The sequence below is a fragment of the Motacilla alba genome, chromosome 3 (assembly GCF_015832195.1).
Source record: "Motacilla alba alba isolate MOTALB_02 chromosome 3, Motacilla_alba_V1.0_pri, whole genome shotgun sequence".
In the NCBI taxonomy this organism is placed as follows: domain Eukaryota; kingdom Metazoa; phylum Chordata; class Aves; order Passeriformes; family Motacillidae; genus Motacilla; species Motacilla alba.
In genome coordinates, this window is record NC_052018.1 from 40,674,082 (window position 1) to 40,746,170 (window position 72,089).

Sequence of the window (72,089 nt, forward strand, 5' to 3'; positions counted from 1 at the left end):
CAGTCCACAGTAGTTATCGGACTTTGCATTCACTCTTCATACCCTGTAACACCTTTCACGAGCAGACAAACCAAAAGGCACTTTGGCAAAGCAACACTGGAAATTCAGCATATCTGTCCAGGCTTTTCCTGCTGCATGGATGGAGATGAACTCAGTCTCCAGGTAGAGTAAAGCAATAGTTGAAAGCAGAACTGCTATGAAACACCCTTTTTTTCTAATACACTCACTTTACAAAAGTAATTCCTACATTAAAAACTTTGAGATTTATACATACATGTTTATGTATGTACACACATCCAAAAGAATTCATATAGACACACAAATGTATGTGTGTGTATATATAATTTATGCATACATATATAGAAATAAATAGATACACTTAAGTATAAGACAGCAGAACTAAAGAGACAGCGGCCCATTCTTGCTTCTTTGTGACATACGAGGAAGGTCTAAAAGCAAGTTGTTTTCTTTATCCTACAAGTATTACTAATGTCTGGTCTGGTCTAACTTTGTTTTGCTGGAAGACTTCTTGGACTTATAAGGCCATAGCTAAAAGAGCTTCTTACTTTCTGACTGAAGGTTGAAGTCTACAACTATAGATGGAAGTCATTCCCAATCAATTCTCTGCTCTTTGAATTCATTATATGTTGGTAATAGCCAAATTTTAAACAATTCTAATAAAAAGTCAACTTCAATTCATCTTCCAAGTGACAGAGAGAATTCATGAAAAAAACATTTTCAATCAGAAGATGCAACATAAGAAAGAAAAAATCCTCCAGTATGAGCAAAATTTCAATTTAAACCTTCTTTATGCCACCTAAAAAGCAACAGAGAATGAAATTCTTTACACGTATGTGATTACAAAAACACTTATTTGATTCACTGATGAGAAAAGCTCTATTATAATCTACCAAGTTTACCAGTTTGAAGGCACAATGGCTATCACTTCATCCACATCCCGTTCTATTTACAGTGAAAACGAAACAAAACAGATCTCTATTGAAAAAAAGGAGATAAACACAGAACAACCCCTGAGAAGTGAAATTTTACAAACAAATACATTTGTTTTGAACTCTGTTCTTTGTAAACTCCCATTATCTGTACCTGTGTTCTTATGTAACTAGAATAATAATGTTTAATAATTACAATGAAAAATATAGACTAAAAAAAGTTACAAGTTCACAGAAAAACAAATGAACCCAAACATGATTGAGAGAAATGAGGTCTCACAGAGAATCATACCAAAGCTGACATCTTTCACTATGGAAAAAAAAAAGTAAATAAATTTAAAGTTCTCAACAATGCCAAGATTTCTAAAGAAGAAAAAAAAATGGAATGGCATAAACTAGTTGGAAATCCCATAGTGCCATCGGTGTGGAGGGAAAAAAAAAAATCAAAAAGCCAACTGTACATGCCCTTCTTTGGATCTGGAATTCCCCAGAGATTCAGCAAAATTTAAAAATCTGAAGAACTAGGTCTTTCAATAGAATCAGATAAATGTTCTGTAGCAGTTTCATGACATGGTTTATAAAGTATTGGCACCAGCACAAAGAGTTCAAAGCAGTCATTCAGGAGTCACAGAGATTGTCAGATTTTTAACGATTTGCAGCAGTCCTCTAGTAGCAGTTGGTTATTTACTGCATGAACTGAAGTGTTCTTTGTCGCTGATCTTCAGTACAACACTGTACTTCTCTCAGACAAAGTATTTTTCTTCTTATTCCAGTAGGTAATAAGTGCCATCAAGAATAACAGAATCAGTATCAAAAGACAGCCTGTATTTTATGGTCCATATGCATCAACAATGGCTAAAAAGGTAAAATTCTAAACCAAAGCTGTACAGAGCAACATACTCTAGCAGTGGTATTCAAGGAAAAACAAAAGAGAAAAGCTTCATCCAAGAAAGTGCAAAAGGAAGAAACTTCCAGAAATTGTCCATCAACACAGTTTTCCTTCTACAGAGGTTATGCAGTCTTAAAGAGAGAGTGCAATAGTACTTTGAGCTACTCTCCTCTTGGAAAAATAAAACAAAACAAGAACCCAAACAAAACAAATCCAGTACTAAGGTTTGGTGATAATAAAATCAAAGCGTATTGCCCTTGTTTCAAACCCATTATATTTTCATTGCTGTTCTACTGAACAAATATGCTTGTTTTTACACCTGACAGTATATTGGTGCCAGTGAAAGGACAGTTGCTAAACATTACCCTAAGTTCTACTTTTCATGCTACTGTGCACAATAACCAGATGTATCACAAATCAAGTCTTGACCATGACAGAAATTTGAAAAAGTAAACTACCCTGGAGTTTTCTACGCATTACCAATTACGACATTAAGTACTTGGCTTAAACTTTGTATCTCAATACCAAGAAGCAGCTGTCAATTTTATTTTTCATTTCTGCTCTTAGTTCAGGTGGTCCAGGTTCTTGCATTTATCTGTTGTGCTGCTTAGGCTGGACTGTAAAACATAACTACATCTATTTCAGGTGAAGGAAGGGAGAAAACTATCAGATACAATTCATTGCCAAAACTCGAAGAAGACAAAGTGCCTTTTCTATCTGTTCTTATACACACTTAAACTGGTTTTCAAATAACTAACTACAGGCCAGATCATAAAATCTTATGCTGCAGGCCAAACTAGAATGCTACAGTATCTGTGTATGTATATACAAATACATATGTATACATTTATATATACACACACAAATACATGAAAAGGAAGCACCCATATTTTCCTTACTGATAAATATTGAACTTCTCCTTTCACCTGGATATTAACATAGCATATTGTGTATAACACCCTGTGAAGGGACATTTAAGAAGATATTCATTTGCTTCTCATTAAAGCCAGACATATGGCTAGTATTTAAAAACATGCAGTGCCACCAATTAACAGAGCAAAATAATTCTCAGGTACAATATCAACTTAAAGAAACATAATACATTTAAATGTATTTTACCCATTTGTGTAGGTAATTAATAGTTTCCACTATTTTATAGCAGATTTATATTCTCCTTAAAAAAAAAAATATCAGCACAAATTTACAGGAAAACAACTCTGTCAAACGAGTTCCACAGCAGCATATGTAGAGAGTCACTGGGTGAAACTCTTTTTTATGAACACATTAGGAAAGTTGGCATTCAGTTCTAGCACAACTCTATTATCGATCTGTGAACAGAAGGACACATCAAGTAAAGAAAGATCTTTACAAGACTCCAGCAATTTTCTTAAAGATGCAGGGCTCACCATCCTCGTTCCTGTTCAAAAACAAAACAAAACAGAATTGTAGGGTTACCAAGAAAAGTGCAGGGTTTTAAGCTGTTAATAACATGTCATGAAAAAATGCTACTACAACACAGCTTTTATCTACATTATTTAAATGAGTTTTCAAATTAAAAGATTCTCAGGGAGCACATAGAAATTTTACCTTTAAAAAGCCTAGTGTATTTTCTTAACTGTTTAGGTCACTGTCATTTCCTACTGGGGGGCAACTTTACAACTTCAAGGGGAATCTCTTACTACAGAAGCCAGATACCCAGAGCCACAAGACCTCCCAGGGACCAGATGCTGGGCTTAGACAGCAGCATGGAAGGCTACAGTCATGCTCTCCTCTTGAGCACACAGACCATTAGCACAGCAGATGAGTGATCGGGGGCTACTTCAATTCCAAAGACATCAGAAAGGCTCCCAGGGCTCTAGAGCAAGTGTGGGTATTACACACATGCAGGGGCAGTTATTCAAGAGTAGTTTTTCACTGGTGAATCTTCTCAATTGCCAAAAATTATAATTTTAGAGTTTCTAAAACTACCTTTAATGGATTCTACTACTTTTCTGAATTTCATACTTACAGCCCCCTCACAAGTTCTGCAGTTTAACTACATAACGTCAAAAAAAAAAAAAAGAAGAAAAAAACAAACAAAAAACTCCAGTCTATTAGTTGGAATAATAAAGGTGCAATGAAAGAAGCACGAGATCATTCCCAATTCACTATTTCTAAATCATGCATACTCCCATGCACATCTCTTCTGTTCCCTCAAGGCCATCTGTTTTCCAGACTCCCTTGCATCTCAAAATGACCCTTGTGTTGTTTCTGCACTAATTTAGTACTTTTGAAACTAGATGACCAGAACAATACAGTGCACTGAGCACAGAGTCGGTAATTTTATAGTAAGTCTTATGGTGTTTTTTCCATTTCATGTCTAAATAACCCTAATCTTCTCTATTCCCATTAAAATGATGCTAGGCAATGAGCTGATGTTTTCTAAAAATTGTCCACAGGATCTCTTTCCTACAAAACAGAAGCTAACATAAATCCAGTCCTCTATATATTTAGTTGATGCTATTTTGCCTCATGTGACTACTTTGCGCTTGATTCAATGTTTTCCTCCTGCTTTATCACCTGTTTAATAAGTATCACGAGATCATTCTGCCATTCTTCAGTGTTAAGGTCTTCAGTTTAAGATTTTTCTACCCTGAATACCTCTGTGTTTCCTTCTGGCACATTCATCCCTCTGCCTGGATTACTTATAAGCAGATCAGAATAGACCCTTGGTGACCACAGTAGTGACATAACTTCACTGTGAAAAGAGATGACTCATTCTTGTCCTCTGAAACACTCATAATCCAGGAAAAGACAGCTAAGTTACAAAAGCAACACAACCTTGGCTAATGTTTTTGAAAATCCAATCTTCTATAGATTGGAGTAGTGCTCACATTCACCAAGAACTTCAAGCAAGTCTAAAGGACCAGAGAGGCAAAGTTAATACTATCCTTGCTGGGATGCAGCTCTTCTTCAAAATATGGTAATATACTCTGTATGTCCACTGACTGACTTTGTCATGGCTGCCACTGGTTTACACAGAGCAAAAGATGATCTTACTGTTCCATAGCTCCTAACTCTTTACAGAAGGTTATGCCATGTTTGTAACCCTGTATTACTCTAGCACTGAGGCTGATTTAAGAGACAGATCACACACCAGAAGATTTCCAGAGCCCTGTATTTGAGCTCATTTAGAATCACTGCATAAATACCACTTAGTAACAATTTATTATTGTTCAATGTATTGATTTGTTCAAAAGCTTTCTGTATTGGCATTCCAATTTAAGGCAGCTTTCCAGGCTAATCTCCTGGAAAGAATGGCTCTGATGCAGCAGCCTGCTTGATCCCCTCTGCCGTGAACACAAAGGGACACACAACAGCTCTTCTGCAATAGCCTTGTATTGGGGTGAGCGTTCACACCTGGGCTACCTACCGAGCTCAGTCACTGCTGTGAACTTGTAACACAGCTGAAATACAGGATCATTCACCTCTAGCCAGTGGTTCCTTAATACTTCATACTGCCTTACTGTGATTTTGTTTCACTTTCTAGAGTTCATCTTCCTATTTTCATTCTCTGAATGGGATTCAATTTCAGAAAGACTCCGGATGGTTTCATTAGTCTCCAGTGCTCTTCTGCATAAGCAAGGAGATATCTGAATCTGTTCTCCAATTATCCTATGTCAGGCTCTCAGATTAGTTGCTTTGAGGCACAAGGACAGCCTTTGCTATCATGCCCCCAAATTTTATCTGCTCTACAGGGATGAAGTTTGTCATTATCACTGTGATTTTTTAACTCCCTTACCATTATATAATCACCATCATCAGAACTGTCTGGTGGCTCATGCACCAGTCCCTAAAGCTTTACACAGAAATTCTGTAACATGCTTCATTTATTCACTTCATTTGACCACACACTTTACCACAGTATCACTGTTCTACCATAAGGACCTGCTCTACCATTCCAAATGCAACTCTAGGAACAACACATTATGCTACTTATCTTTTTTTCCACCAAGCCTTAAAATTGCTACTACATCAGCACCTTCATCTAAACCCAGCCTCATTTATGCATCACAGCTTTTATGCTTCAAGATCCAAACGTGTACTTCTACAAAAATTCTAGATTTAGATGCCTAGCCACAGATTTTTTGTGTAGGATGTTCTTCATTCCTTTCTACCTGAACTTTGATAGTTCTCCTATCTTTTCATCCAAGACTTTTAATAGATTTGCAACTAAGTAGGCCATCCTAAATTGCATGTTTTATTGCACCTGGGTTTTTTTTTTCCTCCTCAGACTTAAAATTTTATGTTAGGAAATACCTTTTTCTAAAAGCAATCCAGTTGGGGTTTGGTTATTCACACCACAGGATAAATGCACATAATCTGTAGTCTTACTTTTATTTAAACAATGTACAGTTAGTTATGTATGTATACTAAAAGCCCATTCAAAAGCATTTCAGAATTTTAATACTGTACATTTTCCATTGCTTTTGAAAGATTGGCAATGGAGCCTGCTAGTTACTTACTTATGTAGAGCATTTTTCTTCTAGAGTTTGGAGGCATTTGGACGTTTATTATTTACTACAGCTTCTCCTCCATAGACTAATCAGCCATTTTTCAGAATACATACATAACCAAAATATTAAAATCTGCTATTTAATTTTGCTGTTCAGTCAATTCTCTGGTAGCACCCTTGTAAAAGGCATCTCTGAGTAATGATCTCTTCGCTCAAATAATTATGCTCATTAGCTGTAAATAGTTTAACTGATATCCATCACATATCAAAGTATTCAAATTCTATAGCTATTTAGGAGACCTGTGCAGGACAGCTATAAAAACCACAGAACCCAAATTTCTAGAGCAAGAGACACTACTACGCACCAAATAATATTTCAGAGTACCAACTCTTGAAAATAACTAGCACTCTTCCCTCAAATATTCTTACTTTTCTTTCCTTTCTTTCCTTAGACCAGCCAAACCAGACTTTTTTTCTTTATTCAATCTACTGCACACAACTCAAATTCAAAATTTTAATGTGCTACACATTTTCATGTTTGAATTGACTAACTACGTGTTGATGTTCTCAAGATAAAGCTGAAAACTTTGACAGCTGGCAAGGGGGCAGTTGGGTTTTCTGTTGCTCAGGAAGGTGTGGGAGGTGTTGGAATGTAGCTAGGAATACATGAATTTTGTGGTAACGAGGGTGTCTACTTTTCATTACTCTTTTTGCGCAGGACAGAGGCAGTTGGACCTTTTGGGGTGCGAGGTTAATACGATTTACTCTTCACCCTTGACAGCAGCTGAGAACCCCACAGGAAGAGAACCAAGCAGCTGATGTGATGTGCAAGAAAAGCTTTTAACACTGTCAATCCAGGTTGCCATCTGACTAGTCACATTGCTCAATGCTGATCCCAGTTTGAAGACTAGTTTTTTAACTACTGGTCTAGAGGTGTCCACTTAACTTTTGATAGCACTGGCTGATGTACTGCGTCACTACAGAACTGTCAGATGATCATAGCTGGATCTTTCTGACAGAGGGTGGAAACATGCCATGTCACTCAGTGGAAAAGATGTAGGCTGAGAAGGAAATGATACTTGTAAGCAGGCAGTTCAGGATGTAGCGGGTAAAAGAAAGCTCAGAACTAAAGTTCAAGAGAAGCACATCTTCATGCATTCAGTGACACACACCACGCTTCCTCTTCCAAACTTATGATACAGCAGATATGGACCAGCCCATGAGTTTTTTTAACAGAAATTTCCTTTATATGTTTTACATAGCACAAACACAGCCTGACATCCAACAATGCTTTACATGGGCCAGTAAGTATACAGAGTCCTTGAAAGCCAGTGATTTTAATCTTCTACAGAGTCCTCTGACTCTGTAACAGGGAAATTACCAAACAATTATGGTGAAGGACAGACGGGTAGCAAGCCTCAGGACCTATCACCTTCAAACAGCATCCAGGCTATATATAATGTACATTTTTCATCCCTTACAGTTCAACAAGATTTCTTTCAGAGGCTTAGACTCCTCCATCCTTGAAGCTCTTGTGATGATAAATAACCTATAACCGAAACAAGAAGTTTTCTCTGTCAAGTTTGTAAGTTCTAACAACTGCAGAGAGACACCAGTATAGTATCTTCAACACTGGTGACTGCATGAAGGGAAGACATTCTGACCCTTACTTAGGTAAGTGCTTGTATGCAGGAAAAAAAAGTCGCTTTTACACAGCTTTGTTGAAGCAAAAGAAGTTCCCTTACAGCACACAGTGCTAACCTAGCAGCAATACCTCTACACCCTTCACAATGCACACACAAGCCACACTTTACTTGGGAGATGACAAAGGATATAATGAGAGCACCTCTCATTCGTTCACATCACAGAAGACCCACTGTTCAAGGTTACTCTTGCAAAGCTGAGCTCTGACCTCTTACAGCTTCAGACCTGTTGTCACACTTCTACTGAAGGACAAAAACATACTATGCATTCATGCAGCTTAAAGTAACAGGATGGCCCTGTATCACGTGCCCAAAGTAAGAGCACATTCAGAGATTTATGACTTCCTTGGTTCTCCTGCACAGTGAGAGACTTGCTGTGTAGCTCAGACAACAGAGACTTCTGCACTTACATGGGAACACCTGGCAACTCTACCTCCAGATGACACAATGTGGTTCTACTTGACAGCTCTTTCTTGTAACCACAGAGTGTAGTGGTTAGTACATTCAGACAAAAAAAAACAACCAAAAAACCAAACCACAGTTTCCTTGCTGTTGCCAAAACAGCAGGGTAAGTCCTTCATGTATATAGTGAATGTCACCTTGTACTGACTTGTTTACAACAGAGGACAACCTTTTTTTCACCCTACCAAGTATTTCTCTGAAGGAAGAAAGAAATAATTTTTTGCACATTATTCATTTTGCAGGAAATTCAACTGGATATCCCCTAGAGGGATTTATGTGTATGTGACATGCAATCTCACAGGAAAAGTTTGACTACAAATCCATCTGACTCAGGACTATTGGTAAGCACCAGGGAACAGAACTAACTCCTTTTCCACTTTCACATTACTTTTAAAAAAAAAAAATCATTAGAATGTCCAACTGAATTAAAATCTGAATTCAAACACTAAAGCAATGTGGCAGCAAGCCTTCACTGCTGTCAGACAGGCAACAGAAGTAACAGATTATCCGAAGTTTAACACAGCCAAGCTACTCTTTGGGAAGCCGCTGGTGCAGTAACGAGGTCTGACCACTTCGAGGGCAGACACAAGGCCATTGTAACAGAAACACAGGGAAGTGGGGGGTCAGGGCCATGTAAGTGCTTCTTAGAGACTTAATTCCCTATACCATTTGGAAACTTCTCGTGTCCATCTCTGATAATTTAGCTGCAGAGCAGATTCTTTTAAAGATACACAAAACACAGTACCCCAGGGGGGCATAAACATAACATATCTACAACTTGAACCAGGTGGAATTAAGGTTTTTTCTGTTCATATGTCTTTCCTGCATTGGTCAGAAGGCAACTCTCTCAGTCAGAAGTGAGTAAAACTCTTCATCATTATAGAAGAGTGTACTGGAATGCCAATCTGAAGCCATATGGTAAATACTTTGAAATTATAAATGCTGGTAAGAATAAATCCTTAAACTTGCTTGGAAAATTATTCATGTTGATGACTCTCAGTTCTCTGCAGTATCCTCTCAACCTAAATGTAATATTTTCATTACAATTAATAAACATTAGAAGTATACAGAGCAACTACTTTATTCCCTTTCATTTAAATCTTCCTTTTTCAGCTATCCTGTGAAACTAAGTTGGTAAAACCATGAAGAATTTTCTCCCACGCTGATGTCACAAACATCCCTGCTGTCCTACATTATTATAAAAAGAAAACCTCATACGCCACCATAAAAGAATAAATTCAGCATCACACAAAACTACACTTCTCAAAGTCCTTACTCAAGAGTTCAAAGTATATTTACTTTAGATCTCTAAAAATATCTTCAACTATGGAAACTGCAGAGCATTAGAAATTTCAGATTTGCTATGCTTTTTGACCCCCCATCACTTCCTTCCCACCTTACTAGAAAGTCTATTTAGGTTTTGCTTTTAATTACCCTTTCATCTTTAATAACTCAAATTCATTTACTGATAAAAGTGATGAAGAAATTCAGTATTGTACAGTACATAATATACATTATATAATATATAACAAATATTTATTGCACAAAAGCAAAATGTTTACTGATCACAGACTCATGCTATAAATACACTTTGTCACACTTCATAGAAATAAAAATACAAATTAAAGCAGAAAGAATTATAGGAAATTTGATCTTCTGATAATCAAAAGAAAAAGGCTTCAGTTAATAAAGCTGATGGTCATGAAAATAAAAGTTAGTGCAAAAAAAATCTTGCACTTAAATTCCAGTTTAAGCCCTTCATACTCAGCAGTCAAATTATACAGCTGGTATAAATCTACAGGCTTCTGAGTCAGAAATCATGCAGTGAGCAAAACATCTTTTTTTTTCCATGTGCTAAATCATAATTTTAAGAAATAATTATTTAACAGATATGTCTGGAAGACAGCTTTGTCTTAAGGACTCCTTTTTAACTGAAAAGCTTTTGAGAACAAACAAAACCAATATTCCCTCATTCTCTTACCCAATATATCCAGCTGCCGTAAGTGCGTGCAGTTGGCAGCGAGCTCCTCGATGTCTGTGTCACACACAGACCTGTTGGCCGTCAGAAAGAGCTTCTGCAAATTCGGGAGTTTGCGCGCAAGGTTTGTGAAGCAGCCTGTACTGCTCTGGAGTGTAGGACACCAACCAAGATCAAGTTCTTCCAAAAGCTGGCAGCCTGAAGCCAATTCCGCGATCCCACTTTCAGTTATGTTTTTACATCTCCACAAATCCAGACTGCGAAGCTTTTTGCATTTTGCTCCCATCATGCTTGCTATAAGGTCATAGTCTTCAATCTGCAAGGAAAGCAGACACTCCGTCATGTGCTGCATCGTTCCAGACATACAGAGGTGTTTCAAGGTTTGCTTCCTAACATACATAACTCATCTGTCCCAAGCATTTGTCATCTCTAAAGAGTTCCGAAAATTGCTCATTGCATGGTACAATGAGATCTACTTGTATAAAAGACAAAAATTAAATTAAATTCCTATAAACCCCAGACTCAGCTGTTTTTAAATTCACTTAATACTGAGGATCAAACAGCAACAAAAGTTGTTTCTTTGAAGAAACATTTTTTTTGCACAGTTGTTTTCCCCTTAAAAGATGATTATAACAGCTTTTATGACCACAGGAAGTGAAACTACTGAAGAACGATTGAAGACTACTCATTTCCATCTTAAGTTGATCAGTTGCTGCATCTCCTTATGAAAGTCCTATTAATTACTTGTTAAGTGATTATGCATATAGAGAATGCCCAAAGACTTCGAGAAAGGCTGAAGAACTCAGAGAAAGCCTACAAGCCATTTTAGGCCTACTAAACTAGTACATAACCCTTAAATATATGATCAAGCTGCATTCATCTTGGACCTTCCAAAAGAATAGAGTCTAGTATAAACCTCACATTTAACACACCTTTGTTAAACAAACCCAGATCAGTTCCAAAGCGAGTGTACACACACACACACACACACACACAATCCCCCCACACATCCTGTATGGTCCAAGCACTCACCATGACGCAGCTGCCCAGGCTGAGGTGCTGCAGCTCCGAGCAGAAGTTCAAAATACTGAGCAGGGCTGTTTGCTGCCAGGGGGGAACACATCAGAAGGAAATACAGAAAAGCGAAACAAAGAGAAGAGGTCAATTAGACATTAAAGGCTGTCACCACATTTCCTGAAATACAGCTCAAAACTCTTTTACAGGTGCCTCAAATGCCACTTAATGAGTCTCTGGGTACTTTACTCATTGATTGGCTTAAGGAAATGGTAATCATTACAAACCTTTATGCAAGTCACTCTGGATGGGGTTGTGTGCTGCCTTGAAGATACCCACACACCACTGACCTATTTGCTCATTTCCCATAGGAGAGCTGGTGAAGAAGTGCAGCAAGATCAAATAAGAGGGAAGGCCAGCCTGCAAACACAGAGGGCTGGCCACACACCAGGAGAAGAGGGCAGGCTCTGACATTCTCCGATCAGCTACAGCCTGATGGAGCTGCCAATAGAGCTGCACAGCATCAGGGCTGGGCTGGGGACTTTAATGTCAAAGGGGGCTCCGTGCTGACAAGGATGCTGACAGCCACTGAGCACTTGTCACTACTGTCACGCAGACTGAAACAGATATAATGGGTATTTTACACTCCTGTTCCTGCTATTTAACGTTGCCATTCTTTGCAGATACTGCACATTGCTCAGCCTGAAACTGACTGCAACATCAGATGCACCTTGCAAAAGTGCACAGCTTGGTCTGTTCCACAAAGGAAACTTTTACAAATTTTTATCTGTTTTTCTAAGATACAAAAAAGATCCTTCTGCACTGTCTGTAGACATATTTTGTTTTGTATTTGGAAACACAGTGTGAAAAAAAAGAATATAATCTGGGATTCACATCACAAATACCTGTGCATCATAATTAAAACCTCACTTCATTAGGACTTTGTGATCTATATGAGTTTTATAACAGGACTAGGCTTCGCAACATGTTAACAACAAAAATACGTGCATTTCTATAGGATATGCAACAGTTTCAAATAGAAAAAACCTCAAGCAATATACAAGTGACAAAGTAATCTACTGCTATTAAGTGTAATTACAACAAGAACACTAGTCAACAATGTTTGTATGCAGGGGTAGTATAATTTATAGTTTCTTTAAATATAAATTTACTTGTTTTCAGAAAGTTTATAGTTAAATGCTTTAGTTAGTTTCCTCTTTACATTCCAATGGAACCTGGCAGAAATATGACCCTTTGCCATATAACCAAGAAGAAACATCTGATTCCTGGAAAGACTGGCAGACACAGAACAGGGACATAGCATGGGGTACTCACAGAGACCATTTCAGCCATTTAATTTAGGTGTCTCCAAGGAGCAAATATAAATACCCAACACTTGACATGCTGAATCTTGATTCCAGATTGGCCTTCTAAGATTTGATTTCCCAAAGGCAGCCTAACAGTAGATGCTAAGAGTAAGCCTTCCTCACATATATCTTGATAGAAGTCCTACAAAGTCACTGTCCCTTGCTTGCTTGACTTTCATTCACTTTTTAAAGGAAAAGGTAGCTAGGGAATGAAACGTAAGCACTAACAAGTCATTATTCAAGAGGTTAAGAATATTCTTAAAGTTGGTAAGTGTGTAAATATCCAATTCATTTTAAATTGAGCAGTTAATAAGCAAATGGTTCATCTGGATCATGAAAGAGGAATAAACAAATAACTCAAACAGAATGAGACACAGTCTTTCCTATTCAACTCAGTGAAAGCTATGCGCTTCAGAACCTACTCAGATGCACAAATTAAAAGCAAAATCCCCAAACCCCTGTCTGCAAACCTTAAATATTGGAGCTAAACAAATCAGTCTCTGACAGCACACAGATCTCCAAAAAAGGTTTCCGCAGGTATTCAGATGTCTCCATAGGAAAGTTGAATATATTGCTGCATTCTACCAAGTCTTTTGGTTTCCAGATTGGAATTTAAACACTGGCCTGAAAGGATGGGAAACAGTAATCTCTTTCCTTAATTGACACAAACAGTACGAAAGTGAACAGCCACTCTGAACAGCTTATAGGATGTAAGATCAATTCCATGCCTCTTCTGAGGGTGAAATAGAGAGGACTAGTATTCATAGTTATCTTGATAGATAATTGAGCTCCATGTGTTAACTTCAATAGGAATGTCATGGATCTCTCAGAGTACCTTTTTAGTCCCTCTCTTTTTTAAGACAGTCCTTCCTGTACAGCCATGCACTGAGGCTACATTTTCCAAGCTCTTTTCACAATCTATTACTTTAAACAATTATTTAAAAAACAATATACAACTTAAAAAAAAGCACACTAAAAATCTGAGTAATAGAAGAGAGCTTGATAGAACACCATGTCATACCATCAAATCATGCCAAGTCAAGTCCAAGAGTAAACAACCACATACTCAACATTCATTTCACTGGCTATATTAATTCCTCTTCTGGGGCGCACACATGCCCACACACAGCAAACCAGATTTCCTTCAGACGCAGTGTCTGTTCTGTAACTGAGGTGGGCTTTGCATATGCCATGTAAGAAGAAAAAACCCTTTGTGCATGCCTAGCTGTGTCTCAGTCAGTTGAGAACCCAGGTGGCAAAAGACATGAAAATAGCAGGAGAGAATGGCAGCTCACAGAATCCATATGCACTACATATAGGAGGACGATCATTGTAATAACCTGTCTGTGTCAAGCCATCTGTCAGGACAAAAACATGAGCGACAACACTCCTACTTCAGAGAAGAACAGCAAGGCAGTCACCCGCTCCTGGAGCTGAAACAGGACAACTTTCCAATGCTTCACAAGAGGAGCTAAGAGGAGCTTTAACCTGGAGTCTAACTTCACTTTCTTGGCCAAGCAGAGACATTCAAATCAAAGACTATCCATCTAACAACATTCTTTAGCCTAGCAGCCAAGACATTTATAGTTTGGAGATTTCTTGAGTTTCCCCTGAAACAAAGGCAAAGTTTAGCTTTGTACCTGCTCCCTTTTAAAGGGATTGAGAGAAGAGTGGATGATTATAAAAATGCCAAAATATGCTAAAACAAAAAAACACTCCGGAAACAAACTTTAGGTAATATTTACTTTTGTTTAGTGGAATCATGGCTTCAGTAGTTGTCCTAGGGTGACGCTATGATGCTTGTATCCCCATTTGTGTGTTCTGTTTATGCTGGATATTATGTTCTGTGCCTTCAAGACTGGCTCTGAAGAGTGAATGTTTTGTTTTGGGTTTTGTTATCAGCCTGCTCCCCCACGGCTGGCGGGACACAGAGACAGGGAGTACATAGGGCGGTTTTTGCTTTTTGCTGGGCTTTTTGCTTTGCTCTTGCTCTGGCTTCTGCTTGCTCCTGCTTTGCTCTTGCTTTTGCTTCTGCTTCTGCTCATTAGCTAGTTTAGCTAAGCAGTCCAATTTTTTTCCCCTGGACTGTTTTTTTCCTTTTTTTTTTCCTTTTTTTTTTCCCCTCCCCTTTTTGGAACTACTCGAACCTGCTCTGGACTGGGACCTGGAAACACCGAGAGCTTGCACCTCGTGGCTTGTAGCAGCCATCTCCAGCGCCGGAGGGACTGACAACAGAGCAACCACCCCCCAAGAGAGACTTTCTGAATTTGTCATCCTTTTCAGAGTGGTGAAGGAGTGTTATCATCTGGTATTGTTCATTCTGTGTGCTGGGGGGTGCTGTGCCTGTTAAATAAACAGGTTCTTTCCACTTCTCTCCGAGGAATCCTTCCCAAACCGGTTGGAGGGAGGGGCTGTGTGGGTTTGCTTTCTGGAGGGGCCTCCTTTTGCAGATTTTCTCCCAAATTTCCCTAAACTAGGACAGTAGTCTAAATTTCTTTTGCCATCCAAGCAAAACAAAACCTATTAACAAAACCCAAAATGATCAATTTTTATAAGATCCCACAGACAACAGGAAAAGTTCAAAGTGGGCTAATAAAATGGTCTGCCCTATCCTCCATTCCCAGGAAAGAAGTTTTTAGATGAGGAAAACAGAGTGAAGAAGCTGTTTTCAGAGAGAAGACTGATGTCAAACAGATCAGAAGGACATGACAGTGCTGCTAAACACAACCTTACAGAGCAGATTTCAGAAATATTTTAAAGCATAATAGTTAAGTCATAAATCTCAGAAAAAAGGAAGATGGCCTGAAGATTCTCTGAAATCTTTATATACAGGTACAACAAATATCTCTCAGAAAGGACATTAACACAGCTGATCCTGGCTTGAACAAGAGATGAGATTACCATTTGAAATCCTACTTTACTCCCCACAAGACAGGTGACAGGTCTGTCCAAACATCAAAGTCCTCCACCCTGTAATACACATCTGGATACAAACAATAATACTTACTGGAAGACAGTTATGTGCTGTGTATATGCTTTCAAATAAACAAGTGGTATTGGACTAAATTGTATCCTACCTGTCTTGGTAAAGCCCTTGGCCACCACACAAGTTTTGACTTTTGTAAAAGTACTGCTGGTTTGAACAGACAACCCACCAGCACAAAAACCAAACACTGGTGCCAGAGCAATACGCTTGGCAAGACTGAATCTTGCTTCGCTTTTTCCAGGATATTTTTACATTCATGATCCAGCAGAAAGCACAAATAATTTCTGATGTTAGTATGATAAAGAAAGCATCCAACAGATAGCCTGAGCTCAATGTCTGCTCAAACAGAAAACCCTTCTGTCTGTGGCTGATGTGACTCACCTGTGAAAGATGCACTTAGAACATTTAACTATTTACTCATTGCAGTTTCATTGCCAAGTAGTTAGAGATTAAAAAATACAAAAAGGGTTAAAAAATACAAATGATGCACTATAATATGGCTATCATATAACAACTCTACTACCATGCCACAAGGCATGAAAATAAGTGCACCACAATGTGACTCTGGAAGACTAAAGGAAGCGCATAGAAAAACAACATTTTGCTTTGGGTTTGGGAAGAAATAGTCTGCAGCTTTTAATTAACTTTCTATAGATAAATCTTACAAGATACTTTTAAATTTGTAACTGTTTTACTGGAGACAAACAACAGGTTGTTTCTTCCCCTTCTCAGAAGAACCATGTCTGACATAAACTGGGAATTCTTTCAGTCCCTCAATAAAACAAGAGCCTAAGTCTTTTAAAATACTTTTATTCTTCTGCAATTGTTTCTTCAAATTTTTCAGTGAAGTTAATGCTAAGACAAAGGAATATAAAAATTATCTTAAGATAATTAAAGACTGCTTCCTCCTTCTTCCCTTACTCACTATGTTTTTAATCAGAGTTACTAACATTCCAGTTAACCTTTTTGTTGAAGAAAAAATATATAGGATTTAATTTTGTATTTTTAACATTAATAAACCAAGTTACTAGTAGAAAATATTTCCTTCAATAGCTAAACCCACAGTCCTGCCTCAACAAGGAAGGGGTAAATGTGGTAAAGAGGAGGCAACTCTGCAGGGTGCTCTAAGTACTCTGTCTTCCTGAAACCTATCACAGTCAATAACTTTTGTATGAATTACTTAAGATTCTTGGAACCTGAGATATTGAAAGACAGAAGAACTGGAGAACTGCAGACAAAGGCCAAGCCAATGAAATCTGTGTCTCTCTCAAGTGCACCAATCATATCCATAATTCTCAGAAGCTGATTCTTTAGCAGAAGAATCATAATATTCTTAGAACTGCACAGAAAGGCTCCTCTGTTCATGATCTGGGCAGAAGCTTCCCTTTTGTTCCCAAAAGGTTTAAATTTACAGCAAGGGATGTCGGAACTGGCTGACTCACCCAGAGAAACACACAACTGTGGGAAGAGATTAGCCCAAAACATCTCTAACTTCAGCACACACGCCACAAGTGCTACTTACTGTAGTTAAATTAAAATGTATTTCCAAATAGCTGATGTATCAGTCTACCTTAAGCCAGTGAAATAGCATTTCAGAAGTACCACTTCAATAAAAGTTTTGGCACACTAGAACTACCTGTAGTGAAAAACCCAACCAACCAAACAAGGAAGTCCTCAAAAGAAATCAATTCTATTTGAATCTGAGTGCCACTATTGCTATAAATATTAGTTATTACAAACACCCCCCACACAAATGTAAAATACAATCTTGTTAAGACTGTCAAATGCAATTAAAAATCTACAAAAAAATCACAATACTTATTTTTTCCTCCCTTTGGCATTATACAGCACTAAAAGAAAGCCAAAAATCAACTGTTTGGGTGAGGGGATTTTCTTGGCACAGTCTGTGAAAGAACTAAGTCAGAAATTACTTGGCATCTGCTATTCTACCACAATGATTAAAAACCTCATTGGATGCAAAGCCAGAATTCTCTAAACTTCTATTGAACCATGCCTTTTGGAAGGTATAACAGGGCAAACCAGTATTGCCTGTAAGTAAAAAAAAGCTCTACTTCCTGAATTTCAAGGTATCATACCTCCGCATCTAAAAACCTACAATCATGCTGCAGTAATCCCCAAAAGCAATTTTTTTTTTTAACAAAAAGGAGAATGTAATACATTAATAATGCAGAAAACCAAATGTAGGATAATGGTGAAATACAATTTTCATCTAAATCTGCTCCAACAAAGAAAATGTACAATATGATTCCGGGATGACTTTCCCTCCCATTCCTCCCCACACCCACAGTATTTCAAGGCATCAAGATAATTTCAGTTCCAGACTTCTTGGTCTATGATATTTCAAAACAATTATGCTAAAGATACAAGGTGCTGTGAGAGGTTTATAGAGATGAGATGCATGCTAATAAACACATGAGAGTCAGTGGTTTAGCCAAATGAAAAACCACAAAATTAATTTTAGATATTAAAAAGTCCTAGCCTTAGTTTTCAGAAGAAGTTTTCATACCTATTGGTTACCTAGAAAATACTATTTTCAGACTGCTTCTAAGATTTTGAGTTTGAGGATAAATACTTCTCAGTAGCTTATTTTTACAGAAAAAAAAACACATCTGGGGATAGTACACAAACATTCAATAACACAAAATATATAATATGTTATTTCTTGAAACTGTACTTGGATCTAGAGGTCTATAGAGCTATTCAAATTGTTCACCTTCTGTTGGTCTATTTTTCACTACATGTTAATTTTCAGCTAAATAAAACGTTACAGAAAATGTCAGGGAATCATATGTTACATTAGAACTAAATGGTGGCCAAATTTGTTTAATGCTTAAGTCCTTCAGCTCCCCGAGCTATTTCATGAGGAAACAAATAGAAGAGGTCACCTCACCCTTTACAATGTTTTTTTGGTGGCCTTTTGGAAGAATAAAATGATGCCCATGTAGTCTCAGAGAGAGAGAGAGAGCTATCCCCTGCAAGTATCCAATCACTTTGTGGCCAGAAATGATTATACCTCTTAAACAATCTTAAACAACCCTTTCCTCAAATTTTCCGAAGACGAAAAAAGTTGAGCTTTGTAACAAACTGAACTTCCTGCAACTTAGAAAAGCATGTTATGTTATGTACAGTATTTCAAGTCCTTACACACACCCCTATGTAGCGTATCCTATATAGTACCACACATCAGAGAGCCTCAGTCTTCTTTATATCTATCCTCATACCCCAGCTACAAAATGAGGCAGTTGCTACTACACAAATTTTATTGACAGAAGAAGTGTAGCATACAGAAACCATGCACCTTGCAACCGACCACAGTCAGAGATCAGCAACACAAAGCTCCCAGGTGAAGTTCCCAATTAGTGTCATCAGCAGTAAGAGAATCACAGAAGAGCTAAGCATGGGAAGGAACTTCTGGAAACTGTTTAGCTCAGACCACCTGGCTCCAGCTCAGCTGGCATCTCCAAACCAACTGAAAAATACTGGCAAGAGATGTAGGACCAAGTCCCTTTCCAGGATGAGGCCCCCACCCTCTCCTTAAATACCACAATCACAAGGGTAATGAGTAATGCCCTCTGACATAAATGCAGACAATTTTCTTTTATAGATTCAAAATAAACATGGTAGGAAATAATTTTCCTCCACATCGGGAGCTGCCATGAGAACAGGAATTCTATTCTTCCCCAAGTATCCATCAGCTATCACCTTGGAAAATACAACATGGAAAGAAACATGATGAAAAGGGAGACAATTGAAATGTATTCCTTAAAAATCTGCTGTCCATATCTCCCTAATGCACGTGGTTTATAGGACCATTTCTGAGATATCATTTTTGAGACAGTGATAAAACTTCTGTCTCCAAAACTTTATGACACGTTTAAAAACACTGATACAATATGGACACTCATAAGTGTGAGGTAAGAGAAGAACAAGGTGGAAATGAGCCTTATTAACGAGTGCAGGTGCAGCCTTCCAAAGGTCAGAACAACGTGGCTCTTCAGAAACCGACCCACTGTAATTTGCAAGCTGGGATTCAGAATATACAGGGGCACCTTTTTGTTCTCTACAGCTACTTGGCAGTGCCAGGGGCACAGCAGGGACTGGGACACAGCAACACAGCAATTACTGAATTAATTCAATGAAAGTAATAGTCTCTGCAGTTAATTAAATTACTGTATTTTGATTTTGCTTTATTTGGTCAAATTATGTCCTCCCTTATGTCTGCAAATCTGTTTTACACCTTCATTTTTCCCCCTCACTTCACATTTACAGGCTCAAACAACCAAATTCCACGCTGTGAGCCTGACACGAAATCAAAAAGCACCATCAAGGCCCCTGTATCACACAATTGTCACTGACTCAACTTGATTCCAAGAATCCACATTCCAGCTAGAGACTTTCACCTTTTTTTTCTCCACTATTTGCTTGCAACTCTTCATCCTAAAGATTCATACCCAAGCCAATGGAACTTTGCCCAAACTGAAAATCCTTTAAACAACAGCTCTCAAAAGTATGGCGTGACCCAGAACAGGTTATTTCTGAAAACACTGCAGGACATTTTTAGGACAGCATTCACAGTTATATTGCTCATAGTATAAGAAAATAAGAGTTATTACAATTACTGCTATGATTCTTCTGCTTTTTTTTGGTATCAAGATTTCCAGTGTCCTCCCTTGCAGCTGCCCAAGTTCCAAAATTGCTTTTGGTCAAAATTATCAGAGATAAAATCTATAAATACAACACTTGCTTTAAAATGTGTGAAAAAAAGTCCTTTGTCCATTGTAATTAGATTTGAATTTAGTTCATTTTGTATCTCAAATATAATTGCAATACAAATGTTACTTTTTTCTTTACACATTAGAAAGATTTCAGAATATCATGCAATAAAAAATATATAATCTTACATTAAAATTTACACCCATCAGTAAGAAGACTGACAAGTTATCCTACTGTAATTGTGGCTTTGGTTTCTTTAAAATACATTTTTGGCTGCACTATTTATAGGGACTAAACACTTCACAATAAGCATTAAATTAAGATAATATTCATGCTCAAGCATAAAGATGTGCATTACCAATTACTCTATTCAAGAATACATTGTTCATTGTATTCTTCAAAAGTATCAAGGCTACAGCAGGACTTAGATTACAAGAAAATCCTGTATCTGAGCAGGTACTTGGGAGTGTATATGGGAGAAATACCATTTATTTTATTAAAATGTTAATTCTGTATTTTTTATTAAGCATAATAATGCAAAACCAGAAACAGTGTTATTACATACTGACAAATAGGATAGAATCTTCATCTCTTCCTATGTTAATTTAATCACATGTCCAAATCCACAACCAAAAGAAAAAATTGTACTATTTACCCAGATGTGCTCTAACACATGAAAATGTTGCAGTTTATTTTGCTCATTGCTTGGTTTAGTAAAAAAAGCAAGCCCCTGAATTATTTAGGAAAACAGTCTAAATGAAATGAATGGATTTTTCTTTTGGTTTCTTCTTCTTGGGTTTTGAGACAGAACTTTAACAGAACACCATACCAGCTCTGTTCTTCTCACCTTCTTACTTTCTCATAATAAACACATACTTGTTATCAGTTTGCATTTTTGTCTAAGTGGATTCACAGCCTCTGATTCTTTACACTGAGCAGATCCAGTTGGCAACAATACAATGCCAAGTTCTTGGTTAATCATTAGCATTGTTCCTCTGTTTGCTCCTCAGAAGCTCCAACAATGAAGACAGCAGTAGAAATTTCACAAAAATCAAGAATACTAACAGCTCTTTGACAAGTTTTAGAGAAGTCTCAATCACTTGACAGCATGCTTGATCAGTCTACCCTTTTTTGCATATAGCCACCACATACTAAGAAGCATTTCTGTACCAGCTGAAAAGCATGGAAGGAATGGCAGCCTATTTTGTATAGATAACCAAAGGTTTGCAGTAAGAGAAGCTCATGTTGAGAAAGATAATGTTGTTTCTACAAATCTGTGGCTTTTGCAGTTCTAATGCTCTAATTCAAATCCTATGCCACATCTTTATTCTTTCCCTTTTATTTTTTGACCTGTGATGCACAATTCATATTGTTAAGTAGCTTCATATTAACAAGTAACACCCAAGCACCATCTCAAATTTACCTATTTAAATTTCCAGAAATTTCTCTTCCACTGTCTATTAGGAACAGTGCCTTTTGTTCATACATACGTATAAAATGGAAGCACAATCTTAAATAAACTTGATTATGAATGAATGTTCTTGTCAGCTACAAGCAGAGGCATGCCCATACACATGAAATGGAGAAGTGAATCTTCACAATGTAAAGGCTTCAAAGTCAGGAAATATTTACCTACATTCAATCTAATTTCAAGCTCTGCTCAGCAAAGGGATAGCAGAGGAATGACAGTTACCAATCACCTCAGAGTACATTTCATCTGCTACACTATTACAAGCATGAAGTCTCAAACTTCAGAAGTTACCTGAGTAGAATCAAGAAAATTCTGATCAATCAACAGTAAAATATAATAAAATTATACGATCACTACCTCTGATACAATGATCTTTCCTGGGTGTGAAAAAGCTTTGTGAATCAGAGCCAATAGTAAAAATGAAATAATGAGATTTATCCACAATTAAAAAAGACTAGTGTTGTAGAAACAGAACAGGCACCCAAGGCACCAATACAGCTCTATTCAAAAAATGAAGGGCTCACCAATTTTCTTTGTGGTTTGAAGAAAATAATAATTGCTTCAATACAGAGAGCAGTTACCACAAAGTGACAAGTTACTGAGGGGCACTGGCTTCATGGTGACTGCACGCCCCACATTAAGCACCACTCACACCAGGGAGAGCACCTTTTAATCTAACTACCTTGTGTTACCCACTCACCATTAGACACCCAGCTGGAACTTGGGCACAAACAAACTTAGGATTCACCAAATAAAGGACAACAAGACCAACTAACTCTAACACACGTGTCAGGTGTGAACTGCTTATGAATGCAATATGGTAGTCTTAACTTCAGATGGCCCTTGCACATCTAGTTGACAGAACCTACTGCTCCATCTTCACTCCCTTCATCACACTACAGATTAACACCCCACACAATCAAGAGTCACAGCCTGACTTCTGTGCACCAAAAGCACAAACACAAGTAACACACACAACCAAACCCTGCTTAAAATGTTTAATCTAGATTTAGAAGCTAGGAAAAAAAACCTGCAGAGACATGGGTTCGCCCCCATTCGGGCACAGTTTTTGCAACTCAAAAGTAGGACAGCTTCCAGGTAAACCACGGTAGCAAGGTTGTAACACATGAGTAATGTAGCTACTGAGAGAGAATGGAATTCTTCTAATTCAAAGCTCTGAGTTTATAAGGATACAATTTGATACATTTGTAAAATGTAGCAAACAACAACAGACTTCTCAGCCATAGCGCACAAACCCATTCTATCTTAGGAAGAAAATGTATGTAGCAAGCAGTAACAACTCTAATTTGGGCAGTCGAGTAACTGTATAAAGAAGTAATTTTTAGACTGTAAATGAGAGGTTTTACGAAAAACTTGTGTTCTGTGTCTCAATTACTGCTAATATACATAGACTGCAAGAATCTAGAAATTAGCAAATCATTTGAAAGGAGAGAATATTGAGAATTAAAGGAAGTTACTAAACACGGTAATTTTACAAATCTATTTGCCAGTACAGTTTGTCTAGAGTACACTCCAAAACACAAGAAAAGCTTTAAGTCTGTAATTTTACTACATTGCTCAAAACAGGTGGTGAAAAGCCACCAACCTACATGAAAGTTAAAACATGCAGGCCAAAAGCTATTCTGAAAATTAAAACCACCCTAAGGTTTTTGAAACTACCTTTGGATTTTCTGAATTTAGCTCTGATTTGACACTCAAAATACTAATTTACTTCTTCATTATTGGGAAAAAAACAAACCCCAAACCAACTTTATCAGGATTGAAAATATTTATTACAAAGGCTGAAAATAGCTGTTCCTACCTCCACTTTCGTTCTGTAGAGAATGAGGCGCTTTAGGCTGCCCACTTTGGCTATGTGGTTGAAAGCCTGAGGTGGTATTTTATCACATGATGAGAGATTTAATTCCTGAAGATTTGGACACATTTCAGTGATGACCTCCAAGCATGTTTCATTGAGGAAATGGCCACAAGACAACTCAAGACGTACTAGTTCAGAGCCACAGACTTTCAGGAACCTGTAAAAGAAGCCCATTTTTTAAGTGAAAAATTAACATACTTTCAGGTGAGAGTCTGAATACTGCCAAAACCTTAACCATGTAAACCACAAAATAATTCCTTTCAGCAAAGAAAAGATAATAGTCTTGGTAAATCTATTTCGGTTTAGGAAGTTAGAACATGCTTTGTTATTAATATTAACTCTAAGACAATGGAGCAAAGTAAAACACTGATCATGTGTGAAATGTCTGAAAACAGCCGACAGCCAATTTTGACAATGGCCTGCAAGTTTACACTGATAATTTCATATTTATCTCAGAAAAATCTGCAAACATAAAAATGAGGTTAAACAAATACTTTTAAATGGATGATCTATTCAGAATTGTTTCAAGACTTTGAGGAAAAAAAATCTCATTCTTTTCATTAACAAGTCAGAATCAACACTTGCTAGCTGTTCTAGAACACAAATTCCTGAGGAATATTTTACTTTCATTTGAATTATAAAAAATTAATATATCATATGAGAAAAGACCCAAAAGTAGAAACTTTGATGGTCTCTAAATTTTGCTTTCCTGTCAGCGATCTCGAGTCAGAATCTCAAGCTCTTTTATCTCTAATCCAAGCTTTAACCAAAACCACATAAACTTAGTCCCTTTTCATTTCAAAGATAACCTTCAAACCATAAATTAACTACTAAGCTTGTAAGCTTGATATTTAATAAGATTAAAAAGCCCACACAATTGCCATGCTTATGCTATATTTTAATAGTTCCTCCAGTAGAAAAACTAGTGTCTTAAACTATAGGTTGTAATGAGTTTCCCATGTTATTTCCTAGAATAAGGGACCTACTTGTGAAAGAGCATGAACTAGTTTCTCTTAATAAATATTCTGTATCTGCTCTCTTGCCAGTTCTATCCTATGAAAACATCCACACAGACAAAGCAGCTTCAGGTTCTCACACCTCCACCATGAAGTCAGTATTACTTCTTGGGTTTAACTGATGTAATAAAAATGTCAGACAGACACAAGGCTCCTGCTTGCACAAAAACTCCTATCGCTACAAGGAAAGAGTTATTAGCCTTCCCAAGCATTTGTTCATGCTGAAGCTTAGTTAGAAATTGCTGATGGTCTTAGAAGAAGACACATTCAGGGAGGCATTCCTCAATGACACTAACAGTAGCCCAAGACTTGAAATCCATCTTTCAAGATCCAAGTTTTCAAGCTGCCTCCTTTCCTTATTTTTTCATTAGTCACTCAAGTCATACTTGCCACTCATTATCACCTTTCTTTATTTCTTTCACCTTGCATATTACATGGCCTTAGTGTGATTATGTAGATCCTATATAATACAGAGGGAAAAGGAGATTCCAGGGTGGTATCTCCATCCCTGGATGTTTCCAAGAGTCACCTGAAACCTTGACTGACCTGATCTAGCGTTGGGAACACTGGCACTTCAAGTGGGAGCTTGGAGTAGACGACCTTCAGAGGTCCCTAACATCCAACATTTCTATGAGCCTAAGCAAACAGAAACAAAGAGAGGGTCTGAGACACTCAGAAAGGGGAGACATAAGCCCCAGAGCCACAGGAGTTCTGCCATGTATGGTCTTCAATTCTACTCCTCTACTGTTTTTTTCTAACTCTGCAGTCTCTATTTAAACTCTATTTTAGCTTTTAAAGTCAGAGTTTAATAAAACACCAAGCAGTTTCCATACTGGATACAGTGAATTCACAGAGACTGGTAAGCCTTCCTGTGGGAATGTCAGAGCTGAAATGACATGACAATTCACAACAATTAACATCAGGTATTTAAACATTTAAGTGCTATTTTAGATTAGCAATACAGTTCAACACTATTATGGAGAAATGCAGGATGGAAATCCCCTGGAAATCAGAGTAGAGATATATGGATACATTGCTGATTACCAATTAGCCAATTCCTCTATTTAATGAGTGCTTTAACAATACATTCACACAGCTTCTTTCATCAACAAATTATCAGGTTTGTTTGAATGATGGTATTTTCCATAAAACTTTGTCAGTCACCACTTATTATACCTCTAGCTTTTAATTTGTTAACAAATAAATATTTTATGAATTACTCCATTACAATAATGGATGTTAGTTTAACTGCCATATAATTTAACAGGGCTTGGCTGTTATAAATGTTAGTAGAGATCAATGCTTTTCTCTTTCTAGGACTATTAAAAGTTAACATTACCAGGTCAGGGAAACACTCAGTTAACCCCCTAGACATGGAGAAGAACTCCAGGCTCACCAGCTGGAGGAATTATTATCCTCATAACATTTTATTTAAACTCATTACACTTGAAACACACAGGCAGAGACCAAACACAGTGACAGCAACAAGCACTGGCCTTCATGGCTTTGCTGCCTTGTTGGAAAAGGTTATTTAGGAGACATGAAACAGAAACAAAAGGGGGATAAGGTACATGCAGCAGCAGGGTACAAGAATGAGTGGACGTGCACATAGGAAAGAGAGAAACAGGAACAGAAGGAGGAATCAGAGGAAGTTAACAACCAGCACAGGGCAGAGAACACTGGGCAGAAGTTGCACAGCTCTATGGGGACACCTGATCTTTGTTTGAATTAAACAGACTGCTCAGGATACAGGTTTTTGCCGCTGTCTTTCCATACGGATCTCCATGCAGAGCGTATGGCAAGGTAGAATATGAGTTCTCATGCTGGCAAAACAAATGCGGCATGGTCTTCATACTTCTGAGAGTTAACAGTCTCTGAGTGACTGGCTTGATTTAGCTAATCTGAAAACAAACAACCCTCAAAAAAGCATCTTCTACCCAAATCAAAATTTCTTCACATTTCTTCACGTACCTCTCCTTTAATCACTGAGGATTGACTGGTTCCTGTTCTCAGTCTCTCCTCTGTTCTGCAGTCATCCATCCCTTTAGTTTTGTTTTTATTATCAATATTTTATACACACCATTTCTGAAGTGATTTCTCTTCATCCCTTCATGTTTGCTATAAAATATGACTGAAGAACCTAGGATAATGTGAACACACACATTTCTTTTGCTATACAGTGCATTGGGCTTTTCCCTTGAAGTTTATCCTCACTCTACAAGAAACAGCATTTCAGGCTTTTCAGTTGTTCAGTTTTGTTTCATTCTGGTTTTTGGAGGGGGGACGGGGCCCTGTTTTGTTGGTTTTTTTCCACGGGGGAGGGGACTGTTGTTTTTCATAGAAAAAGGAATCCCACCTTCCATCACCTTCTGCCTACTCTCAAGAATTGCTGCTTATTTTCAACCCCTCAAGCTTTTGGGAAGTAAGTTCTAGTGAAGTTTTCCTGAAACATGAAATATATCTATTAGCAGGCAGGATGATATTTGCTCATGGTTAAACCCATCATGATCGCAGGGTTACTTAGCCAATTTCCAATTCCAACAATTTCCAATTTTGTAATTCATGTGTACATCATCAGCATATCTCATGATCCAAAATTAAAATCCAAGGTACAAGAGATAGTACACTTCACACCAGAATGTAAGACCTCCCAAACAAAATTCTCAAAATACCTTTAGACATGTGCTTATGCAGGTACTGAACATATCACACTTCCTCCAATGGTTTCTGGTGGATCTAGAACCTATAATTCACTCTTAGCTTATTGATCCTCAGCTACTCTATATTCCCCAGTTTAAAGTTACTGAAAACTCTAAAAGAAGTAGGGACACCAGTTCTGTTCTCTTTCATCTATTCATCCTCCCTAAATGCAATTAGCTACATAGTTTTATATTTCTTTAATGAAATTAACACAACAGTTTTCTATTATGCTGATTTTACCAAATCTTTTTTCAATTAAAATCTTCACTACTGTTTTTATATTCATTGACATATATTTGAATTTGGTATCCAAGAGAGAGGGTGGAAAATAGAAGCAACTTCCATTTGTGAAGAACACAGGGTTGGACAGAATTTTTTTTCTTTAGCACTTTCCCTTGCAGTGTTACCTTACATGAGCATCCATATTAGGGATGTTCCTACGTTGCTTGACAGATACAATACTGCCCCATTTGCCAGCCTTCATTGGTATAAGCCTCCTAGAATCAGTATTACATAAAACAACCATTTATGTCTGCTTCAAGCCAACTGCATGCTCCCTCCACCTTCTCAGGTCTCCTGTTTCCAGAGCCTGCCACCAGACAAGCAAAATGTCAAAACCCACCTGGATTTTATTCTTCCTCATTTCACTTCCAAGATCTTGAGATCCCCTCTTTCTTACTTAGTTCTATCTATATGATTACTTGCACAAACTAACAGAGGACTTTCTGTCTTACAATTACAGTTTTGCATTTAATAAAATGGTCAGTGGAATTCCATTTTAATATCCTTCTTAAAGACCTGTTCATATATTTTTAAATTCACAGTGACGCTTTTCCTTTCAAGACTGCCAAGTTACACAACAGCAGCAGTATTTAGCACAGGTAATTGTAACTGAAGTGTTAAGGTTGGTATGAGTGGAGACCAACTGGGTACACAGAGGTGTAGGAGCATAAGAACAAATGGCACCACAAGGGCTGGAACGGATTGTGTGTGTTGGTGGAAGTCAGATTAGCAGTCACTGACATCCCTGAACACTTGTGCAGGCAGTTTCTCAGGGCACACAGATTAGGAGATGAAGGATAGGAGCAGCACAGGATGGTGAGAGCACATGCCAGACAAATTGATTTGGACAGACATCTTGGTTCTCTTGGCGCACGCAAGTATTCATGCTTAGGAGTGAGACTTTGTAAGGTAATTTGGTTTTAAAATTAAGTCACTTTCCCTTCCTCTAGCTTTTCTAATTGGTACAATGTTATTTTCTACTCTAGCATGTATTACACTTCCTTTTTGGTAAGTAAATCCTAAAACATGGCATGTAAGTAAGTAGAATATCAAGTACCTGATCTTGTGCTTTTCTCAACACAGATTAAACTATATCAAGAAAAAAAAGTTGTAACTTTCAGCCAACCCTAGTTTTACTAAAAACCTCTGGAAATTAAAGTAAGAGGTAGACCTGATTGTTAAATTGAGAATCCCTGTAAAGCCACACATTACTCCCATTTTCTGTGACTGTTTGGTGCATATTTCAGTAATTTCCCTGACCTTCCTGCTAGCTTGACTTCTAGCAAAGCCTCACCAAATTAAATATTGTCAAAACACACTTCTACTAAAGGGAATAAAAGCTTTCAATCATCAACAACAACGAAAACTGTTAAAGAAATATTCCTGGATGTGCTTGCCATGCAAATACTGCATCACTAACCTGAAAACAAAACACTATTAATTCATTTTCCCATGGTAAAATGTCAGACGTACATAAAAATCCTAATTTCTCAGACATTTAAAGTGTAAGAGTTTAAACAAGTTAATGACATTATCAGTGATCCAAGGCAATCTGCATGCAGAACTCAACTTTTAAACTGTCATTGTCCTTGAGCTGTTTAAACCTCAGAGCATTTATTCAGCATCTCAGTATTTCTACTCCTCCAATCAACTCCACTCACTCTTCCTATATAGGTCCTACCCTCCCACACTGATATTTCCCCTGGCATGAAGAGATTCACCAGACCTCTAAAGCCAAAGAAATGCAGAGCTGCTTATGTAATGCTTGCCATGAAATCTTTGCTTATTCCGTCATTCTGCATTTCAGTCTCCTGAGACTGCTCAGATACTCCTTTCACTTTTTTGCACACTTTTAGCTCAATCTAATATAAAGTTTAGTTAATTTATATTATATGCTGAAATGAAAAATTTATGATAGTAATTTTTACCCTAAGGAGTAGATGTTATCAATAAGTTAAAATACCTTCAGCTTTGCCTCAGGATGTTCATATGCCTGAAGCATTCTGTCTTCTCATGATAATACAGTATTTGCTCCAGTCACATTTCCTAAAATTACTTTTAGCTTCTTTTCACTCTAATACATTTTCGAAGAAAATATGTATTTCCAATCATTTCTTAACATTTTCAATCATTTCATGCATATATGAACATTTTAAAATGACAAATTTATACAAGCTACTACTTTTAAGACTGTCTTAGGAACAACAGATAAAAACATTTTCGAAAGATATTTTCCAATATAAGATTTAAGCAAGACTAGCATTTAAACATACCCTGACTTGTAGAAATCATAGCTTAAACTGTACAACTGTAAGAATTAAACCAACTCTACCAATTTTGAATTCAACACTGCCAACTGTAACTCCAAATGCTGAGAAAAATGCAAAAATATGTGTCCTGGCTTTGGACAAAAGGAAAAACGGCAAAAAGCAAGTCTTGTTCTAATGAGACTCCTCTATTAGTAGATACTTTCATAGCAAATGAGCAGCAAATTCTTGCCAGCAAATTTGACAAACAGGCTGATGAAGACTGTTGGAAGAAAAACTTGTGTTGGGGATTTTACTAGAAAAGACTTTTACAGAAGAAAAGGTTGCAAAGTTATTTCTGGAATAGAAAAAAGTTTAAAATTATACCTAGTTACAGTGGAGAATTTCTGTTTCAGAAGGGAAAATGATAAGCACAGTTTAGACATACAAATTATTTAGCTTATAACTTTGTTTCTAAAATGTATGATTGAACTGCATCTGCCATTCCCAGACTGCATCCCTCTCTTCCAAGGAACACTTTTTCCTAAAGCTAATTTCAAAATTGTAACCATGTCAAATTTTTCCTCATTTCTTACAAATAAATATAATCCCTTATAAGAAACAGAAAACATTTACTCGCAGATTATTAATAGACAAATAATGAATATTTATTATTTAAAACATTCTATACACATACATGTTACTAGTAATTCAGCACTGAAGAAAAAAAAATAGTAATAATAAAGTAATTTTCAACTAAGTGGAAATCAGAAATGCCAGAACTGTAAAGTTTACAACTCTCTGAATCTGGCAATAATTTCTTCCAAGACTACAAAGATTTTTCGCAGTACTGTATACTAAAAAAAAAAAAAAATCATGGAAATAAAAAAACTTGCCACAAAGATTCACATATGTTAAGTTTTCAAAAGACAGACTTAATAGCTAAGCATCAGAAAGCAGGCACTTCATGATTTCAGAGTTGAATTCTCAATTAAAGCTTGCATATTTATCCTCTGCATAAAGTATCTAACACGAAATCCAAATTTAGGAGAAATTTTTGTACCCAATCCAACAACTAGCCGATGTCTGGTTTTTTTTCCCTACCAATAAGCACAAAAAAGGCATAGGATTCTTGCATTATACTGGAGGGTCTGGAAAAACAGAAGAGACATTCCCATCTTGACAAAATATTTCTTCAAAATATTTTACTTCCTCAGGTAAGGAACTTAGGCACGAAAGGAAAGAAAATGTCTGCACACTTGAGTTAACCTTTTTATTCAGAAAACAAATGAGAGTTAAGACAACTTTTTCAGATATATTAAACATTTCTGTTTCTTGTCAGTCAATTTCTGCTTTCACCTGCCATTGCTGATTACCCCTTAGTTGAAGCAACAACTTTTGCTTAAATGAAATGCATTGATAGAAGCTGTTTAACTAATGCAAATGAGCAAAGAAGCAAGAAATGATATCTTAAGAAAGCAGAGAACATGGCTGTTATACAGAGAAGAATCCCAGCAAATTTGCTATTTTAATGACCTACACCAGAGTCATATTTTCAGGTCATTGGAATATGCACATGCAACCCCCCTGTTTTCCAACAGGGCTAATGTTTTAAATCATTTTTATGAAAATATTTGCATTTACATTGGGCTCCAGTGATTACTTGGCTCATACCATGTGAGCATGCAATCAGTTTATTACTGCAGCCATTCTAATACAGTCCTACTGATGACTCATCTGTACAACAACAACCACAAACATTTTCCTTGCGAGATGGATTTTTGATAGCTCAGTTCTAGCGGAGTGTTTTAGAAGCCCAGAAGAAAGCAAAACACTGCTCCCTCTGGAAGAAGCCTTTCAGTCACAAGCAGCTTGGAACATGCAGACTCTACAGACTGCTATGGACTTCTGCTGCTATATTTAGTATCTCCTACTGTTTTAGCTGTTCCTTTTTTTCTACATCATAACAATCACACCCTTTACAGTAAATCCAATACATTTTCTGCTTTTTAATAAAGTTTCAAATACTTAGTGAAACTACCGTGCAGCAGCTCTGCAAACAGAGCTTGTCAAAACATTTCTGTACATTTAACACTGACCTGCTAAATCCAGAAACAGAGATGGCTCCCCTGTTTCCAGTCCAAGATAAATTCAGCCACTGGATGAGAGTGCAGCGAGACTGTAGGTACTCCAGGGATGTGTCATTAATCCTTGCCCAGTAAGGTTGTAAACTGAGATGAATGTACTGTAGAGGGTCACAGCAATGTTGATACAGTAGCTTACAAGTTTGTGCTAGTCTACACAGGTCTGGTACTGTAAGGTGACTCAAAATCAACTGGATGAGCTATATTAAAAACAGGGAAAAAAAGTCACAGATGGTCATATAGCACTTAAAAGATTAAGAAAAAACTGCAAAGGAATAAGAAAATGCGTTCTAACTTCAAGGAAAGTAAAACCTTTTACATTAAAGTAACTTCTCAAATAAATCGATTAACTATTAAATAGAACTGCCCTGCCTTTTTAATTTGACAACATGCTAAACACGAAAGGAAAAAGATCAGCATATGAAAGTGACAGGAAGCTTTCAAATAAAAAGTTTCTTTACCCATGCTAATTTAAACAGTGATACATACGTAAACACTATGTTTATATATTTCCTTTCACTAAGTCTGCTCTTTCATTGAACAGAACACAGAACTGGCATCCTCCTTCTTCTCTGTATTTGGTTTTTAAGATGGGAGATATTTGCAAAGTACATGGAAAAACTATACCACATCCCAGTTTCCTCACACCCTAAACCAATTTCAGGTTTACTCTTCTTCTCCCTGCTTTAAAAATCAGTGTTTTGTCTTCTATCTTATATTCTCTCCTCTGGACTATGCAACCGGGTAAAAAATTCAACATAATCAGATCTCCTTTTATGATCTCCTCCTTGCTGTAATACTTTAGGAGCATTTTTGTTCTACACCAGAGTGAAATCTGAATGGCAAGACCCCTTTTAAATTGTATCAGTTGAACCATCTCAGCTTCAGAATAATCGCCAGCCTTTCTGACTAGCATCACTGTAACAGTTTTTGTAATAGCTTACGTCACACTCAGAAACTAAGAAATATCCCTTCTCTCCTATCACACTCTGTTTTCCTTTCCAAGGAACGATCAACACGCACACAGACATAAATACTCTCTTTAGGAAATAAAAACTCCCAACAAAATAAAGAAATCTCCTTTAGCTTAGGAACTGAGAGAAGATGCACTTGAAAAATGAAATCTAAAAATTAATGTTTACTTTAGCAGAGCTGTCTCTTGCAGATGTAAGTACCTGCACTCAAGTTATGTAACTTAAATTGACTGTTTTCAAGCAGAGTGGGAAACAGTAACTCACTGAAATGAATCAGTGTAAATTAAAAAAAACTACAACTCACAAATAAATTCTAATGGAAGAGAATCCTGTGGTCCTTTCAAAATATCAACATGTTTCATTTTAATGTCTTAGAAAGATTCATAAGGCAAATCCGCAAAAAATCAGAATAAAATCCGTGACGTAAAATGAAAATGGAGCTTTTTGTGAGATCCAAGCAGATTGTACTTCTAATGCACCACTTCATTATGCAGCTACTTTCCACCTCCCCTCCTCCCCCCTTCATTTTTGGAACAACAAAACAATTCAACTTCCTGCAAAATGGAAAATGTTACTTCCTACTCAGCTCCAGATTTAGTATTTAGATTTCCAACAAGATCTATGTATCTTAAAACATTTTAGTTTAACTCCAATGCAAAAATACAGTGTTTGATATACTCCAGTTGCTTTCATACTTGGTTTCAAGCCTTTCACTTTCTCTTCTCCTTGCTTGTCCTTTCCCCTAAAAACAGCCCAGGCTTGTGTCTCTGCAGGTCTGGAACTCAGACTGATGCAGAGGACCAGCACAGATATTTCAATGTAACAGCGTAGATATACATACACATATGTGCATATTAAAAAAAATACATGCACACATAATAGCTACAGTTATATTATAATCAGCAAAATTTGCACCCAAACTGACATTTAGGAACCTGTTGACATTTTGAAACCTACAATGTCCAAAATAACTAGGAGCTAACAAAGACATAATCTCAAGTTAATATCTTGATTTTTGCAAACTTTCAGCTAGTCCACACTACGTAAGTCAGCTAAATATCTATTTTATTAATACCTTTTCCCTCTGCTTTTTCTCCCATGGTTACTTGCTAAGTTTTATAGAGCTGAAAGCTCAGCAGAGGCTGCACAATTTGCAGAATTTATGTCTACAATTAATGTGACATAATATCTGATAAAAGCAAAATAATACGAATTTCATTCAATGAGAAAAAAGTTTTGTAACTTCTGAGCAATACAGAGAATGGTGAATGAAATTACAAATGACTGAACAATGTCCATTTACACTAATTGATGACTTCAATGAGTATTTTGTAACACACAAGATACATTTCCACACCTGAGGTGGAATTGCCCACTTCTCAATCCAAAAAAAATCTGCTTTATTTTCTACTGAAATTGTGCTACTTCATAATATATACAATGAAAACTTACAATGAAATGTCACTCCTATGATATTATAAAGTGCTTTTTCCTGGCTTTTGATTAAACAAAAATAACAGGTTCAAAAAGTACAGGCTAATAAACATTAATCACCATTAGCCTGGAGCCTGGTCTCTGTCAGGAACACACTTTTAGTGTCTGTGTACTCTAGCATAAAGTACAATTTGATATCATAATGAGTATGTGACACGATGTGCTGTACTGTGCTATGCTGTGTTCGTGGTGATTCCAAGAATGCTACAGAAATGTGTATCTGCTTTGAAAGCTAATTTCATAATGCAGTTTCTCACAAACAACAGTTTTTACTGTGATTTCATGAATAATTATGACAATCATTATTATTTTACACTTTCTTATAAATCAATCAGTAAAAACAAAGTTTATTGGAAAAGAAATAAAAGAAAACAAAATATAATTTATACAGCAATTGATTGCCCTTTTAGGCTATGATGGACAAAGAGTACAAGACTACTTCCTCTCCCATTTCCAGGGAAAACATGGCACATGACAACTTTAAACCTGGCATATTTTTTGAACTACCAAATAAAAAAATATAACATCTTAAATTAAAAAAAAAATGAAGCTTTTAACTCACTGCAAATTGTGCCTACAAGCCCACACAGAATTTCCACTCCCTGGTACAGGGGGCAAAACTTCACCAACAGTGTAGTTTCTAATTATACTTACTGAATCAGAAGTTTCTCTGTCTTTTTAAGCTTTTTTGTTGCAAACCAGCAAGCAACAACCATTTGTACTCATAAAATACTTTCTCTGGCTAGAGTACAGTAACACACACCTTGGTTTTGTCAGAAAATAATGTCTGGATGCTTGTCAAACCTACAATACTCATACTTTCTACAAATTTCCTTTTTCAGTTCTTCCACACAAAGATGAAATGGGTTTCCAATAAAAAAATACATTTGCCTATGCAAACCACTCATTCAGAAACAGACAAATTAATAGCTTGCAATTTTTTGACTCTTGCAGCTAGAGCTGCTACAACTTAGAATCCATTTAATTAGAACTGATATTAAAACATGCTCAGGTAAAGGACAAAGGATATGTGCACAAAGAGACAAAGAGAAGACATGAAGAAGATGGTATCCTAGAGCTTTTGACATTTCTCAGCATAGTTTAAGAAAACACACATCCCTGGTTCCACACAGTATGACTTGCACCAGCAAAAACACACACATTTATTAGTGCATGTGAACACCAGCAGACACGAACAGCTCATAAAGCTTGTAGGCAGATTTTGAAAAAATCAGCTTCAAGGAATGACAAAGATGTCATTTATATCTTTCTATACCAAAATTTTTACAAAAAATATATTTTGGACTGGAGCATACAGAGTCTTCCGACTCTCCTCCCTGGAGACAAATAAGCTGAGTTTTTAGCAGCCAGCACATCTTGGTGAGTCTCAAACCGCACAACATGGATGCTGAGGCAGGTATTCCTAAGCTTTACCAAAAGCTTTGAATTTGTTCAGGCCTTCAGGCCTCAAGTATTCCTGCAAAGCCAACTAAGACTAAGGCCTTGCTCCTTCCACTTTACAAGCAGCACAAGATGGTCAATGAACTGGGAAGGAAGACAAGGACATGAAATCTTTTCTCTAAACTCCTTACTCAATTTTAGGGTAGTTCTGGAGAAGAGATCACAGACAGTACAAGTACTTCACAGCTAATTAACAGCTGGTTAACACCATCCGAGGTTAGGGAAGGAAAATTCTCTCACTAGGTCATGTAAAAATTTACAGTTTCTTCTACAGAAGTCTGTGCCCTGGGAAGCTGAGCATTTTTCTCTTTTTAAGACAGGAGCAATCCTAAAATGTCTTTGGAGTTTATACTGCAGCAAACCATTCCTAATGCCATTTTGAGGAACAACATATCCTATGAAAGGATAGTTCAGAAATGGAAGTTTGAGAAATACAAAGGCCAAAAAAAAAAAGGCTGGAGGAATTGCTGCCTACTTAGCAAAACCCACTCAGCTTGTATATTTTGTGAATTACAGAGGATAGTATGAAAAAGCTTCACGTAGCTCAAATAAGGAACAGGCATGTTTATGAAAACTTGGGACAGTTACACATTGACAATCAATACAGACCTAGAGAAAAGGTACAATTTTTCATGTAATGTATCAATCAAAACAGAAGGAGTCAGCAATTGCCTTACTTCATCCACAGTTTGAACACTTCCCCTAAAAAGATGACATTTGTCAGTCTTAAACAGAGCCTGTAGAGTGCTGCTTCCATATCCAATGTGATAAAAAACTGTCACACCATCAAGTACAACATTTTTGTTGTTCTGATGCCCAACCCTTCCAGCTGGACTAGAAAGTAGGAAACTGGGATTTCTGCTGTCACAAAACCAGTATAGTCTTTTATAGTTTTCTGACAAATATTCCACCCATATTTTCAGTTTCTTTAAACCAAGGCAGAAGAAAAAAAGATGTTCTTGGTACTGACAGACCATATAAATTTATTCATGAAACCAAACATGTTAAAAAATGGATAAAAAAGGAAGCTGGTAGACAAAAAGGAGAGCAGAAAAACAAAATAAAGTACATGGAGACAGAAGTTCATAGGAGAAACAAGACTACACAAATACTTCCTAAATTAAAATTTTAATATGTGCAATCAACCATTTGTGGTTTGATTCAATGATCTTGGAGGTCTTTTGCAACCTTCATGACCCTATGATTATGTAGGAAAGAAAAGAGATTAATCAATCTCTCTGATATTCTAGTATATTACAAATCAATTTATCCAGCCCTTTCAAACAAGAAAAATTCCTACATTTAAATGAAGTTTTATCTACAATTAATTTCCTTGAATTACTAAAACCAACATGTTTTCAAACTTTCAAACAATTATACAAAGTACTTTCTTTCAGTACTGCCATGCAAGCATCAACAGTAAAATACATTAAACACCATGTGTACTCTGGGGAAAAAAACAACCAACCAACCTAACACCACTAGAGCTAACTCATGATAAAATTAGTTTCCTTATTTATTATTCCATTATTGCATCAAAAAAAAAAAAAAAAAAGAACCTCAAACCAAACCAAGAGGTTTGGTTTCAAGAGAAGTTTCAAGACAGTAAGAGTTGTTACATTCTCTTCCTTTCTCTTTCCTCTTTACAAGCAAAGCAAACTTCTGCAGGCTGCTAGGGCACACGGTTACCCAACCACGGCTTTCTTGTGTCAAACTGGGGTACTTAAGAGTCAAAAGATGTGTTAAGACCAAAATACTATTTGATTAGATCGGGCATTTCTGCAAGCACCCTTCAATCCCTGGCAGCACACCTCACCTTCCCTTTAAAAAGCAAGTCTGGCTCAAGCCACAAGCACTCTGAGCATTTGTTGAGTTACCACACTGAATGAACACTTGCTGCCTCTGCCAGACTGCAGCACACTGAAGAGCAGGAACAATCTTGTCTCTGCCCAAGTCTGACCAGCAAGTAAAGGCTACTTTCCATGCTGTGCTGACAGTTTACTCCAGGAGAGGTGAAGATAACTGTTTCATCTCTCAATTCTCACTCCAATCAGGGTACCAGCCTCCATAAATAGCTGTATCCCGCTGAGAATTGCCTGGCCTGCACATGGTATTCAGCAATCACACTCCACAATTTCATTATACTGGAAATTAGAGGAAAGAAAATACTCATCTACAGACTCTGAGCACATTTGCAACCATTGTGCTGCCAGGGGAGCTGAAAGGAGTTTATTCACAACTATTCTCTGTGCTAGTGACAGAATAAAAAGTAGCAAGCATAAAAAGAAGACAGTGTGTAGAAGTCCAGCTATAACATATTTTACCTGCACCACAATTTAAAATTTAGCTGGATGGGAAAAGGTCATTTAATAATAATACAAAAATATTATGGCACTTTCAAGAACAAAGCTCTGTCAGTTTTGTAACAGAGAAAACAGGAAAACAAACTTTTAGCTTATTGCAAACTCTTTCTACTTCCAGATGTTGACAGAATCTTTTCATCTCCCTTCTGTATATTTTCTTTATCAAGCATGAGGACTAAAAATCTACCAGAAAACTGATAAAAGCTTGTAAGTTCTAGAGCTCAAAATTCAAGGCTAGAACAAGTGGTGTAAAAACTGTGTGTGAATGCACAGATTCTTGAGAAGTAAGAGCGCAATAACTATGCAATACCTAACATCCACCTATGGAAGCAGACAGACTTACAGAATTCAGCCATACCTATACAGTAAATGCAGGAGATTCACAAGGAATGCAAAGAACTGAGAAAAAACAACAATCCTGACCAATACTCTGTAAAGCACCTTTGCACCCTTAACGATCAAGATAAAGACAATGGTTGAGTGTAAACATACTTTTCTTACCTCATAAGGCAGTTTATCAAAATATCCATTAGTTGGCCATTCCCTGAGGGTAACAATGCTGAACTGTTTATTAAGGGTGTCCATTCCACAGGCGAATTTTTCTTCATCCTCATCTTCATCTATATCATTCATATCAATCATTGAAGTCTTAAGTGAAAGCACAGGCCTCTCTTTCACACCGTGTAGTACTACTGCATCCAATTCAGTGTAATAGTCCAGAAGGGAGCTGTTCACTTCCAGTCGGATTAAGTTTGTGGGAAAGTTTATCTGTTTGATACAAGGTGTGAACTGCCGAGCCTGAGGACCATTCACCTTTGTAGGTGCCTCAGACCAAAGTATTTCCCATCTGTGGAAAAAAAAAAATACACACATACAGTACAGGAATTAAAATCAAAGTTACTAAAGCAATTCCTGAGCACAGTAAGAGGGCAACATCATCTGTCAGAAGTATTTAACAAACAAGAAAAATGGCTGAAAAGATGATTTATGATACTTATGTTTTCCCTAGGTTTGATAAATATCCCATGGATGAAACTAACTCCTGTTAAACTCACACTAATTCATGACCATAGCGTATTTTCTCCACTGAATAACAAAACAAGCTGTAGACTCATAGTCACTTGTGTTAGCGTTATCTGTGCCCAAGTTTTTCTAACAACTCTCAGGTAAGGTAATCGAAACAAATGGATTGCTGATGTCTTCACAATGATGGCAAGTTAGTGTAAGTACACAAGGAACAGGCTTGCCATGTAACCCAGAGAGAGTCATCTGACCTATCTGATCCATTATTTCCTACAAAACGAAAGAAAAAACCCCTACCACTCAGACTCTTTAATATCAAGCCTGTCCAAATTACAGTATTACAGATAACTAAAAAAAAATATTAAATTTTACTTTGTCTGCCTAGGCAAGCAAAATGTTCATTTTAGAAGTAATTCACTGACAAATTAGCAAATAAAGCAGAAACTTCAAGTCATTTTTGAAAGGATCCTTTGCAAAAGATGCCAGAATTTCCAAACTGCTGAACTGAAAAGCCTTTCTCCTCTTTGGTCCAGTGACAGACAGAAGTTCAAGGCATGCACAGAACTACCATACATATACATCCTTAGTTTCACACACAGACCCCAGATCCCCTCGAAGTGACAGGGAAACCTACTGCCAACTGAGTAATCTGAAGGAACCAGGTCTTACATTCCTTAGATCTTCAGCACTCCCAAACTTGCCTACAGGCCTGAAAAACACAACCATGCTCTTTTACATCTGCATAGGTCTTCACTTAGTGAGGAGATCCCTCAGCCACTTACGTCCATGTTTTTCCTCTCTCAAGTCTAGTTAATTCCTAAAGAAGAAAGCCTCCAGCAATTACTACTGCTACTCCCTTTGACAACATGCTTACCTTGATACTAATCCCGACACTTTCACATGCACACCATCTATTTCTGATCAGCCTAGTCCCAGCTGCAAGGATTTCTCTCAGACTTCTTGTCCTGCCACATGAATCTCAGAAGCACTCTATCTGCTCCTTGGTACCTCAGCATCTTGGCTTCCCCTACCAGATACCACTACTTTGAACTTACAACAGAAACAACTGCTTTAACTTTTTCCATCATAACAGACAGCAAAACAAATGCAGGGATTTTCATTAAAACACTGCACACAATGTAAGTAAGGTTTAGAAATTTGGTATTTGCTAGTAGGAAAATCAAGAAAATAAATCCATATTTGCCATAACTTCCATTTCACAATGAACATTTTTAGGTATGCACAGATAAACATTCCTCTCCTACATCATGCTGTTCTCCAAGTACCTTATAGTAGAATGGGAGACTTGCAGAACTCTTATGTCCAAAGGGAAAAAAACCCAAAAACGACATGAACTAAAAACAAACATACAAGAGTAGTGAGCATATGGCACATCAAAGTACTAACATAGGAGAGTGGACAGCTCTACCTTAAAATTAACAGTTTTCATAAGAGAGACATAGTATTAAGAAAAGATTTCATTAATTTACAAAATGAATGTCTACTCATGGCAAAGTAACAGCTGCAGTCCCACTGTCACACCCTCTCACATAGGTCGATTCTCTAAGCAAATACTTAGTGCTGGCAAGGCACATGACCTTCCTTGAACACATCCAGATCACCATCTGACATTTTGCTTAGACACTTCCATGTACCCACTCAAAGCATCCTTAGGGAAACTCAAAGGCTATTTTTTCACTAATCTAACACACACTGGACCATCAACTTTTAGCAGAACAGGTCTGTTATTGACTTCTCCTTTTGGACCCTGGATAGAAGATTATCTAGCAGCAGCAGAGCTCTCAAAAAAAAAAAAAAAGTATGTGGAGATCTGGGCTCATCAAATTGCAGCGCAGTAGGCAGTAGCAGTAGCCAGTTTCCAGTCTTTGTAATAAACTAGATAAAATGGCAGACACGTAGCATGATTCCACAATCTTGTGAAGCTCCACATTGCATACCACATGCTGATGAACAACAAAAAAACAGCAACAATTTTCCACTGTCCTTGTCATACTGTTTACTTCTCATCAACAGCCCACCAATCTAACTTCAAAGAAGATAGCTCTTGGTTTGTCTGGAAAAACTCAATTCTATCAGGTTGATTTGATGATGTTCTCTGCCTTGGTGGCACCACAAACAACAGCAGGCAACAGCAATTGCTCTGAGTCAGGGCTGGCAAATCTTTCCCATGTGTAGGCATGGTAAATCCTTCCCATGCTCTTACCCCATTACTACAAGTGGAAGTCATCTCTCCTCCAGGATCACCACTGTCTCATTTAAAGAGGTTGCAGGTAATCAGAATGCAAGTGAAGAATTCACCACGGGATCAAAAAAGTCTAAATTTCCAAGAGACTTCAGAAAGAATTTAATTCTTCTGTTCTGGAACATTCTTTTGTTATGGTAATCTCCCTAAAAATCCTTCATAAGAAAGGCATTTTTACAGTCATCGTCAAACCAGGACTATGTATCAAAATCAGTTTCCCTAGGAAGGTCGCCTGCATCTGTTTCAAGCTTACAATATTCAATAAGCTATTTAACCCAAAACAAAGAGAAACTGAATCCAAATAAATACCTTTAAAGAAGTCAAAGGATTTCTGCCTGCCCCACACCCTGAGTTAATTAAGTAGCTCTCAAAAAATCAAGTAGAATCAAATGAATTCAGGTAGTACATTGTTTGTCCTCCAGTCTTGCAAATACATAGTAACAGCTGATCAAAGATGTCACACTGAGAATGTTTGATAAGAAGGTTTCATCAGCAATGTGCTAGAAAGCCTCAGTCTTTCCAGCAAGGAGTGCCAGGCAGAGCCTGAATAAGAGTCAGCAACATCTGTATTTTCTCTAGTAATTGAAGAAAAGGAGGGCATTAAATGAGTTTCTCCATTCAGCAATGGACTCAGTTTTCCCATTAAATTTCTCTCTGTCTCATGAAGACAGATGGGAACTCAATTTTCTCTGATACTAAAGACTTCATACACCTATATGGTAAAAAAAAAAAAAAAAAAAAAAAAATCCATCCTTCTTCCTTTATCATGAAGAAAAATACAGTCTAGTGATTTCTAGGCTGAGAATCATACTTGGAAGGTCTGTGTCAAATGACAGCACATATTTAAAGCTTGCCTAATTTTTTGTTGACCTAATGTTGTTGGAAAGGTTTTTAATGGTTAAGATGATGCCTGAGCAGACCTGGTCACTTCTGAAGAAATATATGTAATAACAGAGAGTCTTTGAAAAAGGGGCTTTAGGAAAAGTAATCAGATTTCTCTCCAGCAGTACAAGATTAAACTTTGCTTGCAATTGCTGAGGTTTCTTGTATTGTCAAATTGAGATAGGTGTAGAAAGTAAAAAAAGCACTACAAGCAATCCAATAAATGCCTTGCCTCAAGAAACTAATAGCTGAGTTAAAAGCCAATAGAAGGGAGAGTTCCAGATAGACCAACAAGGAGAACACATGGAATCTTAGAGAATATAACCACACCTTTGATGAAAATGCAACTTGTGCAGCAATTATAATCACATGCTGCTCTTAGCCAAGCAACTGCACAGCAGAAATCTGTAGATTACCTAGGAGAAAACATCTCCTGCCTGCAAACATGCCAGGGATGCTTCAGCACACTAGCTCAAACCAACCTGGAAAGTGTACTCCTGACCTCAGCTGTGAGCTCATAAACACAAAAGACAGGGAAGACTGGGAAGATCATGAGCACAATTTAAGAAGCACTCAGATTAAGCTGATAAGCAGAGTTCAAAGCAGTCTAATTATTATGAGAAAATATGAAGCAAATTTTCATTTCTAGCAAGAGTTCAATTCTGAAACACCAGAGACAGCAGACAGGACTTCAAGAATACTCAGGACATTTAAAACAGCAAAAGGTACTTCAAGTAACTGCTCTGTCTACATAAGCTTTTTAGAAGTTTCTCAAAAATGACTGTATTCCACAAACTCAGAATTCATTTTTCTATGACAGGCATCGAAACAAGAAAAAGCTGTTTGCCTGAAGATGTCAAAACAAGTTTTGAGTAAGGATGCAAATGTCTAGAACTTGTGTGTTACACAAGTAACACACAAGATAGGTGAGATACAGGCCCGAAGGTTCCTTATCACACTCTAATGTGTTGAAGCTATCAGCAGTGTTTTGGGTGTTTTCATCTGAGATTCTTAGGGAATAAAAGGTAGAGTGAAAGAACCATCTGAACGCCACTCTCTACAAGTAAGAACTCATGGTATTTTACATTCAGTACTCTGCCTTTCTGGTTTCACTCCCCTTTTTTAAGGGGGAGGGGGGAGGGAGGGGGAGAGAGAGGTTCCATAAAACATTTTGACCCCTGTCCAGGCTGTTTAAATACAATGAATTTCCCATTGGAAAGAGAGGGAGCCTTTTATTTTGTCCATCTTCATTAGCTTGCTCCTCTGGTTTGTAGCAGCTTCTGTCTCTAAAGGTTTTAAGACTTTCAGAAACAGAAAGAAATTTTGCATACTGCAAACACAGTTAAGCTTGGAAATACTGAGCTATGCTCAATTTTCTAGTAAAATTCTAAAGGACATGAAATTAAACAAATTAAATAGAAATAAACAACAGGAATACACAAAGTAGAATGGAAGTGGTCCCAGACAAATGATCATGGTGTCTCATCCATGAGAAAAAAAAAATCTCATAAGTGTCACATCTGTAGCAAACAAGAAAAAAATAATCACAAGATAATCTCTAATAATTGAAAAAGCAATCACTGCATTGCAGGAAGGACATATGCTATGAAATACTACCCCAAGTACAGATTCCAGACTTCTTAGGAATCTCTGATTTTGAGCTTTCATAAAAGCCCATGAATGTACTGTATCACTATAACACACATGACATAAAAACAACAGTCAAATCAAATTTTAGAAGATCATAACAGGAGAATAGGGACCACTTTTTTGTTTCATATTACAAACTTAAAAACATAAGTTATTTTTATAAAAGGAAAAAGTTTAAAAGGTTCTGAAACAATTATTTTTTTACTTTCCCATTTAAACAAAGACTAACAACAACTAACTATTAAGAATATCAAAATGTATCTAAAGGGCTAACACTGAAGAAGTCACTAAGGAATCATCAACAGTAAGTCTTCTGGGTAAAAAATGAGGAAAAAAACAGGAAAAAAATCCATTTTTTCTCATCACAGAGGCTAGCTATAACTTACCCATCAATCTAATACACTATGAAAAACAAAGAAAACGCTCTTGGTTGAATTCAGCTCATGCTGCATTTGTCCCCACCACATGTGTGTAGACCTCTGCCTCTTCCACTGGCTGAAGCTTGGTGACAACTCAGCATTGTCACCAAACCCTACAAACACAAAATGTGCGCTACCATACAAAGTCCCAGGGCCACACTAATAAAATAATCACAACAGGACACAATCAAAAACAGGGATTGATTTCTTCACCACATAAAAATTGAGACTTTATGTTACAACATATCCCTAATCTCAGACTATTAATTTTTTCTTGGGTTTTCTGCACTTGGGTAATTCAACATAACAAACCTGTACATGGAATGTTAGTATAAATTAAGGAATCACCTACACTTCTCACCAGCCAAGATATGAGAGGCATAAATGAAAAGCACAAAAGGTCTCCATGTGTTAGAATGGCAGTTCCTCTGACATTTATGATTTTTTAAAATTGTTTTATGTAGAGAAAAATGACGTAATGCCTTTTGTGTGTAAAGCAGCAAAAGATATGAGAGGACAGAGAATCCTTCAGTTGCTGGATGATGGTTTAACCATAATGAAAAAAATGTCAAACTAACTGTCATGTTCTAAGCATGAGGATTACTTAGAAACAATTACAAACCCTCTGAGAAGCAAATGCTTATTCCCATTCCATGAAGATCTGACCCCACCTCTAGAGACACTGAATAAAGCTCACCTGAGACAGCATCATACAAAGCTGCAATAGCAGTATTCAGAGCACCAGTAACAAAGGAACATGACCAAAGAGCATTTTCTGAACGCCTGCCTGAGCCATTCTTTCATGCAACTGAAGCACAGAGTGAGTAATACATTGACCAAGTATGTGGGTGTTAGCCATTTTTAACAAGAGTGTGTAAAATTCCCTTGAACAAGAACTGTGATACACTAGCTCCTCATAAAGAGACTTGTAGCCTAGAACATTTTGTACACAGCAAAGTTTTGACTTCACTGACAGTTTGGCCTTCTTTGTATATCAAGTAGGAGCTGGCAAAAGAGAATTTTCCTAACGACCTGCCCTTTCTACACTGATGTTCAGAAACATGTAGTGTCAGCTGATAAAACAAAGTAGCACTGAAAAGTTTCATTGGTAATAAACCAAGTATCAAAAAACAAAGTAACAAAATAGTCGGAAGAGGAAAACAAGGTTCTAAGAGCCTTTTGAGTAAGTAGGCCATGGACTTTTTTAACAGAAGAAAATAGTATGGCAGTGCTTCAAGACCAAAACATCAGTTAAACAAGGAATCACCTGAGATTAGAGCAGCATTCCATCTTCAAAAAAAGAATTTTTAGCTGATATCTCAGAGAATTTTTGGAAGTAAAAACAAGAGACCAAGAACAGAGGCAGAAAAGAGACTGCGCTCTTGCAACTCTTTAGATTCCTCTCAAAAAGGTGAGCAAATGAACAGAGAAAAAATATTGTGTCCCTCATGTGGAGAAAGGGTTCCTTTATCTTCCCTTCAAGACACCATGCATAAGACATTTGCCTCCTTTAGAAGAAAAGAGACAAATCAAATGTGCAGCTCCAAACACACAAGCCCTGCTGAGGAAAGGTAAGCAAACAGGAAAAAAGTGTCTCTCTAACACTTCTCTAGCATCAAGACTAATAAGTATTGAAGAGGCAGCATGAACTACTCCTTCCAAGGACACCTGAGACAACCTATTTCCAATCAGAAATGTTAACCTATGCAGGCAGGACAGGGGGCATTCTTGCCTACAAATTAAAAAGCAAGATCCTACAGAAACTTCATCTTTTGTTATGAAGAAGGGCATCTGAGCTCTCACTCTGACCACACTTCAAGAGCAGTCATAAAGCACATAACCCAAAGTTTTATATTAGTATTTTCACTTCCATCTCCCTTAAGCTCTCTGTACAATTTTCTATTTCTCTTTTTTTGTGTACCTAATTAAACAGGTCCTTCAGTTAACTATTTTTGAGCTTTCCTCCAATCTGTGCTTCACCATAAAGAAATAAGATCTACATCACAAAATAAAATAGTAAAATGGAAGTTCACAGAGTAATTGCCCAGAAGTCATTTCACATTAGGTTCTGAATTTGAAAGTCTTAAAGCTGTCTTCACCACATACCATTCTGTAAATAAGTTCTGTATTACAGTGCCAAAAGCACTCATACTTTTAAAGTTAGGTGGCCTGTTATTATTACTTTGACCTATCACTGTTCCTTGAATTCAGATGTTTACTTTAGAGCTATACAACATATCATATTCTCATTAGATCTGTAAAACAAGCAATTGCACTTAACCACAGCAGATGACAAAAGCATACAAAATATATTAACTGGGAGTTTTGAATATAAGCCATGACACCTGATTTTCCAAGGGTTTTTGAATGAACATCAATGGCCCAGTATTAGAAAGCAAGGGATAATAAGTTAGACCTAAAAATATGCTTTTTAGTGCCATCTGTAAAAGGTAAGTCAGTAAAAAATCACCCAACATCCACATTAGTACTGCTTATACCACCAAAGTGTGTATTTTATAGCAATATAGTATTTGCTGGCATACTAATCTTTACAGGACACATTTTGTTAAGTATTTCTTCTATCAGCTCTCCCTTCCTTTATATCTTTGGTATCATTTAATCTCTTTTTTATATGGAATACTTCAGCTGCATATACTGATGGCTTTTCCCAATGTTTTTCACCACTACATGCTGTGACCTGTTCACCTTCTCCTTCCACTCCTATTTCCTCACCGCCTAAGAGCTTCTTGCCTCACATACAGTGTTTTTCTTTACCAGGTTACCACACTCCTGGATCCTGCAACTGGAATTTCATCAAGACTTCCTAATATAAGGAAAACCAACAGGATTAAATCTGCTTCTTTTAGATGAAGTGAGTGTAAAAACAAGTGCAGCTCACCACCCTCTGACCAGACCAAAAATAAAGATCAGACAAATGGTATCACCTTCTGTCTGACTGTTTTGTGCTTCTGGTTTCAGCTTCATTTCTATATGAATAGTTACAGTGCCTAATTGTACTATACATTCAACCTAAAGCATGCACAGAAGAAAGAATCCATGGCTACTTGAAGCAGGATGATACAGCAGCCATGAACCCTCAACCTCTTTTACACAGTTTCCTCTTCCTACTGAAGGAAGAGCTCAAACCTACCATTTCAAAAGTAGTGTCTTATACAGATATAGAAATTACTGCCCATAAAAATTCCAATACCAAAACTATCATTACATAAATTAAATTTAATATTAGGACAAGCATTAATTCCTAAAAAAGTCTACATCTCTGAAGTTGCTGTCAGAATGAGTCACCACAGTTTTAAGAAAATGAAGAAATAAAGAAAATTTTAGTCAGATACAAAACCGATAAATACTCTGAAGTAAAGTTCATTAAACAGCCCTATTTGTAGCATTTAACATCTTACAGGAAAGCATAAAGAAGAAAAAAATTACCTTACTTCAGCTGGTGGATTTTGTGAGTAAGGATTTGCAGAGCATGCCAAAATCCTGACTACAGCTCCAGGGTGATAGGTTTCCAGAATGTGCACTGCCGTGGGATAAACTGGTTCTTCAAAAGCAAGTTCCACATAGTCTTGGCTACAGAAGGTGGATGGTGTCCTCTTGAAAGGCAGCCGAGCGCTCGGGCAGCGATCCCACCAGGTGCCGTAAGTTCGAAAGACAGCAGTCTGGGTAAAGTCACCAGAACTAGGGTACACGTTGGGAATCCCCGCTAAATTCCACATGGTATAGGACATGCTGTTCTCACTGCCGTAGTGAGAGCTGAAATCCAACACTTCTTTGGCATACTGAACTATTTCAACGTTGATAGGTAAGGCTCGGGTGTTCGATTCAATAGCCCTCCGACTGTTCATTTCTCCTCTCGTCGCTGTCCTAGCTCGGCGCCGAAGGCACATGTAGTAAAACATGCTCAGAACTGTTAACATGGGAAACACTGGTGGCATCTAGATAGGACTTAGGAAGATGCAAGAAGTCAGGAGTCCTTTATAAGTTGCATTAACTGCCTGTGGTGTTTTGGAAAAGAGCTGATAAAACAGAATGAATAAACAGTGAGCAGATACAGGATTCTTAGAAAGCAAATTGTGCTGTTTTGAATATCGTCTTAAACAAAGTACTGCTACTAAAATATTAATAAATTATTCTATTTTATTGTAAGACAATTGTTCAGTTAGAAGCTACTAAGTGAGGCTTCCCATTTATACTTTTTACCTTATTTCACACTTCTTTTTTGTTTAGAAAAAGAGAAGACTATGAAAAAACATTAGCCAAAACCAGCCCCCAAGCAACAAAAAGCTAATGGTCAAAATAAGCACTATCTTTAGGGATTTATTACAAGAAAAAAAAATTGCAGTGACTTAGGAAAATGAATTCAAGTACAAAATTAAATTTGGCCCACACTGTAAACAACTGTGAAACCATATCTGAAGATACACCTTCCCATTGTGAAGATATAGCTTCTTCAAAACACAGTGAATGGTTTTACTTTCTTAAAAAAAGCTTAATGGTCTTAAGAGTGAAAAGAACGAGCTTTTGGGCTGTTAATCTAAACTTAACCCACTGCTTCCTCTATCAGAGCGCTAATCTGAAAGAGAGTCACAAAAATACTGCCTTTACCGTTTGAAGCTGTCCATGACAGCACACACCAACAACAGAAGGGTCATCAGCCTTCCAAAGGATGCTCAGAATTCACTAACAACATCATCTTCCTTTAAACCATGCAATAAACGAGGTCTTCAAAAGAGTCCTGGCATCAGAAGCAGAAGTCCCCATAGAAAGCATTTTAATTCTGACAAGAGAAAATATTTTCATTAAAGCAACAACTCAGTTAAACACAAAATGCACTAGATCTGCATACTTTAAAAACCCAACACAAAATACACTATTAATTAAGGATAACAATATGGTTTACACAGCCTACACCAACACAAATAAAACAATCAAATAAACAGGTTTAGCAATTAGAAAAAGCTAAATTAAAGGTAAGCTACTTTGCTAAAGTTTTCTGTTTACAACAGTGAAGAAACATTTATAGCTGAATGTTGTCTACAGGACACAGGAGGGCTATATCATATTCCCTACTAATAAAGATCCTCTTACATATGCTTGCCCCATACTGAGCAGCTGCTCCATACCTGTGTGATGTAAACTGTGAGTTTTACCAACACACAACGAAATGTGCAGTGCATTCTCCAATTTCCACTGGCACTACACAACACATTTGGGCTATGAATTCACATCCTCCAGCACCACAAGCTGTTTCTCACAAACTGGCCTTCTCATTAACTTGTCCATCAGCTTTACTAAGAGAGAGTAAGGAGTAATGCCTGTAACCCATTAGAGGCCAAACAGGGATGACTAAGCATGTCCCAAAATAGAATAAATGTTTCTTCAACAGCCCGTGCTGGAGTTGCCGCTTAGTTTACCACAGGATACACACTGTGGTAATCTCTGAACCAACAGATGTGACCCTTCTATCGCAGAAGACACCTCAAGCAACAATGAACAAAATGCTTCACACTGCCAGGCAGACAAACCACATATTTAATGTTTGCAGTGGGTACAAGTGAGACCTTACTATAGCATTTTTGGGAGCCCAGGTTTAAAGTAGAGTAAACTATTAAACAAATGGAAATTTTTTTAAGTCTGTACACAGATCCACAGTGTATGCGTTTTGGGTCAGTTGCTTGTTCCCATACTCACAAACAGCTCTCTTCTGCATGAACGTTTCCAGCAAGAAAGCTCTTGTGGCAACAGATAAGGACAGGCTGCACTACTTGCCCATTTTACTCACGACAGAAAGAAAGTTTACTAATGAAGTGCTCAGTTCTCACTCTCTTGCCTCTTCTATGACTGGCTTTTTGTTTAGTTTCACATGCTGATGTAGCTGTCAAGAACATGAATTACTCCTGATACTCAGTGCAGAAGGGAATGTATAAGACAATATGCCATATTTACTTCAAGCTCCCCTGGAATGCCAAGAACTAACAATGCCACATTTCCCACAAACAACCTGAGCCACCTTTCAGAAAAGACACTGGAAATAATAAAGTAGCAAAACCCTGAACCTCTCCTCCTTAAAAGGAAAAAAAAAATAAAAGAAACAACTCCAAACTGAAAATAGTTATTTTGCAGAGATGCTTTGATGTAAGATGTAAGTAAAGATTACAAATACATTCCCCTTCTGGATTTTTCCTCTCTTAAAAAGAAAGATCTATTTAAAGAATATGCCAACAGACATTAAACTTCAACAAATGTTCTGCTATCAAGCCCTGGAATCATGGCTAGATCAGCATATACATCACCTTCAAACTCAAAATTTTACTGATTAAGATGATTTGAAGGCTGCTCCACAGAAAATATGGCTTTACAGATTTCAATTTTAAGAATCATTCAGCTGTGGTACTTAAAGATCAGTGGGAATCACTTATCTCACATATGCAACCTACACAACTTCACATCTGCACTGCAAACTGCAGACTTCCTCTGGCCACAGCCTGCAGCTCTTGTGGCACTGCTGTAAAACCCAGCTGTGCTCTTTATCTTAGCTTGTCCAAGAGCAGCAAAACCATCTAACGGTTCAGAGCTGTATGCCAGCTAGCTGGGCAGTTTAAGCCAGGTCTAAGAGAGGAAATACCCTGAAACCATGCTGCAGATTTTCCATTAGCAGTAATGTTAATTTGGGTCATTCTCCCTCTAGCAACTAATAATTTCATAAAACCTGTAAAAATTTGAAATCCTTGACACTGACACAACTTCGTCAATTTTGGCTGGCATTGGTCAAAAGGGTCAAAAGTAAGTAAGTAGGAACAGAAAGCTTTCATGTAAACTTACTAGTCTAAACAACAGAAGTGGAGGCAAATTAGTTTTAAAGAGTTAAAAACAATATCAGATATGGTAGCTTATAACAAGTAAGACAAAACTACTATGAAAGAAGGATTAAATAACCATTAGGACTACAATACAAATAGGAATTCTTCTTCTGGCATTTGAAAAGAAGCATTAAGTATTGTGTGGAGTCAAAAAGACGAATGAAAAATTGCTTCAGAGGTTAAAGGATAATAAGCTAGTGAAAGAATTACATTGAATACAGATCAGTAGGGCCAGATGATACAAAGAGATTTTTTTCAGGAACTACCAGAAGTCAAGCTGATTTCTAATTAACAGGATTTAACTTTGCAAAAAAAGATAAAAACGCAGACCCAGGTCTACACAAAGCATCAAGATAAACAACTCTGGAGCTCCTGTACATGCAAAGTTTATGTCAAAAGCTCCCCCTTCCCTCAAATTGCTTGATTATTTTACAGAGACCCACTTAGGCCCATGCAACTATGCCTTCTGATCTCTGGCTGGGTCTTTGGCCTGTTGAATATGATTAATTTATTTTTTTTTTGTACAGGCATAATTATGCTAAACTAAAGCCTAATTCTTGTGTGTCTTTTTATCCTCCTCCCAAGCCTTCTACATCTTCTGTTTCTTTTACATTTTTTTTTTCTGTCAATACCACTAAATGGACTGAAACAGTGCTATGAAATATCAGAACCAGTTTTCTTTTGGTTCTGGAAGAACAGAACCAGTCTGTTCTTCTCCCCAAACCATCTTGTGTGAGCGCTGGCTTGAGGGGGGAGCAAGACTGCACAGGCCCCAAATCAGACGAGCTCAGAGGACTAACAAAATGTTACCTCCACTTTTACATGACAGACAGGACTCCAGAAAACCACGTTGGACTAGACCAGGAATAAAACTTTTTAAAGAGGTGTTTTCTTTCAAATATATTAGAGTCTATCACATTATTTAATGTGCATTTAGAGTCCATCATATTATTTAATATCTTCTACACAGCTATTATTTAATTTATATAAATTATATATAATATAATAATATATTATATATAATTATATGTTATAATATATAATATAAAATTATATAACATATATTATATAATAATTTATTAATCTCCTACACGGCTATTATTTAATTTATAATTATTTCAATTATATGGGCAAACTCCCTTTTTCTAACACTTCTTTTCTTCATGCTATACATACAGAAAGGCTTCTAAGACTGTAATTCACTGCTTCCTTCTTCCAAGAACAGAAAACCTTGACAAAGTAAAATATCTTACAGTTTCTGTACAGATTTCATGAGAAAAGGCACTAATTAAGTTAAAGCATTCAAAAGCACTAGATCTCTTCAGTCAATTTTGCCTCTTTTTACAGGGAGTTTTTGTATACAAATCTATTTTCCAGCTTTGAAGCAACCCATCCAATTAATGATTACTGTACTTGAAAAAACAGCATGAAGCTGAGTCAGGGCAGGTTTAGACTGGGTATGAGGAAAATGTTTTTCACCCAGAGGATGGCTGGGCACTGGAGCAGGCTGTCCAGAGAAGCGGTGAGAGCACCAGTCCAGTCCGAGTTCAAGAAGCATTTGGACAATGCTCTCAGGCACACAGTGGCATTGCTGGAGCGTTCTGTGTAGGGCCAGAAGTTGGACTCGATGATCCTGATGGGTCCCTTACAACTCAAGATATTCTATGATTCTACCTATTTATTTTGGTTAGTTTGGCAAATGCAACTCCTCATTATCCATAATTTTATCCCATACAAGCAGAAACAGTACAGAGCTATTCACCAACCAGACTGCTGAGAAAAAGTGGGAAGTACACAGAAAAATACTTGAGATTTCAAAGGGCTGTAAAATGAAGGATGTCTGTGAAAACATAACAAGTAAGAGATACTAGATTTAGGGAAAAAAAATATGGCACATTTTATCCCTGAGCCATCCCTGGAAAAGCACATGATAGAGAAGGGTTTGTACTATTTCAAGAGAAGCAAATATTGTACATGCTAGTGATACATACACCAGGTTTGATTTTTAAAGCCAGTGAAGTAATAATTCCTGTTTACACCAGCTTTGCTGATCTCACATTTGGGAGCAGTGAGCAGTTTTTCCTCATTTGACTATAAAAGAAACAGGATCATTGACAAATTACAAAGAATGTATAAATGACAAAAACAAGGGCTCATATGATCTCTGAAGAAAGATTAACACAATTTAATGTGTGTATCTTTGATGAAAGACAGTAAATGGGAAATCTCTTAATTATCTTTGTACACTAATGCACAGAGGGAATACTGGAGCTTTACATTACAGTCTAAAACAGAGTACTTTTACCACAGGTTAGCATCTCTTGCTGTTAATTACCAAGATTATACCAACATCTACACTCAACTTGTTGAAACTAGAAGCTATTATTAATTAAAAATTAATAAGCTATTACAGTATACTTTAAACTCAGGCCCCACTTGCTGTGTTTCTTCCCATAATATATTCTGGCACTAAAACAAGCCACTTCACACACACTTCTAACTAATAATTCTACTGTTTGAAAAAAAATGCAACACATGGCAATTTTATCTATCTAAAATCTTATGTTGCCTTCATGAGCACCAAAACAGGCAAAATCCAAGAACTACAGATTACTTCACTGACTGCACTCCTGCTAGGACCAGACTCATCGTGTGGTTTAGCACGGAGATACAATGGAGACAAAAGTTCCTCTGGCACCTAGTACACATTCAAAGTGGCCACCCTGTCTTATGGAGGCGGCTTTCTCAGATAACAAAAATTGTTTCTCAACATGAGTAAATCATCAGGTAGCCCTTTATAACAGCCTAAAGTTACCAGAATTATGCCTCTTCATTCTGACCAACTACCCTTCCAGCTGCGGTGAAACTCTACTCTTCATGTAAAGAAAAAAATTAAAAATTCCCCACACTACTTTTAAAAAGAAATTTGTGTGCATTTGTCTTACTTGTCTTTTCAATTTTCTCTCGAGATATCATACTGCCTCTCTGTATAGCATTTACTCGTTGGTCAGCTGCTTCCTCACTGCACAGATCACAGCTATTAGGGCATGTAGTTGGTACCTCCCACTGTCACAGAATTACTGAATCAATTGGGTTGGAAAAGGCCTCTAAGATCATCAAGTTCAACCTATGACCTAAAAGCACCATGCCACCTACACCACTGCACTAAGTGCCATGTTTCCTTAAACACCTCCAAGGACAGTGATTCCATCACCTCCCTGGGCAGCCCATTCCAGTGTCTAGCCATCCCTTCTGTGAAGAAATTCTTCCTCATGGCCAACCTAAATCTCCCCTGGCACAGCTTAAGACTGTGTTCTCTCGTCCTAATCCTGTCCGTTCACATCCAACTGATGTCCATTTGTCAGCCTGCACTGGCAGCAAATAACAATCCACAAAAAAAAGTGAAGCACCCCAAAGTACACACCTCAAAATTAAAATAAAATACTATCGCTAGTTCAGCTCCTATCCTGCTTCCTGTCGTGTTGCGATCGAGCAACTGCGTGAAGCCGTGTAAGTGTGGAACACTGCAGGGACCGAGCAGCGGCGGAGGACCCCGAGGGGAGAGCACAACCCGTGCCCAGCGCTGCCCGCTTTGTCCGGTCCCAGCACTGTTCCTCCCCTCCTCCCTGCTCCATCCCATCCCTACCCCTTCCCACTCCTTGGGCGCCCGCGCTCTCTACCGGCAGGGGCAGTTCCCTTCCCCGGGGGAGGGCAGCTCCCGCCGAGGCCTAGGGACAGCGGCGGGCAGGTGCGGTGGGACTGCCCGGTGCCGCCGCTGCCTTCCGCGTCCCCTCCCCGACAGCAGCACCGGCCCGGCCCGGCCCGGCCCGGCCCCGCCAGCCTGCCCTGGGCGGGCGGACGGGGAGCGCACGCCCGCGGCCGCCCGCACCCGCCGCGCAGGGCCGGCCCCACACCGGAGCTGCTGCAGGGCCCGGCGCTGCGGCCCCCCCGCGCCCGCCCGGCAGCGCCAGCGCCGCCGCCGCCACCCTACCCCGTCCGGAGGGCGGAGCTGCCCGGGCCGCCGGAGCCGCCGCCGCGCCGGGCGCCGCCGGAAGCCCCGCGCACGGAGGGCGGCGGGGGCGGGAACCGGGGGAAGCGGCGCGGCGGGGGCGGGGCCGCCGGCTGCGCCTGCCCGAGCCCCGGCGTGGGGCGGGCCTGCGCGGCCCCGGCGGGCAGCGGGCGCGGAGCGTTTGCTGTGGGATAGGTTACGAGGGTTGGAAGGGCCCTTAAAGATCATGTAGCCCCAGCCCCACTGCCATGGGTAGGGAGACGTAGTAGTAGACCAGGTTGCTCAAAGCTCCATCCAACCGGGCCTTGAACAGTGCCAGGGATGGGGCATCCCCAGCTTCTCTGGGCAACCTGTTCCAGTGTCTCACCGTCCTCACAGTTAAGAATTTATTCCTGATGCCTAACATAAATTTCCCCCCTTTCAGTTTGTATCCATTACTCCTTGTCATATCGCAACAGTTCGTGATGCAGAGTCTCAGCAGCTTCCCTGTCGGCCCCTTTAGATACTGGAAGGTTGCCATGAGGTCTCCACAAAACCATCTCTTCTCCAGACTGAACAGCCCCAACTTGCTCAGCATTCTAGGGGAGATGCTCTAGTCTAGACTTGCTTCAAAACTTTCATGTCCTCCTTATGCTGGGCACACCATAATTGTACCCAGTACTACAGGTGGGATCTCACAGAGCAGAGCAGAGCAGAGAGGGAAAATCTCTTTTCTGACCCTCTGACAACACTGCTTTTCATGCAGCCCAGGACTCCATTGGTTTTCTGGACTATGAGTGCACACTGCTCGCGCATGTTGAGTTTTTCATCAGCCGTCACACCTAAGTCTTTCTCCACAGTGTGGCTCTCAGTCACTTCTCCACCCAACATGTAGGTGTGTCCAGGATTGCCACAATCCGGGTGCAGGACTTCGCACTTTGCTTTGTTGAACTTTGTAAGATTCACACCAGCCCCCCTCTCTAGTGTGTCAGGGTCCCTCTGGAGGGCATCCTTCCCTCCAGGGTGTTGAATTATTGCAGTGTTGTGGCTTGTAACTCAGGCCCACGCTGCTTTGTGTCTTGTTACCTCTGCAGACATGAAGGCTATGGTGAGGTGGGTGCCGTGAGCCCTCCCACTCAGGATGAGCCGCGGCTTGCTTTCTCACAGAAAATCAGGCAGTCTGTCTTGCCCTAGCCCCAGATCAGTCGGGTTATGCTTTCAGTGTCATGTTTGAGTTCCTAGCATGTCATAAGGGCAGCCCTGTTTTTAATTGATCTTAACGAGTACTTACTCCAGCACACTGTGGTACCTCTTGGGTTGCTACCTGGTGTATTGCAAAGGAAGTGTCATATAATTTAATTTGGTGCACGAGTGCTTTCTCTCCCAACCACCCCTTCCAGTCAGAGCTTCTGCAATAATCACTAAAATTGCTGTTACTCCATCTGGTCTCCTCAGGTCTCCAGCAGCACTCCATGTTCAATGGTGCCTGGGATCATTCAGTTGCGGTAGAAAATAGAGTTGCTGACTTTTACTAGGTTGTCAAATATAATTCTAAAAATCCAGAATATATTCAAATAGTTGGTATGTAAGATGCTTTTTGTATAATGCTTTAATATAAATTCTATGCATTTATAATAAATTTCAAATATATAAATCTATAAGTTTAGTATAGAATACATTTTGGTTGCTAACTGCAGTGGCAGACAAGCCACCACACAGCCCTGATTTCCACAAGGGACATGCCAGGATGACCAGCTTCTAGGTGATTCGTACACCTGCACGCAACTGTGTGCACACATACAGAAATGCACATATACACACATGTTTTATGTGCCTTGAACACCACTGTACTGGTTCAATTCAAGCCCCAAATTTTAAGGCACTGCTTCCATGGAAGAGGAAGCTAGACTCTTCAGGTTTCAGTGACAGCAATGTAGAGTGCCTTTTGGCATCATTTATCCTCACCTCAATCCTACAATCAGGTGCAAGCTACAAGAGTATTTATAAAGGTGCTTTCAATAACCACCTTCCTAGGGAGTGTCCAACTCAGAATTTGAATTTTTAATACAAAATAAAATTGGAAACAAGACTATGAATAAGTTTGGTGAGTCAGAAAATAGGTTAGGCAGGAAAATGAGTTTTTGTTGTTTATTTTGCTTATGTTATTTCTTTCATTTTAGGTTTTATACCTCTCATGCTATCCTCCCTTTTCAAATTAAATGAAGAGAGAGGGAATACTTAGAAGGTGCAATTTGTCTACCCATTTAATTGGTTAATTTAACAAATTATCTAACCCCTTCTATTAACATTCAATCACCTAATAAGAGGAACGCAAAAGTTTCTATTTCTGTCCATTGTGAGCTGTAAAGAGAAAGCAAGAAAGAGGCGTCTGTACAGAGGTCTGTGTTTGGCAAAATTGTTCCTATCCTTTGTTTGTTTTGGTGTTGTGTGGAGGTTGAATTCTGTATCAGTGCAAAAGCTAGATGGATATGAAAAATTTTTCTCTCAGTCCACTCATATGCCAGCTCGCAGAGGCTGGAACAGATCGCTCTTAATTTAGCATTGTCAAAGTTCTGTGTTTGGTCTAGTCTGCTGGGCTTATTCTATAAATCACAGGGAGACATGGATACCTCCAGGTGATCCAACATATCCCCTTCACTCCTATGATGGGTGGCTAAGGGACATGGAAGTTGTCACTGTTTGGAAGTACATCTCTCTTCACTTCACATAGACCATCCTCAAGTTTTCAGACAGAAAATAAGGATGTGCTACCTGTGAAAACATCCTTAACAAGCTACAGAAATTACAAAACCAACTCCATCATTATTCACAGAGGCTGCCCAATGGCATGTAGCATTTTAAAACTGCAGAAAGACTAGTATTTCTTGAAGGGGATAGAGGGCATTGGGTGACAGTGTCCTTTTTGTTTAGGTGCTGTCTCAAAGTCGTGCTATGTACATTCAAGATGTGCTCCAAATTACTGTCAAATTGTCATTCCACAGCCTTTGCAAAAATCAATTGATGATCTGTTTTTATTCAACAGTTTTCCACATCTGGAGCTGGCAGATAATTTCCAGTGAGCTATGGCACATGAACACTTTGTACATATTTCTATATCCACATCAGCAGTAAAACTAGGCATAGAATACATCCCAGAAGTAGTTCACTGTGTTGAAAGGAAATACACTGGTAAAGCAGTACAGGAAACCTGTTCATAACTTAAGAGTGAGACTTGGTTTCTCTGTGTTAATCAAACTTTGTAATCACCAGATTCATGTCTTAACATCATCCTGCTTCTTCTTCAGGTTTTTCTCATTATTATAACCAGTGGTATGTCTTGCTCATGAGGGGAAATCTTAACTGAAGTCAGTAGGAATATTGTTCTTTCAAAAATAGGCATAGGGGATGGAAAAGCCATGTAGCAGGCCTGGATAAAAAGTTACGTCTGTGTGTATACCAAAGGCACATAAAGGCATGATATGACTGGTGACATTTCAATTACTTTTGGCTCCCAAGACAGGTGACACAGTCAGGTACTCAACTCATCCCAAGGCACCATTGTGAGAACCGATTAAAACGTCCAGAGGGAAACTTTCCACAGGAGGAGGCAACGATCCCACACACTAGCTATTGGTCATTGGAGGTCAAAGGCTCATTTATATTCTGCACTCACAAAAGATGTCCAGATCCACTTTTCCAGGCAAGGAGTTGTTGGAAAAGCATATGTAGCAGAGGGATTTATAGTGAGTACAAAGAATCCGCTGATGGCGCAGTGAGGCTTTCCTGAGCCTTGTGCAAACGCTCAGAAGACCAACTCCCACTGGAAACAGAGTAACACTTTAGTTAAGTTTGCAAACAAGAGAAACATTTTGTAAGTAAACAATTCATGCAGGAAACTAGCTGACTTTTAAGTCACCAAGTCCTGCTCCCAGCAGGGAACTGATCTGAATTTTGCTATCACTTTGCAAAGCTTTGTATATTAAAGTGTTAAACTGAACCCTAAAAATAATGAAATCATTTTAATCAGCGAGTTATTTTTAATACAACAAACTTAGCCAAGTGCTAACTGCAAAGCAGCACTGAGTGTGTATGCATAACACCATTGCCACTGGTGTGAATTGTTCTTTCTGGCTTCCTCTGCATCCCAGGATGTTAACCCAGCATGGGAAACATCTCACTGCCTTTTGGACCAGCATTACCGCTCCTTGATATGTGAAATTACATATATTCTTTGAAATGGAAGAGAAAGTATACTAAGTCAGTGAAACTGAGTAAATTTGTAGGTGTCCCCATAAGCCGGGCCTTACAATTCTTTGGCTGTTATGTTAGCTGAAACTCTATTTATTCAAAAGGAAATTTTTTATTCCCTGTGGGGTTTTTTCCCATGTAACAAAATTTTGTGTAGCATTCTCTCTTTCTCTGCAATAGTCTATGAAAATGCTGTATTGTGTAGTTGATCATAGTTACTGCATTTTATCTTTATTTTCTTGTATTTTATCAAAAGATAAAAGAGAAGAATGTGCCACCGTACAAGTATGTGCTTAAATTTTATATGCTGTGTTTCATCTGTGTCTCTGCTGGTTGTTACTAGTTCTTGGTAGATCACATAGAATTTAGGCTATAGATTTATTGAGCAAGGGTGATGTCTTGTTTTGTCTCCCATAAAGTCCCTAGTATACATAATTTTATATATTTATAAATTATATTACAGTAACAGATTCAGCATGTGAAGGGCTAAGTACTGCCCTTACTGTGTAAATACTGCTCATGATATGTAATTAAGCTTGAACAAAAAAGCATAAAGAGTGAGAAAATCCTGATTTATCAAAATACAGTATTACCTGGACATATCATAGTTAAACATCTTTCCTCTTTCCTTTTTGTCTTTCTGCAGAAATATGAGCAGTAATCCTAAAGCCTGGAAAGGATGTGCTGACTGAAGTCTTTATGAGATTTTTTAATGAGGATTAGGGAATCTGAGATAGCAAAATCTACTGTATACAAGGAGGTTGTTGTGCAAGAATCTTCAGAAAAGTTTTAGACCAGAATCCTATGTCAGCAACAGTAGGATCCAGTAAGGATAATATGCTAATTTTAACCAGCAATAGGCTTCATGTGGGGATCTAAAGAGACAGAGATAGATACAATCTTATTAAGCTTTTGTGTTGACACTGCGCAGCTTGTTCCTGCATTTGGTTGAAATTTAAGAGCAGGGCTGTAAAACCTATACAACATTTTAGGAAGATATACAGTAACGTTGAAACCTGAATAACAATTGAAAGAATAAGTAGGAAATTCCCTTAGCCCTTGGGCTACCACCATTTTTCTCTTCCAGCAGACAAGTAAATGCTCTAGGTGTCTATGCCATAAAAAATTTTCCCAGAGGCAATTCTGGCAAAGCACCTACTTTCTTCAAACCAGACTTGCTGCTTTAACCTTCTGAATGTCAAATTTCTAAAAGTAAGCGCTCCTGGTGCACTGCTGGCTGTTTTTAGTCTAAGCTTTCCTTGCAGCCTGCTAGCAGTGCAGAGAGGTATCACAGGCAGGCACACTCAAGGAACAGGGACAATTGATTCCTTCCTTATAGCAAGAGAGCTGTAAGGTACATTTAAACATTGTCTCATTGTAATTTCATGGTGGAAAGAAAGTTCTAACAATTAGATGTACAATTAGTGTTTTATTAGACTTATGATATTGATTGGTAGTAATTGTTAATCAGCTCAAGTATCATTTATCATGCCAGTAATTTTTCTTTAGAAATTTATCAGTGCTTTAATATTTTAATGTATGAACTGTCTGGAAGCAAGGAGCAGAGGATGAATAGTTTTGAGATAGATGTGTATAATGTCCACACTGCATTTTTCAGCACAAAAGCCAGGAGAATAGATACAGCTGCAGTGCAGTACTTCAATGTTTGCACATCTGAGTCATATTGATCTCAATAGAGATATGTCATTTAGCCTCACAAAAAGACATTGTCATCCTCTCATCAAGCATCACATAACTATTTTAAACTCTCTACAATATGTTCATATGACCAGAGATATTTTTATAGGTCAGCTGTGTTCTATGGCTACAAAACAGTGGTTCATCCACTGCTGCCACATTTCACAATGGCATGATCAGTCAAATTAGAACTCAGCAGAGCTGAAGAGTTTACAGATGCTAAACAGTAAGATGAATCCACCGAGGGCTTAGAAACCTGGAAAGCATTGAAAAGTACTGTAAAGTTCCTACTGCTGTTCAAATTGGACCAATGTTAGCATTGTTATCAGCAGCCCTTAGTGCAGAAGCTGGAGGTGGTTCTTCGCAACTGATGTCTTAAGCTTCTGATATGATACATCAGATGGGCAGAAGTTTTCTTTCAGAAAGAGCATGTGCATCCACAGATGCAGAAAAGCTGCTTTCAGCCATGTAAATATGCCAACAGTAAAACCATATGCTTACTTAGTATCTTTCTCCATTGCTAGGGATACCACATGTATGAAAAGTAAAATTGATGGATCAAAAGACAATATAAGAAAAGGTATCTGTAAAAGTTAAGGTTATAGTGCTTGCTATGTTTTATTAAAAAAAGACAGCCAAGGAAATATACAAAGCACTTTGAAAAGCTTATTTTGTGATGGAACAGTTCAGAATATATGTTAGAATGCAGCATCCTATTTTGTTGCCTTTTTTTAAAACAAAATTATTCCTGAATTTCAGTGAAGGAAAGTCTGGAAGGTCCAAACATATGCAAGCTTTAAAAAGTCATGGGAAATCTACCACAGTTTGGGCAGTTAATGACCTGATGACCTCTTGGTTAACCTAATGAGTCCTCTTCAACAAGCAAGGGCACAAAAAAGGAAGCTATCGTCTCAAAGAGATAAGGTCAATTTGCCAGCAGAAATTATCCTTCTCTCAGAGTTGAGGATAAATGGTTTCCGGTTGTTCATCTGAGCTTGTCATTCAAGCATTTTTCCAGACTGTAGAGAAAACTAGGGAAATGGGTTGAGAAAGAGGGCTCATCTTGCTAGGGCAGGTGTGTAAAGCTGGCAAGAAGTCTCTAGTTCTGATCTTTGTCCTTTTTGTCTTGAGCAGATAATGTGTAAGTAAAGAAAGTGACACTTCCCTAAATACATAAGCTTTTAGCAGCCAATTTCAGGAAAGACTTAATGAGCTTCAGCTTTTAACTAGAAGCTTGTATCCACCTTCTTTCCCTGCTAAACCAACAGCTAAAACATATGCTGTGTATGTGTGCTTGTAAATTCCATATGTGCAGACACACACACTCAGGAAACACTTCTGATCTCCTTAATTTGTGAAAGTCCCCTAAGTGTGGATATGGTACAAATACAAAATAGTACAGTGCACAGCCTAATGTCCGACCCAAGCATTCTCTGCTTAGTAATGAACTTTGTACAGCAGTAGAAACAACTGGACTAAGTTGCTTCTGAAGTATGCATGGGTACCATGCTGGCATTCAAATGACCACAATATAAAAGCTGTCGGTTGGTCTGGGGTTTTTCCATTCTTGGCTAATAATTATACTGGAATTTTCCATCTTAGCAGGCTGGATACTCTATTTCCATCTTACAGCTGGTTAGAAACAAGCAAGCTGTTAGATACAAGTAAATTGGGTCAGTTTATTTAGCTATCTCCTTCTAACTTTTGAAATTGTCATATTTTCTTGCAAGAATTTGGCTGGTTTCCCTAATTGATAAACTAGGTTTATGATCTAGGTAATATTTATAAATAGAGGGTTAATGGGAGGCAATATCAAGCAACATGATATCATATTAGTACACAGAGGAATTGTAATGGGCAGAACATCTACATGTAAGTTCTCCATGAAACACTGCCAGGAAGAAGTACAGGAGACTGGGAGTAAATCCTAGCTGATCCCAAACAAGAAGAACTAAGAATTATTTTAAAATAATTCCTTTTCTACATCCACATATCATGATTGTTTTTGAGAGGTCTTATAGCATAATGGGAGGTGATGGTTCCTAGCTATGAAATTACCAGCACTGAGAAACTTAAAGACCACAGGTATGTTCAGGCTGAGTCAAACACAACAGGGTCACACACTGTTAAACCTGCAGTCTCTGATTTTATCAGCTGTGGGTTGATTCCTGGTGTATTAAAGAAGACCTAGGCACAGTTTTCTTGATCAATGTAAGGCTTATAACTTGTTACTTAAGCACTAAACAAGGTTTCATTTTTTGAGCTGTTGCATCTGATACCTCAATTATTCATCCTGGGAATTATTGTACAATTAGCATGAATTCATGCTCTCATGGAAATCGATGGTTATGTTAATTTGGATGCAATTGTTGAAAGAATTCTGAATAATGAAAAGGCTGATAATAATATCTTTGTATTGGACACAGCTCAGACTGTGTAAGGAACAATTTTTTAAAAGTAGAAATATCTTCACAGTTCTTTTTATTTGTTCCATTGTCCCTTCAGTTTCAGGCTGGTAGGCGCCTTTGCCAATGACTTCTTCTAATTATGACCATTCAACAGTCTTTGACTACAAGTATGTATAAAAGAATTGGCCTGCTTCTGTATTGATTTTTACACTTTGAAGTGACTGGAATTAACCCATTATAAAGTAGCATTAGGAAGATCTTAGGTAGGTCAGTTCTTCCTGGAGGTTTTTCCTCCAGCATATCATGAGATTTGTCAGTGAGTTACTGGTAATGCAATTTTATTAATTTATCCAAAAACAAGGTAACAGTGTGCAGTTGCTAAGAACACTGGAATATGTTTTTCAGGACAGAGTGATTTTATTCTTAGTTTTTAAGTGGAGCATTTTCCCAAGAAGAGTGTGTTTGTTTTGAATCTGTTTGCTTTGGGGTGTTTTTTAGTCTGTTGATTTCTCTGTTCCTGCATTAAAAGCTTTCCTTATTGTTTGGAGGACATAGCTAGGGGTCACCAGTCCAAGCACAAAGCTGCAATGACATCTGCAGCTCCTGCATGGGTTTGGGATGCACAGAAAACTGCTTATGTGCAAGCAGCCCACTCACCTCCACACAGGGGACACCAAGTTATATGGAATAACCAGCTAAATTAAACAGGGTTGGGGTTTTTTGCTGCTACTGTTAGCTTCCAGTACTCATTAATGAAAGACATTTAATATTGTTTATTTTTTTTCTCTATTCTATTATTATAACCCTTTACACTGAGTGTCGTCTTGTCCCTGGCTTCCGGATGATCGCTTATTCTGGTCACATAGTTCTGAAGGTGGCATTGTTATTGACTGAACCTACTAACTGCTTGAGAAAATGTTGATTACTTCACATTCCTGAAAATTAATCCTGAAACCTTCCTGAACTATATTAATCAACTCCTTTAACTTTTTCTCCAGTGGAGAAGGTGGAGGCCAGCAGTGTCATCGAAGAGCAGGTGCTCCTCCCTGCCTCATTAGCACCTTGCCTTCTTCAGTTGCAAAATCCTCAAATTCAAGAGGGCTATTTATAGCTTTTACAAAGCTCCCTTGGCTTGTCCTGTGTCTGCAGCTAACCATTTGTCTGCCTCTTCCACTGTGTTAAATCAGCCCCTTGTGACAGCACCCTCAAGACGCGCAGAAGCAACGACTCTGGAATGTCATGGCAGGTCTGAAGGAGATGGATGGCAGCTGGAATGGGCGACCAATGGGAGCATTTAAACACACCAGCTTCTGAGAGACTGAGTCAGAAATCAGGAGAATGAGAATGATCAAAGGGGAACATGAAGGCATAGGAGGGGGGAGGAGCAGGGACTCCCATGAATAAGAACTGGATGTATCCCAAGACAGGAGGATAATGTCAAAATGCCTACAAAGCAGATGCTGGTAACAAATTACTTTTAATTTTTTAATATGTGTATCCAGAATGTATTATGATCAGAGCAAGAGAGGGCACTTAGCCCTAATAATAGAAGCCGTGCTAGAAAAAAAATGGGAATATTTTCTTCCCTGCATTTTCAATAATTATCTTCTGACAGTTATCCTTGCACAATGTCTCAAAATCAAATACTACTGTTGCATTGTGATGAGCAAGAATCTTTGTAGTCCTCTGTCTGCAAGGTATGTCTCAACAGCTGTCCTTGTGGTTTCAGGACATCTATGGATGATTTTTCTTTCCATGAGCAAGGCAGCACAGCCTGACTGGCCAAGGGTACTACTCTCAAGCACCAGGCCTACCTACCTGCATACGCATGGAATGCTGGGAATAAGAATCAGTATTTCAGGTTGGAATGAAAAATCCTGTGTTTCTAATGACAGTAGTGATAACCGCAATGACAAGTGCTTTTTTATGACATTAAAAAGTAGGGACCTTTAAATGTTGATAGCGGAGGTGTGCAGTGCAAGTTAATTTTCAGCACCTTGGAAATGTGTCTGTACATACTCCTGCCTACAGTAACAGCTATGCGCACACGTGGAAATAAAATGCTCTAGGTAATAACACCCAGGTTGGCTGCAGCCAGCTGAGTGACCTTAAATATCTATCACTTATCTATGTATGCAGATGCTCCTTCATCACAAAAGAGGATTAATGATGTTACTTCACAGAGCTAATGAGAGAATGAACCACTTAATGTTTGATTCACAAGAGCTGTAAAGCATTATATAGACACTGTTTGTTTTTAATTCCTCCCTCTATCATTCTGACTAATAGGTAGTATTTTTCATATTCATACCATTACTAAAATCGCATTCTATTTCCTAGGTAATCCAAAGCATTTTTCTGATACCCTTTTTCTTGCTTCTTTTCCACTCAGCATTTCTCCTTCAGGCTACCTGGGTTGCAGAATCTCAGTTTAACAATATGCATTGGTTAGAAGATACAGGTGGGTAGGATCATGTGTGTTTCCCCTTCCCCCAAGAGTGACAAGCAAAGGACTATATCCTCCTCTTACAATACCTAATGATCTCTCATTTTTCTTCAGTTTCAGGATCTTATTATTGAGATCCAGTTTACTCTTCTGGATGGAAAGTGTTTAAAGGATCTGGCTCAGAATTTTTCCTCCCACTTCTATAAAGCTGAAACAGGTTGTTCTCAGTGTATGTCCACATTTGTATAGAGCATACAGGCTTTTCCATCTGGTTCTTGCACCAACTAAGAAACATGAAAAGACATCATCTGCAAATGATATGAAGCATCATGTGTCATTTCTTTCCTATTCAATCCCAGGGACTTAGGATTTTGCAAATATTTTTACAGGGTCTTAGAACCACCTGTATAAAAATTGCTTCATATTCAAAAATGACAGATCACCTGTGCAAGCCTGTGCTTGTTAAAATAAAAGGTAGCAGCAATTACACACTTGTGATACAAATAAGAGTTCTGATCTATGTTCTTCGGCTTCTTTTTTGTTTTCATTTTTTCCAGTAAAATTTCTCATTGTCAAACCCATACATTCATTGAACAAATCAGGCTATGTCCTGTCCTATTACAAGCATAGGTGTTCTAGGAACATAGTTTAAGGATGAAGCAGGTCCCGTTTAGATCTCCCGAATGGGTCTTGTATTTCCTTTAAGAAAAAAACAATAAATCACTCTTTTATTTCCTTCTGTTATATGCTATTAGCCTTGTCGATGTGAGATGCTTTCTTGAAGCAACTGAGACAGCAGTTCATTTGAAGCCTGCATTAAAAATATATTTCCATACTACTCTCTTTCCAGTTTACCTAGCTAGGGAGTTTCCTTTTACATCTGACTTTTCATCTGGATCCAGAGCATTCTGAAAAATCAGTTCTCACTCTTCCAGGGGTTAAATTTCTGCTAACAAATATGGACTATTTGATATGAAAACCATTATTGTTTGATATGTCAAATAAAACATTTGTCAATCAAAAGTCTTTAAGCACTGGGCTGTGTGACATTTACTCTTTTATAAACCGACAAAGTCCCTGGTGGCATGCCTTTCTTCCTCTCATTTAAATAGTGGTAGAAGAACAAATCACACTTCAGGGCAAGTTGATAACTGCCAGTCACGATTTCTGCCTTGTTTACTATAATGAGCAGGGTAATAAATGCATCTGACCATTTCAGCTGGCATTTGCATAGATGAATGATTTGTCCAGTCAGTCGCTCTCCAGTGATTTGGGCCTTTTTGTCAGCACAAAGAGCATTCAGTCTCCCTGGAATTTACAGCAGCCAAGCTCTCATTAGCAAACATCCTTTACCATGAATGATTCAAATAATTACCACTGAAATAATAAACTGTTTCACAAAAACATTTTATTTGATGGCTCCAAACATCAACTTTTCTGAATTGTTGACATTCAAATAAGCCAGAGAGCTTTATTGTTGAGCAACAATGATCCCCTTGTAAAAGGGTGGGCATTGTTTTACCTCCAGCAGACCTTTAAACTTGGCCAGATATCAAATGTGTCCCTCAAACAGCCAGCCAACGTGCTGGGTAATTGGAGGGCACGTACCAGATGGAGCTATAGTAAAACTGTATGTTCAGGCTCCCAACTAATTTTCACTAGATTTACTAAGGATATTGTGAGTGTAAAATTCCAGACTAATTAGCAGCAAGTTATCTCTTTGCTTCTACAGGAGTTTTGTAATTATTAAATGGGTCTGCTTGCACTGAGCGCTCAGTTCTGAGTTCTTTTCTGTAATGGTATTCTAGTGCATAATTAAGTGCTATTTGATATAGTTTTGGAGTTCAATCAAATGAGCAAGCAACAATTATATCCCATTATTATCTCCTCTAGTGCCTGGCAATGGGAATGATGTCACTGTATCTCCAAACCCATAGCATGAGGCAAAAGGAATTTCCTGCTATCATTTTCCTTTACCCTTTTAGCATGCATAATTAGGAAAATTTTATTAGTTAATTTAGAGTAAGGCCATTTACTACAGGTTTTCATAGGCTGCAGGAATGTATTCAGTTTTCATTGCAGCATTGTTTGTATGGGTATGTGCATGAAATTATTATCTTAATATCAAGCAAACAGGATTCAATTGCACATTTTATGCTTCTCTTAACTGTAAGGAAACAAAATAGAACAACAGGAGGGGGAAATATTTTACTCATTCCAGCACATTCTTCATTGCATGATTTCACTTTCACATTATGGTCAGGTAGGTAACAGTAATCTCAAACAGCCTAATACCTGAGACCTTGATATTCAGAAATAGAATAACTGAGCCCTGGTTTTCATTTACAAGCCCTTTATATTCCTCTGGCAAGATAAATTTCTTCTGCTGCCAAGGAGAGGTAGAGAGCTCTTAAAATATGTGAAAGTCAGGCCAGTAAAATTAAATACATTAGAACACATGACGGTTATTTGCAAGCCATATAGCATACTCCCTAAGATATAATGTCTAATAATTGTCCTGAGTCAGGAAGGCAAATATTTAGATCTCAACTTTTCATACTTAGGTATTTGCAATAGGATGAACAAAATCTGCCTCATTTTTATTCACCCAAAGGTAACTGCCCATTACAACATCCACATTTGGGACTATATATTCTATTTAAGCATCAAGCTTTGTGAGCTGAACCCAAGTCTTAGATAAATTGAACACCATCTTTGAGCTATCCAATTTGTCCATGGGCATTTCTCCTTTATCCAGCCAAGACCATTCAAGTTCGGCCTAGTTCAGTTATTTTTTATTTCCTCCTGCTTTTTCTCTAATCTATAATTAGTACCTAGTTTAAACAGACTATTTATCATCCTCCTTTTTGACTTTTCAGGTGCAACATCAGAAGGAAATCAATAAATCCCTTAATAATTCATTTTTGACAGATATATACAGGGTTTTTTCCTAAATTTCTGTTCCATTTTGCTGTTGATGGAGCTAAGGAACAGACAAAATTGGCTGGAACCATTTACAGATGACCAAGTGTGAAGAATATTTTCTATACCCTCTGGTAGTCTCATGTTCTTCTAGACTGAGAGGAGCTTGCTCTCTTGCAATGAAGAAGAGCAAACACTCAGTTAAAAGCACTGCTGCTTTCCAGAGCAGTCCACTGAACATGTCAGCAGGAGGACAACCTGCGTGCTTATATTTAACTCACAGTTTGCTCTTTGTAGTCTTCTGTAGTAAATTGTTCATGCTGTTACCATCCTGCCAGTGTGGCACAGGTGAATGTTCTGCTTCTGTCACCACCAAGCTAGACTTGGGAGTTGAGTTAATTAATGACCTATTCAATCTCAAACTGCAAACATCAGCACAATTTAAACAGTGGTAAAAAAAATGTCCCGTTTCAATGAGAGCAAAAAACTCCAGAATTTAGAGCAGGATTCAGCTCCAAATATAGGTGTGTAGGAGGCAGGTATGTAAGCACTCATCTGAGTGAGTTGAGACCTTGCCAATACTTTCAGAGGACGATGAAGAATAAAGTCAAGTCTCTCTTGACTGTAAACAGTAGAACTCCACAAGTTACAAAGGAAGATGAGGTGTCTTGTTCACCAGTAGAGATCTCTGGGTGGACACCTGAGTCTCAGTTTAGTTACCTAAATATAGGCACTTTGTGTTATTTTAAATATTCTGCGGAATCTAAGTCATCTGCACAGGGCTATGAGAAATTTCCACACCTCTGCAACAGCAGCTGGAGGCTTAGGGCAAGCAAAATACCACTAAAACTCATGTCTGCCACTCTGAAAAAAGCATCTTAATCCTTCCTCAGTTCTACAAATCCATAAATGCTGAAAATTTTAGCTTTGACAAAACTGGAGCACCCTGAGTAGAGTTGATTTTCGACAGAGTAGCAGAATAGATGCCTCCCTAGTGCTGCACACTGCTGCTGGCGGGAAAATAGCATTCAAAGCACCATTTATGTATTCCTCAGCTTCTTGGGAACATGGTGCCTTCCTCACATTTCCCCAGTCAACCTCCGCTGCTGCTCCTATTTCTACCTCATTGTGGAGTACAAGGTATGGTCCCAGTACAAAAACTACTTACAGGAAGTGGTTGTATTTTATTTTTCCAGCTCACCTTGTTGTGCTTAGACTAGCAACATGATTTATCTCAGCAAGGCATTACAATTCCTTGTAGCTGCAGTTTATTAGTAAAGTTTTTTTTTTTAATTTCTTTCATATGTTTATCTTTCTAATTAGGAGACTTCCTACAATATGTCTGACTGTTGTTCACTTTTACAACAGACAAACGTAGTAATATTAAGCAAGCCCAGTGAAACGAGTAAATCAGGCCAGTAGTAGTAGTAGTGAAAGTGCCATCTGTAAGTACTGAGATGTGTTTTATAAGAAGTTTCTTTAGATCACCTTCCGTAGAACCTATCATTGTGACTAGGAAACCCCAATTAACATCCATGCAGCAGAAAAATACCACTTTTTTAATTTTTATCCACTGCTGTGACAAGGTTTTAACTGGTAAATTTAAAACTGTAAACACAGAAAACTTTCTGTAAACGTGTTTTGTTTGCAGCTATATTATCTGTGGCAAAATTGGCAAGTTAAAAATGGACTTGCAAACTAACCAAAAGCTGTCAATCTGAAAGTGTTGTTTTTTGAGTTTAATTCAGATCATTTCAAGTCATATTTTAGTGAAGCAGACCCAAAATTTATTATGAGCAGATATCAAATACTTTTCTGTCCCATGTAAAAGAGATTGCTCTGAACATGGAAATGTTACATAACAAAATGCCTACCAAAATTTTTATATGACTTCTCAAATGGAAATGAATATAAATTTATTTTCAACCATTTCCTATCCTTTTAATTTACTGGTGAGGCTCTTCTTGAGAAGAACCAGTTACCTGGCAAAAGTAAACTATTCATTAGAACTATCACATATTATAATATTCCCAGTTTCAGACAGGCAAACAAACTTAATTAACAAAATTAGTTTTCAGTAATATCTAGGGTAAGTTAGGAGTTTAATGTGACATACGTGGTTCATACTGCAGTAAATGCTAGATTGACTTGAGGTATAACTATTGCACAGAATGTGAAAGATTTCAAGGTAATGCAACTTTAGAGTTATGCTCCAGTTAGCCCATTGTATTACACCTTAATCTGTGTCTAGCTGTTTGTACTGGATGTTCATACTTTTATCAATGTGGTCTTTTCCTGGACACCCTGGTCCTTCTTGGCAGTATATTTAGAAACTGTCAGAGTTAGGAATACATTAAAGTACATTAGGTGACTCAGTTTTGTGAGACCGCTCTCTACTTGAGCTCTTTGGCAAAGCTTCAATGAGACCTGAGGGGGAAAAAAAAGTCATTTCTCATAAGAAGCAAACTTCTATCTTCCAGGATGGATGCTTTCACAAATGATGTGTTTATAACCAGAGGCAAATGCTCAGCTTGCTATCGTCACATAAACAAGCACCAGGGTCTTATGATCTGGACAACAATAAGATGCTAAAAACCTGCTGTCTCTTCTTTTGTGGGTAAGTCACAACAAGTGACCATTTGTGAAGTCTGTC

At 38.0% G+C, this 72,089-nt stretch overlaps 1 protein-coding gene across 2 annotated transcripts; it reads right to left on the minus strand.

Annotated features, from left to right (window-relative positions):
* Positions 1-2,429: 2,429 nt before the first annotated feature.
* Positions 2,430-55,842, minus strand: FBXL4 (F-box and leucine rich repeat protein 4). Of its 2 annotated transcripts, none has more exons than XM_038131647.1 (9): positions 55,718-55,842; positions 49,472-49,643; positions 48,293-48,882; positions 39,110-39,455; positions 32,272-32,516; positions 23,872-24,085; positions 11,510-11,581; positions 10,481-10,793; positions 2,430-3,256 (listed from the first exon to the last, which is right to left on the minus strand). In XM_038131647.1, exons 3-9 carry the CDS (start codon positions 48,799-48,801, stop codon positions 3,093-3,095), a joined length of 1,863 nt encoding a protein of 620 aa, XP_037987575.1. In that variant the 5' UTR covers positions 48,802-48,882; positions 49,472-49,643; positions 55,718-55,842; the 3' UTR covers positions 2,430-3,092. The 2 variants fall into 2 exon arrangements, with proteins under 2 accessions (XP_037987575.1, XP_037987576.1); XM_038131648.1 differs by lacking the exon at positions 55,718-55,842 and adding an exon at positions 55,373-55,655.
* Positions 55,843-72,089: the final 16,247 nt, after the last annotated feature.

What these genes read in the sequence shown, in the direction of transcription:
- FBXL4 (XM_038131647.1), bottom strand. Translation starts at nt 48,801, where the DNA reads ATGCCACCAGTGTTTCCCATGTTAACAGTTCTGAGCATGTTTTACTAC. An exon ending in AATCCACCAGCTGAAGTAAG is followed by an intron (nt 39,456 to 48,292) that starts GTAATTTTTTTC and finishes TTTTTTCCACAG; the next exon opens with ATGGGAAATACTTTGGTCTG. An exon ending in TTGATAAACTGCCTTATGAG is followed by an intron (nt 32,517 to 39,109) that starts GTAAGAAAAGTA and finishes TTTTTAATATAG; the next exon opens with CTCATCCAGTTGATTTTGAG.